This window comes from Eubalaena glacialis, chromosome 18 (genome assembly GCF_028564815.1).
Source record: "Eubalaena glacialis isolate mEubGla1 chromosome 18, mEubGla1.1.hap2.+ XY, whole genome shotgun sequence".
Lineage (NCBI taxonomy): Eukaryota > Metazoa > Chordata > Mammalia > Artiodactyla > Balaenidae > Eubalaena > Eubalaena glacialis.
In genome coordinates, this window is record NC_083733.1 from 42,324,521 (window position 1) to 42,394,744 (window position 70,224).

A 70,224-nucleotide genomic window follows, 5' to 3' on the forward strand; every position below is an offset into this window, starting at 1 on the left:
AGGAACAGCACTCTGAGGGAGAGGAGCTGCTGACGTGTGGTAGCAAAATCTCCTCTGCTGTAGAGAAACATTTCGTTGTAAGCGGGATCCATCAGCCTTGCCACCTTTTCTCAGCTGGCTATACTGGAGGGCAGTCTGTTGGCAGACTCCCCTGAGGTCCTGCTTCCCAGGCTGTGATCCACACACGCCGCCTGCTTCAGCCCAAAGGGACAGCTTATGGTAAGGTCAAAACCCTGTGTTGCAAGTGCCTGCGTAACCCTCGCACAAGCACAAGCATATTGGCCATTGGTCAAAGGCTTTCCCCACAAGCTTAACACGTTTGGTCCCATCTAGCCTCCGAAGGGCGAGTTCACCTAGCTAGGAATCAAAGTTCAGGAAAGGTACTCAGGGTGCTGGTGAGCGCAGGTTCTTTCACCAGGCAGCCCAAATCGAGTACCTCCATACACATTGTTGTAAAGGCCTCACCCTTCAAGCCCACGTCAGTTTCATAGAGAAAACACCAGGCCTCGGTGTGCCTTCCTGTGGCAAGGAAAGTTGGCTTGCATTCCTAAGGTGGCACATTGGCTCAGGACTGCCCTACCCGAAGCACTCAGGTTGTGCAGCCCGACTGGTGGAGATCAGCCCTTCTGGCTCTCTCACGGTTGAAACCAACTAGGAAAAGAGCCTCTCCTAAGCTGGGAACGTGGTGGCTTTTCCTAGTCTACCCAGGAACAGCACTCTGAGGGAGAGGAGCTGCTGACGTGTGGTAGCAAAATCTCCTCTGCTGAAGAGAAACATTTCGTTGTAAGCGGGATCCATCAGCCTTGCCACCTTTTCTCAGCTGGCTATACTGGAGGGCAGTCTGTTGGCAGACTCCCCTGAGGTCCTGCTTCCCAGGCTGTGATCCACACACGCCGCCTGCTTCAGCCCAAAGGGACAGCTTATGGTAAGGTCAAAACCCTGTGTTGCAAGTGCCTGCGTAACCCTCGCACAAGCACAAGCATATTGGCCATTGGTCAAAGGCTTTCCCCACAAGCTTAACACGTTTGGTCCCATCTAGCCTCCGAAGGGCGAGTTCACCTAGCTAGGAATCAAAGTTCAGGAAAGGTACTCAGGGTGCTGGTGAGCGCAGGTTCTTTCACCAGGCAGCCCAAATCGAGTACCTCCATACACATTGTTGTAAAGGCCTCACCCTTCAAGCCCACGTCAGTTTCATAGAGAAAACACCAGGCCTCGGTGTGCCTTCCTGTGGCAAGGAAAGTTGGCTTGCATTCCTAAGGTGGCACATTGGCTCAGGACTGCCCTACCCGAAGCACTCAGGTTGTGCAGCCCGACTGGTGGAGATCAGCCCTTCTGGCTCTCTCACGGTTGAAACCAACTAGGAAAAGAGCCTCTCCTAAGCTGGGAACGTGGTGGCTTTTCCTAGTCTACCCAGGAACAGCACTCTGAGGGAGAGGAGCTGCTGACGTGTGGTAGCAAAATCTCCTCTGCTGAAGAGAAACATTTCGTTGTAAGCGGGTTCCATCAGCCTTGCCACCTTTTCTCAGCTGGCTATACTGGAGGGCAGTCTGTTGGCAGACTCCCCTGAGGTCCTGCTTCCCAGGCTGTGATCCACACACGCCGCCTGCTTCAGCCCAAAGGGACAGCTTATGGTAAGGTCAAAACCCTGTGTTGCAAGTGCCTGCGTAACCCTCGCACAAGCACAAGCATATTGGCCATTGGTCAAAGGCTTTCCCCACAAGCTTAACACGTTTGGTCCCATCTAGCCTCCGAAGGGCGAGTTCACCCAGCTAGGAATCAAAGTTCAGGAAAGGTACTCAGGGTGCTGGTGAGCGCAGGTTCTTTCACCAGGCAGCCCAAATCGAGTACCTCCATACACATTGTTGTCAAGGCCTCACCCTTCAAGCCCACGTCAGTTTCATAGAGAAAACACCAGGCCTCGGTGAGCCTTCCTGTGGCAAGGAAACTTGGCTTGCATTCCTAAGGTGGCACATTCGCTCAGGACTGCCCCACCCGAAGCACTCAGGCTGTGCAGCCCGACTGGTGGAGATCAGCCCTTCTGGCTCTCTCACGGTTGAAACCAGCTAGGAAAAGAGCCTCTCCTAAGCTGGGAACGTGGTGGCTTTTCCTAGTCTACCCAGGAACAGCACTCTGAGGGAGAGGAGCTGCTGACGTGTGGTAGCAAAATCTCCTCTACTGAAGAGAAACATTTCGTTGTAAGCGGGATCCATCAGCCTTGCCACCTTTTCTCAGCTGGCTATACTGGAGGGCAGTCTGTTGGCAGACTCCCCTGAGGTCCTGCTCCCCAGGCTGTGATCCACACACGCCGCCTGCTTCAGCCCAAAGGGACAGCTTATGGTAAGGTCAAAACCCTGTGTTGCAAGTGCCTGCGTAACCCTCGCACAAGCACAAGCATATTGGCCATTGGTCAAAGGCATTCCCCACAAGCTTAACACGTTTGGTCCCATCTAGCCTCCGAAGGGCGAGTTCACCTAGCTAGGAATCAAAGTTCAGGAAAGGTACTCAGGGTGCTGGTGAGCGCAGGTTCTTTCACCAGGCAGCCCAAATCGAGTACCTCCAAACACATTGTTGTAAAGGCCTCACCCTTCAAGCCCACGTCAGTTTCATAGAGAAAACACCAGGCCTCGGTGAGCCTTCCTGTGGCAAGGAAACTTGGCTTGCATTCCTAAGGTGGCACATTGGCTCAGGACTGCCCTACCCGAAGCACTCAGGCTGTGCAGCCCGACTGGTGGAGATCAGCCCTTCTGGCTCTCTCACGGTTGAAACCAGCTAGGAAAAGAGCCTCTCCTAAGCTGGGAACGTGGTGGCTTTTCCTAGCCTACCCAGGGACAGCACTCTGAGGGAGAGGAGCTGCTGACGTGTGGTAGCAAAATCTCCTCTGCTGAAGAGAAACATTTCGTTGTAAGCGGGTTCCATCAGCCTTGCCACCTTTTCTCAGCTGGCTATACTGGAGGGCAGTCTGTTGGCAGACTCCCCTGAGGTCCTGCTTCCCAGGCTGTGATCCACACACGCCGCCTGCTTCACCCCAAAGGGACAGCTTATGGTAAGGTAAAAACCCTGTGTTGGCAAGTGCCTGTGAAACCCTCGCACAAGCACAAGCATATTGGCCATTGGTCAAAGGCTTTCCCCACAAGCTTAACACGTTTGGTCCCATCTAGCCTCCGAAGGGCGAGTTCACCCAGCTAGGAATCAAAGTTCAGGAAAGGTACTCAGGGTGCTGGTGAGCGCAGGTTCTTTCACCAGGCAGCCCAAATCGAGTACCTCCATACACATTGTTGTAAAGGCCTCACCCTTCAAGCCCACGTCAGTTTCATAGAGAAAACACCAGGCCTCGGTGTGCCTTCCTGTGGCAAGGAAAGTTGGCTTGCATTCCTAAGGTGGCACATTGGCTCAGGACTGCCCTACCCGAAGCACTCAGGCTGTGCAGCCCGACTGGTGGAGATCAGCCCTTCTGGCTCTCTCACGGTTGAAACCAACTAGGAAAAGAGCCTCTCCTAAGCTGGGAACGTGGTGGCTTTTCCTAGTCTACCCAGGAACAGCACTCTGAGGGAGAGGAGCTGCTGACGTGTGGTAGCAAAATCTCCTCTGCTGAAGAGAAACATTTCGTTGTAAGCGGGATCCATCAGCCTTGCCACCTTTTCTCAGCTGGCTATACTGGAGGGCAGTCTGTTGGCAGACTCCCCTGAGGTCCTGCTTCCCAGGCTGTGATCCACACACGCCGCCTGCTTCAGCCCAAAGGGACAGCTTATGGTAAGGTAAAAACCGTGTGTTGGCAAGTGCCTGCGTAACCCTCGCACAAGCACAAGCATATTGGCCATTGGTCAAAGGCTTTCCCCACAAGCTTAACACGTTTGGTCCCATCTAGCCACCGAAGGGCGAGTTCACCCAGCTAGGAATCAAAGTTCAGGAAAGGTACTCAGGGTGCTGGTGAGCGCAGGTTCTTTCACCAGGCAGCCCAAATCGAGTACCTCCATACACATTGTTGTAAAGGCCTCACCCTTCAAGCCCACGTCAGTTTCATAGAGAAAACACCAGGCCTCGGTGTGCCTTCCTGTGGCAAGGAAACTTGGCTTGCATTCCTAAGGTGGCACATTGGCTCAGGACTGCCCTACCCGAAGCACTCAGGCTGTGCAGCCCGACTGGTGGAGATCAGCCCTTCTGGCTCTCTCACGGTTGAAACCAACTAGGAAAAGAGCCTCTCCTAAGCTGGGAACGTGGTGGCTTTTCCTAGTCTACCCAGGAACAGCACTCTGAGGGAGAGGAGCTGCTGACGTGTGGTAGCAAAATCTCCTCTGCTGAAGAGAAACATTTCGTTGTAAGCGGGATCCATCAGCCTTGCCACCTTTTCTCAGCTGGCTATACTGGAGGGCAGTCTGTTGGCAGACTCCCCTGAGGTCCTGCTTCCCAGGCTGTGATCCACACACGCCGCCTGCTTCAGCCCAAAGGGACAGCTTATGGTAAGGTCAAAACCCTGTGTTGCAAGTGCCTGCGTAACCCTCGCACAAGCACAAGCATATTGGCCATTGGTCAAAGGCTTTCCCCACAAGCTTAACACGTTTGGTCCCATCTAGCCTCCGAAGGGCGAGTTCACCCAGCTAGGAATCAAAGTTCAGGAAAGGTACTCAGGGTGCTGGTGAGCGCGGGTTCTTTCACCAGGCAGCCCAAATCGAGTACCTCCATACACATTGTTGTAAAGGCCTCACCCTTCAAGCCCACGTCAGTTTCATAGAGAAAACACCAGGCCTCGGTGAGCCTTCCTGTGGCAAGGAAACTTGGCTTGCATTCCTAAGGTGGCACATTGGCTCAGGACTGCCCTACCCGAAGCACTCAGGCTGTGCAGCCCGACTGGTGGAGATCAGCCCTTCTGGCTCTCTCACGGTTGAAACCAGCTAGGAAAAGAGCCTCTCCTAAGCTGGGAACGTGGTGGCTTTTCCTAGTCTACCCAGGAACAGCACTCTGAGGGAGAGGAGCTGCTGACGTGTGGTAGCAAAATCTCCTCTGCTGAAGAGAAACATTTCGTTGTAAGCGGGATCCATCAGCCTTGCCACCTTTTCTCAGCTGGCTATACTGGAGGGCAGTCTGTTGGCAGACTCCCCTGAGGTCCTGCTTCCCAGGCTGTGATCCACACACGCCGCCTGCTTCAGCCCAAAGGGACAGCTTATGGTAAGGTCAAAACCCTGTGTTGCAAGTGCCTGCGTAACCCTCGCACAAGCACAAGCATATTGGCCATTGGTCAAAGGCTTTCCCCACAAGCTTAACACGTTTGGTCCCATCTAGCCTCCGAAGGGCGAGTTCACCCAGCTAGGAATCAAAGTTCAGGAAAGGTACTCAGGGTGCTGGTGAGCGCGGGTTCTTTCACCAGGCAGCCCAAATCGAGTACCTCCATACACATTGTTGTAAAGGCCTCACCCTTCAAGCCCACGTCAGTTTCATAGAGAAAACACCAGGCCTCGGTGTGCCTTCCTGTGGCAAGGAAACTTGGCTTGCATTCCTAAGGTGGCACATTGGCTCAGGACTGCCCTACCCGAAGCACTCAGGCTGTGCAGCCCGACTGGTGGAGATCAGCCCTTCTGGCTCTCTCACGGTTGAAACCAGCTAGGAAAAGAGTCTCTCCTAAGCTGGGAACGTGGTGGCTTTTCCTAGCCTACCCAGGAACAGCACTCTGAGGGAGAGGAGCTGCTGACGTGTGGTAGCAAAATCTCCTCTGCTGAAGAGAAACATTTCGTTGTAAGCGGGATCCATCAGCCTTGCCACCTTTTCTCAGCTGGCTATACTGGAGGGCAGTCTGTTGGCAGACTCCCCTGAGGTCCTGCTTCCCAGGCTGTGATCCACACACGCCGCCTGCTTCAGCCCAAAGGGACAGCTTATGGTAAGGTCAAAACCCTGTGTTGCAAGTGCCTGCGTAACCCTCGCACAAGCACAAGCATATTGGCCATTGGTCAAAGGCTTTCCCCACAAGCTTAACATGTTTGGTCCCATCTAACCTCCGAAGGGCGAGTTCACCTAGCTAGGAATCAAAGTTCAGGAAAGGTACTCAGGGTGCTGGTGAGCGCAGGTTCTTTCACCAGGCAGCCCAAATCGAGTACCTCCAAACACATTGTTGTAAAGGCCTCACCCTTCAAGCCCACGTCAGTTTCATAGAGAAAACACCAGGCCTCGGTGAGCCTTCCTGTGGCAAGGAAACTTGGCTTGCATTCCTAAGGTGGCACATTGGCTCAGGACTGCCCTACACGAAGCACTCAGGCTGTGCAGCCCGACTGGTGGAGATCAGCCCTTCTGGCTCTCTCACGGTTGAAACCAGCTAGGAAAAGAGCCTCTCCTAAGCTGGGAACGTGGTGGCTTTTCCTAGCCTACCCAGGGACAGCACTCTGAGGGAGAGGAGCTGCTGACGTGTGGTAGCAAAATCTCCTCTGCTGAAGAGAAACATTTCGTTGTAAGCGGGTTCCATCAGCCTTGCCACCTTTTCTCAGCTGGCTATACTGGAGGGCAGTCTGTTGGCAGACTCCCCTGAGGTCCTGCTTCCCAGGCTGTGATCCACACACGCCGCCTGCTTCAGCCCAAAGGGACAGCTTATGGTAAGGTAAAAACCCTGTGTTGGAAAGTGCCTGCGAAACCCTCGCACAAGCACAAGCATATTGGCCATTGGTCAAAGGCTTTCCCCACAAGCTTAACACGTTTGGTCCCATCTAGCCTCCGAAGGGCGAGTTCACCCAGCTAGGAATCAAAATTCAGGAAAGGTACTCAGGGTGCTGGTGAGCGCAGGTTCTTTCACCAGGCAGCCCAAATCGAGTACCTCCATACACATTGTTGTAAAGGCCTCACCCATCAAGCCCACGTCAGTTTCATAGAGAAAACACCAGGCCTCGGTGTGCCTTCCTGTGGCAAGGAAAGTTGGCTTGCATTCCTAAGGTGGCACATTGGCTCAGGACTGCCCTACCCGAAGCACTCAGGCTGTGCAGCCCGACTGGTGGAGATCAGCCCTTCTGGCTCTCTCACGGTTGAAACCAACTAGGAAAAGAGCCTCTCCTAAGCTGGGAACGTGGTGGCTTTTCCTAGTCTACCCAGGAACAGCACTCTGAGGGAGAGGAGCTGCTGACGTGTGGTAGCAAAATCTCCTCTGCTGAAGAGAATCATTTCGTTGTAAGCGGGATCCATCAGCCTTGCCACCTTTTCTCAGCTGGCTATACTGGAGGGCAGTCTGTTGGCAGACTCCCCTGAGGTCCTGCTTCCCAGGCTGTGATCCACACACGCCGCCTGCTTCAGCCCAAAGGGACAGCTTATGGTAAGGTAAAAACCGTGTGTTGGCAAGTGCCTGCGTAACCCTCGCACAAGCACAAGCATATTGGCCATTGGTCAAAGGCTTTCCCCACAAGCTTAACACGTTTGGTCCCATCTAGCCACCGAAGGGCGAGTTCACCCAGCTAGGAATCAAAGTTCAGGAAAGGTACTCAGGGTGCTGGTGAGCGCAGGTTCTTTCACCAGGCAGCCCAAATCGAGTACCTCCATACACATTGTTGTAAAGGCCTCACCCTTCAAGCCCACGTCAGTTTCATAGAGAAAACACCAGGCCTCGGTGTGCCTTCCTGTGGCAAGGAAAGTTGGCTTGCATTCCTAAGGTGGCACATTGGCTCAGGACTGCCCTACCCGAAGCACTCAGGCTGTGCAGCCCGACTGGTGGAGATCAGCCCTTCTGGCTCTCTCACGGTTGAAACCAACTAGGAAAAGAGCCTCTCCTAAGCTGGGAACGTGGTGGCTTTTCCTAGTCTACCCAGGAACAGCACTCTGAGGGAGAGGAGCTGCTGACGTGTGGTAGCAAAATCTCCTCTGCTGTAGAGAAACATTTCGTTGTAAGCGGGATCCATCAGCCTTGCCACCTTTTCTCAGCTGGCTATACTGGAGGGCAGTCTGTTGGCAGACTCCCCTGAGGTCCTGCTTCCCAGGCTGTGATCCACACACGCCGCCTGCTTCAGCCCAAAGGGACAGCTTATGGTAAGGTCAAAACCCTGTGTTGCAAGTGCCTGCGTAACCCTCGCACAAGCACAAGCATATTGGCCATTGGTCAAAGGCTTTCCCCACAAGCTTAACACGTTTGGTCCCATCTAGCCTCCGAAGGGCGAGTTCACCTAGCTAGGAATCAAAGTTCAGGAAAGGTACTCAGGGTGCTGGTGAGCGCAGGTTCTTTCACCAGGCAGCCCAAATCGAGTACCTCCATACACATTGTTGTAAAGGCCTCACCCTTCAAGCCCACGTCAGTTTCATAGAGAAAACACCAGGCCTCGGTGTGCCTTCCTGTGGCAAGGAAAGTTGGCTTGCATTCCTAAGGTGGCACATTGGCTCAGGACTGCCCTACCCGAAGCACTCAGGTTGTGCAGCCCGACTGGTGGAGATCAGCCCTTCTGGCTCTCTCACGGTTGAAACCAACTAGGAAAAGAGCCTCTCCTAAGCTGGGAACGTGGTGGCTTTTCCTAGTCTACCCAGGAACAGCACTCTGAGGGAGAGGAGCTGCTGACGTGTGGTAGCAAAATCTCCTCTGCTGAAGAGAAACATTTCGTTGTAAGCGGGATCCATCAGCCTTGCCACCTTTTCTCAGCTGGCTATACTGGAGGGCAGTCTGTTGGCAGACTCCCCTGAGGTCCTGCTTCCCAGGCTGTGATCCACACACGCCGCCTGCTTCAGCCCAAAGGGACAGCTTATGGTAAGGTCAAAACCCTGTGTTGCAAGTGCCTGCGTAACCCTCGCACAAGCACAAGCATATTGGCCATTGGTCAAAGGCTTTCCCCACAAGCTTAACACGTTTGGTCCCATCTAGCCTCCGAAGGGCGAGTTCACCCAGCTAGGAATCAAAGTTCAGGAAAGGTACTCAGGGTGCTGGTGAGCGCAGGTTCTTTCACCAGGCAGCCCAAATCGAGTACCTCCATACACATTGTTGTAAAGGCCTCACCCTTCAAGCCCACGTCAGTTTCATAGAGAAAACACCAGGCCTCGGTGAGCCTTCCTGTGGCAAGGAAACTTGGCTTGCATTCCTAAGGTGGCACATTGGCTCAGGACTGCCCCACCCGAAGCACTCAGGCTGTGCAGCCCGACTGGTGGAGATCAGCCCTTCTGGCTCTCTCACGGTTGAAACCAGCTAGGAAAAGAGCCTCTCCTAAGCTGGGAACGTGGTGGCTTTTCCTAGTCTACCCAGGAACAGCACTCTGAGGGAGAGGAGCTGCTGACGTGTGGTAGCAAAATCTCCTCTGCTGTAGAGAAACATTTCGTTGTAAGCGGGATCCATCAGCCTTGCCACCTTTTCTCAGCTGGCTATACTGGAGGGCAGTCTGTTGGCAGACTCCCCTGAGGTCCTGCTTCCCAGGCTGTGATCCACACACGCCGCCTGCTTCAGCCCAAAGGGACAGCTTATGGTAAGGTCAAAACCCTGTGTTGCAAGTGCCTGCGTAACCCTCGCACAAGCACAAGCATATTGGCCATTGGTCAAAGGCTTTCCCCACAAGCTTAACACGTTTGGTCCCATCTAGCCTCCGAAGGGCGAGTTCACCTAGCTAGGAATCAAAGTTCAGGAAAGGTACTCAGGGTGCTGGTGAGCGCAGGTTCTTTCACCAGGCAGCCCAAATCGAGTACCTCCATACACATTGTTGTAAAGGCCTCACCCTTCAAGCCCACGTCAGTTTCATAGAGAAAACACCAGGCCTCGGTGTGCCTTCCTGTGGCAAGGAAAGTTGGCTTGCATTCCTAAGGTGGCACATTGGCTCAGGACTGCCCTACCCGAAGCACTCAGGTTGTGCAGCCCGACTGGTGGAGATCAGCCCTTCTGGCTCTCTCACGGTTGAAACCAACTAGGAAAAGAGCCTCTCCTAAGCTGGGAACGTGGTGGCTTTTCCTAGTCTACCCAGGAACAGCACTCTGAGGGAGAGGAGCTGCTGACGTGTGGTAGCAAAATCTCCTCTGCTGAAGAGAAACATTTCGTTGTAAGCGGGATCCATCAGCCTTGCCACCTTTTCTCAGCTGGCTATACTGGAGGGCAGTCTGTTGGCAGACTCCCCTGAGGTCCTGCTTCCCAGGCTGTGATCCACACACGCCGCCTGCTTCAGCCCAAAGGGACAGCTTATGGTAAGGTAAAAACCGTGTGTTGGCAAGTGCCTGCGTAACCCTCGCACAAGCACAAGCATATTGGCCATTGGTCAAAGGCTTTCCCCACAAGCTTAACACGTTTGGTCCCATCTAGCCACCGAAGGGCGAGTTCACCCAGCTAGGAATCAAAGTTCAGGAAAGGTACTCAGGGTGCTGGTGAGCGCAGGTTCTTTCACCAGGCAGCCCAAATCGAGTACCTCCATACACATTGTTGTAAAGGCCTCACCCTTCAAGCCCACGTCAGTTTCATAGAGAAAACACCAGGCCTCGGTGTGCCTTCCTGTGGCAAGGAAAGTTGGCTTGCATTCCTAAGGTGGCACATTGGCTCAGGACTGCCCTACCCGAAGCACTCAGGCTGTGCAGCCCGACTGGTGGAGATCAGCCCTTCTGGCTCTCTCACGGTTGAAACCAACTAGGAAAAGAGCCTCTCCTAAGCTGGGAACGTGGTGGCTTTTCCTAGTCTACCCAGGAACAGCACTCTGAGGGAGAGGAGCTGCTGACGTGTGGTAGCAAAATCTCCTCTGCTGTAGAGAAACATTTCGTTGTAAGCGGGATCCATCAGCCTTGCCACCTTTTCTCAGCTGGCTATACTGGAGGGCAGTCTGTTGGCAGACTCCCCTGAGGTCCTGCTTCCCAGGCTGTGATCCACACACGCCGCCTGCTTCAGCCCAAAGGGACAGCTTATGGTAAGGTCAAAACCCTGTGTTGCAAGTGCCTGCGTAACCCTCGCACAAGCACAAGCATATTGGCCATTGGTCAAAGGCTTTCCCCACAAGCTTAACACGTTTGGTCCCATCTAGCCTCCGAAGGGCGAGTTCACCTAGCTAGGAATCAAAGTTCAGGAAAGGTACTCAGGGTGCTGGTGAGCGCAGGTTCTTTCACCAGGCAGCCCAAATCGAGTACCTCCATACACATTGTTGTAAAGGCCTCACCCTTCAAGCCCACGTCAGTTTCATAGAGAAAACACCAGGCCTCGGTGTGCCTTCCTGTGGCAAGGAAAGTTGGCTTGCATTCCTAAGGTGGCACATTGGCTCAGGACTGCCCTACCCGAAGCACTCAGGTTGTGCAGCCCGACTGGTGGAGATCAGCCCTTCTGGCTCTCTCACGGTTGAAACCAACTAGGAAAAGAGCCTCTCCTAAGCTGGGAACGTGGTGGCTTTTCCTAGTCTACCCAGGAACAGCACTCTGAGGGAGAGGAGCTGCTGACGTGTGGTAGCAAAATCTCCTCTGCTGAAGAGAAACATTTCGTTGTAAGCGGGATCCATCAGCCTTGCCACCTTTTCTCAGCTGGCTATACTGGAGGGCAGTCTGTTGGCAGACTCCCCTGAGGTCCTGCTTCCCAGGCTGTGATCCACACACGCCGCCTGCTTCAGCCCAAAGGGACAGCTTATGGTAAGGTCAAAACCCTGTGTTGCAAGTGCCTGCGTAACCCTCGCACAAGCACAAGCATATTGGCCATTGGTCAAAGGCTTTCCCCACAAGCTTAACACGTTTGGTCCCATCTAGCCTCCGAAGGGCGAGTTCACCCAGCTAGGAATCAAAGTTCAGGAAAGGTACTCAGGGTGCTGGTGAGCGCAGGTTCTTTCACCAGGCAGCCCAAATCGAGTACCTCCATACACATTGTTGTAAAGGCCTCACCCTTCAAGCCCACGTCAGTTTCATAGAGAAAACACCAGGCCTCGGTGAGCCTTCCTGTGGCAAGGAAACTTGGCTTGCATTCCTAAGGTGGCACATTGGCTCAGGACTGCCCCACCCGAAGCACTCAGGCTGTGCAGCCCGACTGGTGGAGATCAGCCCTTCTGGCTCTCTCACGGTTGAAACCAGCTAGGAAAAGAGCCTCTCCTAAGCTGGGAACGTGGTGGCTTTTCCTAGTCTACCCAGGAACAGCACTCTGAGGGAGAGGAGCTGCTGACGTGTGGTAGCAAAATCTCCTCTGCTGTAGAGAAACATTTCGTTGTAAGCGGGATCCATCAGCCTTGCCACCTTTTCTCAGCTGGCTATACTGGAGGGCAGTCTGTTGGCAGACTCCCCTGAGGTCCTGCTTCCCAGGCTGTGATCCACACACGCCGCCTGCTTCAGCCCAAAGGGACAGCTTATGGTAAGGTCAAAACCCTGTGTTGCAAGTGCCTGCGTAACCCTCGCACAAGCACAAGCATATTGGCCATTGGTCAAAGGCTTTCCCCACAAGCTTAACACGTTTGGTCCCATCTAGCCTCCGAAGGGCGAGTTCACCTAGCTAGGAATCAAAGTTCAGGAAAGGTACTCAGGGTGCTGGTGAGCGCAGGTTCTTTCACCAGGCAGCCCAAATCGAGTACCTCCATACACATTGTTGTAAAGGCCTCACCCTTCAAGCCCACGTCAGTTTCATAGAGAAAACACCAGGCCTCGGTGTGCCTTCCTGTGGCAAGGAAAGTTGGCTTGCATTCCTAAGGTGGCACATTGGCTCAGGACTGCCCTACCCGAAGCACTCAGGTTGTGCAGCCCGACTGGTGGAGATCAGCCCTTCTGGCTCTCTCACGGTTGAAACCAACTAGGAAAAGAGCCTCTCCTAAGCTGGGAACGTGGTGGCTTTTCCTAGTCTACCCAGGAACAGCACTCTGAGGGAGAGGAGCTGCTGACGTGTGGTAGCAAAATCTCCTCTGCTGAAGAGAAACATTTCGTTGTAAGCGGGATCCATCAGCCTTGCCACCTTTTCTCAGCTGGCTATACTGGAGGGCAGTCTGTTGGCAGACTCCCCTGAGGTCCTGCTTCCCAGGCTGTGATCCACACACGCCGCCTGCTTCAGCCCAAAGGGACAGCTTATGGTAAGGTCAAAACCCTGTGTTGCAAGTGCCTGCGTAACCCTCGCACAAGCACAAGCATATTGGCCATTGGTCAAAGGCTTTCCCCACAAGCTTAACACGTTTGGTCCCATCTAGCCTCCGAAGGGCGAGTTCACCCAGCTAGGAATCAAAGTTCAGGAAAGGTACTCAGGGTGCTGGTGAGCGCAGGTTCTTTCACCAGGCAGCCCAAATCGAGTACCTCCATACACATTGTTGTAAAGGCCTCACCCTTCAAGCCCACGTCAGTTTCATAGAGAAAACACCAGGCCTCGGTGAGCCTTCCTGTGGCAAGGAAACTTGGCTTGCATTCCTAAGGTGGCACATTGGCTCAGGACTGCCCCACCCGAAGCACTCAGGCTGTGCAGCCCGACTGGTGGAGATCAGCCCTTCTGGCTCTCTCACGGTTGAAACCAGCTAGGAAAAGAGCCTCTCCTAAGCTGGGAACGTGGTGGCTTTTCCTAGTCTACCCAGGAACAGCACTCTGAGGGAGAGGAGCTGCTGACGTGTGGTAGCAAAATCTCCTCTGCTGTAGAGAAACATTTCGTTGTAAGCGGGATCCATCAGCCTTGCCACCTTTTCTCAGCTGGCTATACTGGAGGGCAGTCTGTTGGCAGACTCCCCTGAGGTCCTGCTTCCCAGGCTGTGATCCACACACGCCGCCTGCTTCAGCCCAAAGGGACAGCTTATGGTAAGGTCAAAACCCTGTGTTGCAAGTGCCTGCGTAACCCTCGCACAAGCACAAGCATATTGGCCATTGGTCAAAGGCTTTCCCCACAAGCTTAACACGTTTGGTCCCATCTAGCCTCCGAAGGGCGAGTTCACCTAGCTAGGAATCAAAGTTCAGGAAAGGTACTCAGGGTGCTGGTGAGCGCAGGTTCTTTCACCAGGCAGCCCAAATCGAGTACCTCCATACACATTGTTGTAAAGGCCTCACCCTTCAAGCCCACGTCAGTTTCATAGAGAAAACACCAGGCCTCGGTGTGCCTTCCTGTGGCAAGGAAAGTTGGCTTGCATTCCTAAGGTGGCACATTGGCTCAGGACTGCCCTACCCGAAGCACTCAGGTTGTGCAGCCCGACTGGTGGAGATCAGCCCTTCTGGCTCTCTCACGGTTGAAACCAACTAGGAAAAGAGCCTCTCCTAAGCTGGGAACGTGGTGGCTTTTCCTAGTCTACCCAGGAACAGCACTCTGAGGGAGAGGAGCTGCTGACGTGTGGTAGCAAAATCTCCTCTGCTGAAGAGAAACATTTCGTTGTAAGCGGGATCCATCAGCCTTGCCACCTTTTCTCAGCTGGCTATACTGGAGGGCAGTCTGTTGGCAGACTCCCCTGAGGTCCTGCTTCCCAGGCTGTGATCCACACACGCCGCCTGCTTCAGCCCAAAGGGACAGCTTATGGTAAGGTCAAAACCCTGTGTTGCAAGTGCCTGCGTAACCCTCGCACAAGCACAAGCATATTGGCCATTGGTCAAAGGCTTTCCCCACAAGCTTAACACGTTTGGTCCCATCTAGCCTCCGAAGGGCGAGTTCACCCAGCTAGGAATCAAAGTTCAGGAAAGGTACTCAGGGTGCTGGTGAGCGCAGGTTCTTTCACCAGGCAGCCCAAATCGAGTACCTCCATACACATTGTTGTAAAGGCCTCACCCTTCAAGCCCACGTCAGTTTCATAGAGAAAACACCAGGCCTCGGTGAGCCTTCCTGTGGCAAGGAAACTTGGCTTGCATTCCTAAGGTGGCACATTGGCTCAGGACTGCCCCACCCGAAGCACTCAGGCTGTGCAGCCCGACTGGTGGAGATCAGCCCTTCTGGCTCTCTCACGGTTGAAACCAGCTAGGAAAAGAGCCTCTCCTAAGCTGGGAACGTGGTGGCTTTTCCTAGTCTACCCAGGAACAGCACTCTGAGGGAGAGGAGCTGCTGACGTGTGGTAGCAAAATCTCCTCTGCTGAAGAGAAACATTTCGTTGTAAGCGGGATCCATCAGCCTTGCCACCTTTTCTCAGCTGGCTATACTGGAGGGCAGTCTGTTGGCAGACTCCCCTGAGGTCCTGCTTCCCAGGCTGTGATCCACACACGCCGCCTGCTTCAGCCCAAAGGGACAGCTTATGGTAAGGTCAAAACCCTGTGTTGCAAGTGCCTGCGTAACCCTCGCACAAGCACAAGCATATTGGCCATTGGTCAAAGGCTTTCCCCACAAGCTTAACACGTTTGGTCCCATCTAGCCTCCGAAGGGCGAGTTCACCTAGCTAGGAATCAAAGTTCAGGAAAGGTACTCAGGGTGCTGGTGAGCGCAGGTTCTTTCACCAGGCAGCCCAAATCGAGTACCTCCATACACATTGTTGTAAAGGCCTCACCCTTCAAGCCCACGTCAGTTTCATAGAGAAAACACCAGGCCTCGGTGTGCCTTCCTGTGGCAAGGAAAGTTGGCTTGCATTCCTAAGGTGGCACATTGGCTCAGGACTGCCCTACCCGAAGCACTCAGGTTGTGCAGCCCGACTGGTGGAGATCAGCCCTTCTGGCTCTCTCACGGTTGAAACCAACTAGGAAAAGAGCCTCTCCTAAGCTGGGAACGTGGTGGCTTTTCCTAGTCTACCCAGGAACAGCACTCTGAGGGAGAGGAGCTGCTGACGTGTGGTAGCAAAATCTCCTCTGCTGAAGAGAAACATTTCGTTGTAAGCGGGATCCATCAGCCTTGCCACCTTTTCTCAGCTGGCTATACTGGAGGGCAGTCTGTTGGCAGACTCCCCTGAGGTCCTGCTTCCCAGGCTGTGATCCACACACGCCGCCTGCTTCAGCCCAAAGGGACAGCTTATGGTAAGGTCAAAACCCTGTGTTGCAAGTGCCTGCGTAACCCTCGCACAAGCACAAGCATATTGGCCATTGGTCAAAGGTTTTCCCCACAAGCTTAACACGTTTGGTCCCATCTAGCCTCCGAAGGGCGAGTTCACCCAGCTAGGAATCAAAGTTCAGGAAAGGTACTCAGGGTGCTGGTGAGCGCAGGTTCTTTCACCAGGCAGCCCAAATCGAGTACCTCCATACACATTGTTGTAAAGGCCTCACCCTTCAAGCCCACGTCAGTTTCATAGAGAAAACACCAGGCCTCGGTGAGCCTTCCTGTGGCAAGGAAACTTGGCTTGCATTCCTAAGGTGGCACATTGGCTCAGGACTGCCCCACCCGAAGCACTCAGGCTGTGCAGCCCGACTGGTGGAGATCAGCCCTTCTGGCTCTCTCACGGTTGAAACCAGCTAGGAAAAGAGCCTCTCCTAAGCTGGGAACGTGGTGGCTTTTCCTAGTCTACCCAGGAACAGCACTCTGAGGGAGAGGAGCTGCTGACGTGTGGTAGCAAAATCTCCTCTACTGAAGAGAAACATTTCGTTGTAAGCGGGATCCATCAGCCTTGCCACCTTTTCTCAGCTGGCTATACTGGAGGGCAGTCTGTTGGCAGACTCCCCTGAGGTCCTGCTTCCCAGGCTGTGATCCACACACGCCGCCTGCTTCAGCCCAAAGGGACAGCTTATGGTAAGGTCAAAACCCTGTGTTGCAAGTGCCTGCGTAACCCTCGCACAAGCACAAGCATATTGGCCATTGGTCAAAGGCATTCCCCACAAGCTTAACACGTTTGGTCCCATCTAGCCTCCGAAGGGCGAGTTCACCTAGCTAGGAATCAAAGTTCAGGAAAGGTACTCAGGGTGCTGGTGAGCGCAGGTTCTTTCACCAGGCAGCCCAAATCGAGTACCTCCAAACACATTGTTGTAAAGGCCTCACCCTTCAAGCCCACGTCAGTTTCATAGAGAAAACACCAGGCCTCGGTGAGCCTTCCTGTGGCAAGGAAACTTGGCTTGCATTCCTAAGGTGGCACATTGGCTCAGGACTGCCCTACCCGAAGCACTCAGGCTGTGCAGCCCGACTGGTGGAGATCAGCCCTTCTGGCTCTCTCACGGTTGAAACCAGCTAGGAAAAGAGCCTCTCCTAAGCTGGGAACGTGGTGGCTTTTCCTAGCCTACCCAGGGACAGCACTCTGAGGGAGAGGAGCTGCTGACGTGTGGTAGCAAAATCTCCTCTGCTGAAGAGAAACATTTCGTTGTAAGCGGGTTCCATCAGCCTTGCCACCTTTTCTCAGCTGGCTATACTGGAGGGCAGTCTGTTGGCAGACTCCCCTGAGGTCCTGCTTCCCAGGCTGTGATCCACACACGCCGCCTGCTTCAGCCCAAAGGGACAGCTTATGGTAAGGTAAAAACCCTGTGTTGGCAAGTGCCTGCGAAACCCTCGCACAAGCACAAGCATATTGGCCATTGGTCAAAGGCTTTCCCCACAAGCTTAACACGTTTGGTCCCATCTAGCCTCCGAAGGGCGAGTTCACCCAGCTAGGAATCAAAATTCAGGAAAGGTACTCAGGGTGCTGGTGAGCGCAGGTTCTTTCACCAGGCAGCCCAAATCGAGTACCTCCATACACATTGTTGTAAAGGCCTCACCCTTCAAGCCCACGTCAGTTTCATAGAGAAAACACCAGGCCTCGGTGTGCCTTCCTGTGGCAAGGAAAGTTGGCTTGCATTCCTAAGGTGGCACATTGGCTCAGGACTGCCCTACCCGAAGCACTCAGGCTGTGCAGCCCGACTGGTGGAGATCAGCCCTTCTGGCTCTCTCACGGTTGAAACCAACTAGGAAAAGAGCCTCTCCTAAGCTGGGAACGTGGTGGCTTTTCCTAGTCTACCCAGGAACAGCACTCTGAGGGAGAGGAGCTGCTGACGTGTGGTAGCAAAATCTCCTCTGCTGAAGAGAATCATTTCGTTGTAAGCGGGATCCATCAGCCTTGCCACCTTTTCTCAGCTGGCTATACTGGAGGGCAGTCTGTTGGCAGACTCCCCTGAGGTCCTGCTTCCCAGGCTGTGATCCACACACGCCGCCTGCTTCAGCCCAAAGGGACAGCTTATGGTAAGGTAAAAACCGTGTGTTGGCAAGTGCCTGCGTAACCCTCGCACAAGCACAAGCATATTGGCCATTGGTCAAAGGCTTTCCCCACAAGCTTAACACGTTTGGTCCCATCTAGCCACCGAAGGGCGAGTTCACCCAGCTAGGAATCAAAGTTCAGGAAAGGTACTCAGGGTGCTGGTGAGCGCAGGTTCTTTCACCAGGCAGCCCAAATCGAGTACCTCCATACACATTGTTGTAAAGGCCTCACCCTTCAAGCCCACGTCAGTTTCATAGAGAAAACACCAGGCCTCGGTGTGCCTTCCTGTGGCAAGGAAACTTGGCTTGCATTCCTAAGGTGGCACATTGGCTCAGGACTGCCCTACCCGAAGCACTCAGGCTGTGCAGCCCGACTGGTGGAGATCAGCCCTTCTGGCTCTCTCACGGTTGAAACCAACTAGGAAAAGAGCCTCTCCTAAGCTGGGAACGTGGTGGCTTTTCCTAGTCTACCCAGGAACAGCACTCTGAGGGAGAGGAGCTGCTGACGTGTGGTAGCAAAATCTCCTCTGCTGTAGAGAAACATTTCGTTGTAAGCGGGATCCATCAGCCTTGCCACCTTTTCTCAGCTGGCTATACTGGAGGGCAGTCTGTTGGCAGACTCCCCTGAGGTCCTGCTTCCCAGGCTGTGATCCACACACGCCGCCTGCTTCAGCCCAAAGGGACAGCTTATGGTAAGGTCAAAACCCTGTGTTGCAAGTGCCTGCGTAACCCTCGCACAAGCACAAGCATATTGGCCATTGGTCAAAGGCTTTCCCCACAAGCTTAACACGTTTGGTCCCATCTAGCCTCCGAAGGGCGAGTTCACCTAGCTAGGAATCAAAGTTCAGGAAAGGTACTCAGGGTGCTGGTGAGCGCAGGTTCTTTCACCAGGCAGCCCAAATCGAGTACCTCCATACACATTGTTGTAAAGGCCTCACCCTTCAAGCCCACGTCAGTTTCATAGAGAAAACACCAGGCCTCGGTGTGCCTTCCTGTGGCAAGGAAAGTTGGCTTGCATTCCTAAGGTGGCACATTGGCTCAGGACTGCCCTACCCGAAGCACTCAGGTTGTGCAGCCCGACTGGTGGAGATCAGCCCTTCTGGCTCTCTCACGGTTGAAACCAACTAGGAAAAGAGCCTCTCCTAAGCTGGGAACGTGGTGGCTTTTCCTAGTCTACCCAGGAACAGCACTCTGAGGGAGAGGAGCTGCTGACGTGTGGTAGCAAAATCTCCTCTGCTGAAGAGAAACATTTCGTTGTAAGCGGGATCCATCAGCCTTGCCACCTTTTCTCAGCTGGCTATACTGGAGGGCAGTCTGTTGGCAGACTCCCCTGAGGTCCTGCTTCCCAGGCTGTGATCCACACACGCCGCCTGCTTCAGCCCAAAGGGACAGCTTATGGTAAGGTCAAAACCCTGTGTTGCAAGTGCCTGCGTAACCCTCGCACAAGCACAAGCATATTGGCCATTGGTCAAAGGCTTTCCCCACAAGCTTAACACGTTTGGTCCCATCTAGCCTCCGAAGGGCGAGTTCACCCAGCTAGGAATCAAAGTTCAGGAAAGGTACTCAGGGTGCTGGTGAGCGCAGGTTCTTTCACCAGGCAGCCCAAATCGAGTACCTCCATACACATTGTTGTCAAGGCCTCACCCTTCAAGCCCACGTCAGTTTCATAGAGAAAACACCAGGCCTCGGTGAGCCTTCCTGTGGCAAGGAAACTTGGCTTGCATTCCTAAGGTGGCACATTGGCTCAGGACTGCCCCACCCGAAGCACTCAGGCTGTGCAGCCCGACTGGTGGAGATCAGCCCTTCTGGCTCTCTCACGGTTGAAACCAGCTATGAAAAGAGCCTCTCCTAAGCTGGGAACGTGGTGGCTTTTCCTAGTCTACCCAGGAACAGCACTCTGAGGGAGAGGAGCTGCTGACGTGTGGTAGCAAAATCTCCTCTGCTGTAGAGAAACATTTCGTTGTAAGCGGGATCCATCAGCCTTGCCACCTTTTCTCAGCTGGCTATACTGGAGGGCAGTCTGTTGGCAGACTCCCCTGAGGTCCTGCTTCCCAGGCTGTGATCCACACACGCCGCCTGCTTCAGCCCAAAGGGACAGCTTATGGTAAGGTCAAAACCCTGTGTTGCAAGTGCCTGCGTAACCCTCGCACAAGCACAAGCATATTGGCCATTGGTCAAAGGCTTTCCCCACAAGCTTAACACGTTTGGTCCCATCTAGCCTCCGAAGGGCGAGTTCACCTAGCTAGGAATCAAAGTTCAGGAAAGGTACTCAGGGTGCTGGTGAGCGCAGGTTCTTTCACCAGGCAGCCCAAATCGAGTACCTCCAAGCAGGGTGCTGGTGAGCGCAGGTTCTTTCACCAGGCAGCCCAAATCGAGTACCTCCAAACACATTGTTGTAAAGGCCTCACCCTTCAAGCCCACGTCAGTTTCATAGAGAAAACACCAGGCCTCGGTGAGCCTTCCTGTGGCAAGGAAACTTGGCTTGCATTCCTAAGGTGGCACATTGGCTCAGGACTGCCCTACCCGAAGCACTCAGGCTGTGCAGCCCGACTGGTGGAGATCAGCCCTTCTGGCTCTCTCACGGTTGAAACCAGCTAGGAAAAGAGCCTCTCCTAAGCTGGGAACGTGGTGGCTTTTCCTAGCCTACCCAGGGACAGCACTCTGAGGGAGAGGAGCTGCTGACGTGTGGTAGCAAAATCTCCTCTGCTGAAGAGAAACATTTCGTTGTAAGCGGGTTCCATCAGCCTTGCCACCTTTTCTCAGCTGGCTATACTGGAGGGCAGTCTGTTGGCAGACTCCCCTGAGGTCCTGCTTCCCAGGCTGTGATCCACACACGCCGCCTGCTTCAGCCCAAAGGGACAGCTTATGGTAAGGTAAAAACCCTGTGTTGGCAAGTGCCTGCGAAACCCTCGCACAAGCACAAGCATATTGGCCATTGGTCAAAGGCTTTCCCCACAAGCTTAACACGTTTGGTCCCATCTAGCCTCCGAAGGGCGAGTTCACCCAGCTAGGAATCAAAGTTCAGGAAAGGTACTCAGGGTGCTGGTGAGCGCAGGTTCTTTCACCAGGCAGCCCAAATCGAGTACCTCCATACACATTGTTGTAAAGGCCTCACCCTTCAAGCCCACGTCAGTTTCATAGAGAAAACACCAGGCCTCGGTGTGCCTTCCTGTGGCAAGGAAACTTGGCTTGCATTCCTAAGGTGGCACATTGGCTCAGGACTGCCCTACCCGAAGCACTCAGGCTGTGCAGCCCGCCTGGTGGAGATCAGCCCTTCTGGCTCTCTCACGGTTGAAACCAACTAGGAAAAGAGCCTCTCCTAAGCTGGGAACGTGGTGGCTTTTCCTAGTCTACCCAGGAACAGCACTCTGAGGGAGAGGAGCTGCTGACGTGTGGTAGCAAAATCTCCTCTGCTGAAGAGAAACATTTCGTTGTAAGCGGGATCCATCCGCCTTGCCACCTTTTCTCAACTGGCTATACTGGAGGGCAGTCTGTTGGCAGACTCCCCTGAGGTCCTGCTTCCCAGGCTGTGATCCACACACGCCGCCTGTTTCAGCCCAAAGGGACAGCTTATGGTAAGGTAAAAACCCTGTGTTGCAAGTGCCTGCGTAACCCTCGCACAAGCACAAGCATATTGGCCATTGGTCCAAGGCATTCCCCACAACTTAACACGTTTGGTCCCATCTAGCCTCCGAAGGGCGAGTTCACCCAGCTAGGAATCAAAGTTCAGGAAAGGTACTCAGGGTGCTGGTGAGCGCAGGTTCTTTCACCAGGCAGCCCAAATCGAGTACCTCCATACACATTGTTGTAAAGGCCTCACCCTTCAAGCCCACGTCAGTTTCATAGAGAAAACACCAGGCCTCGGTGAGCCTTCCTGTGGCAAGGAAACTTGGCTTGCATTCCTAAGGTGGCACATTGGCTCAGGACTGCCCTACCCGAAGCACTCAGGCTGTGCAGCCCGACTGGTGGAGATCAGCCCTTCTGGCTCTCTCACGGATGAAACCAACTAGGAAAAGAGTCTCTGCTAAGCTGGGGAACGTGGTGGCTTTTCTTAGTCTACCCAGGAACAGCACTCTGAGGGAGAGGAGCTGCTGACGTGTGGTAGCAAAATCTCCTCTGCTGAAGAGAAACATTTCGTTGTAAGCGGGATCCATCAGCCTTGCCACCTTTTCTCAGCTGGCTATACTGGAGGGCAGTCTGTTGGCAGACTCCCCTGAGGTCCTGCTTCCCAGGCTGTGATCCACACACGCCGCCTGCTTCAGCCCAAAGGGACAGCTTATGGTAAGGTCAAAACCCTGTGTTGCAAGTGCCTGCGTAACCCTCGCACAAGCACAAGCATATTGGCCATTGGTCAAAGGCTTTCCCCACAAGCTTAACACGTTTGGTCCCATCTAGCCTCCGAAGGGCGAGTTCACCCAGCTAGGAATCAAAGTTCAGGAAAGGTACTCAGGGTGCTGGTGAGCGCAGGTTCTTTCACCAGGCAGCCCAAATCGAGTACCTCCATACACATTGTTGTAAAGGCCTCACCCTTCAAGCCCACGTCAGTTTCATAGAGAAAACACCAGGCCTCGGTGAGCCTTCCTGTGGCAAGGAAACTTGGCTTGCATTCCTAAGGTGGCACATTGGCTCAGGACTGCCCCACCCGAAGCACTCAGGCTGTGCAGCCCGACTGGTGGAGATCAGCCCTTCTGGCTCTCTCACGGTTGAAACCAGCTAGGAAAAGAGCCTCTCCTAAGCTGGGAACGTGGTGGCTTTTCCTAGTCTACCCAGGAACAGCACTCTGAGGGAGAGGAGCTGCTGACGTGTGGTAGCAAAATCTCCTCTGCTGAAGAAAAACATTTCGTTGTAAGCGGGTTCCATCAGCCTTGCCACCTTTTCTCAGCTGGCTATACTGGAGGGCAGTCTGTTGGCAGACTCCCCTGAGGTCCTGCTTCCCAGGCTGTGATCCACACACGCCGCCTGCTTCAGCCCAAAGGGACAGCTTATGGTAAGGTAAAAACCCTGTGTTGGCAAGTGCCTGCGAAACCCTCGCACAAGCACAAGCATATTGGCCATTGGTCAAAGGCTTTCCCCACAAGCTTAACACGTTTGGTCCCATCTAGCCTCCGAAGGGCGAGTTCACCCAGCTAGGAATCAAAGTTCAGGAAAGGTACTCAGGGTGCTGGTGAGCGCAGGTTCTTTCACCAGGCAGCCCAAATCGAGTACCTCCATACACATTGTTGTAAAGGCCTCACCCTTCAAGCCCACGTCAGTTTCATAGAGAAAACACCAGGCCTCGGTGTGCCTTCCTGTGGCAAGGAAAGTTGGCTTGCATTCCTAAGGTGGCACATTGGCTCAGGACTGCCCTACCCGAAGCACTCAGGCTGTGCAGCCCGACTGGTGGAGATCAGCCCTTCTGGTTCTCACGGTTGAAACCAACTAGGAAAAGAGCCTCTCCTAAGCTGGGAACGTGGTGGCTTTTCCTAGTCTACCCAGGAACAGCACTCTGAGGGAGAGGAGCTGCTGACGTGTGGTAGCAAAATCTCCTCTGCTGAAGAGAAACATTTCGTTGTAAGCGGGATCCATCAGCCTTGCCACCTTTTCTCAGCTGGCTATACTGGAGGGCAGTCTGTTGGCAGACTCCCCTGAGGTCCTGCTTCCCAGGCTGTGATCCACACACGCCGCCTGCTTCAGCCCAAAGGGACAGCTTATGGTAAGGTAAAAACCCTGTGTTGCAAGTGCCTGCGTAACCCTCGCACAAGCACAAGCATATTGGCCATTGGTCCAAGGCATTCCCCACAACTTAACACGTTTGGTCCCATCTAGCCTCCGAAGGGCGAGTTCACCCAGCTAGGAATCAAAGTTCAGGAAAGGTACTCAGGGTGCTGGTGAGCGCAGGTTCTTTCACCAGGCAGCCCAAATCGAGTACCTCCATACACATTGTTGTAAAGGCCTCACCCTTCAAGCCCACGTCAGTTTCATAGAGAAAACACCAGGCCTCGGTGAGCCTTCCTGTGGCAAGGAAACTTGGCTTGCATTCCTAAGGTGGCACATTGGCTCAGGACTGCCCTACCCGAAGCACTCAGGCTGTGCAGCCCGACTGGTGGAGATCAGCCCTTCTGGCTCTCTCACGGTTGAAACCAGCTAGGAAAAGAGCCTCTCCTAAGCTGGGAACGTGGTGGCTTTTCCTAGCCTACCCAGGGACAGCGCTCTGAGGGAGAGGAGCTGCTGACGTGTGGTAGCAAAATCTCCTCTGCTGAAGAGAAACATTTCGTTGTAAGCGGGTTCCATCAGCCTTGCCACCTTTTCTCAGCTGGCTATACTGGAGGGCAGTCTGTTGGCAGACTCCCCTGAGGTCCTGCTTCCCAGGCTGTGATCCACACACGCCGCCTGCTTCAGCCCAAAGGGACAGCTTATGGTAAGGTAAAAACCCTGTGTTGGCAAGTGCCTGCGAAACCCTCGCACAAGCACAAGCATATTGGCCATTGGTCAAAGGCTTTCCCCACAAGCTTAACACGTTTGGTCCCATCTAGCCTCCGAAGGGCGAGTTCACCCAGCTAGGAATCAAAGTTCAGGAAAGGTACTCAGGGTGCTGGTGAGCGCAGGTTCTTTCACCAGGCAGCCCAAATCGAGTACCTCCATACACATTGTTGTAAAGGCCTCACCCTTCAAGCCCACGTCAGTTTCATAGAGAAAACACCAGGCCTCGGTGTGCCTTCCTGTGGCAAGGAAAGTTGGCTTGCATTCCTAAGGTGGCACATTGGCTCAGGACTGCCCTACCCGAAGCACTCAGGCTGTGCAGCCCGACTGGTGGAGATCAGCCCTTCTGGCTCTCTCACGGTTGAAACCAACTAGGAAAAGAGCCTCTCCTAAGCTGGGAACGTGGTGGCTTTTCCTAGTCTACCCAGGAACAGCACTCTGAGGGAGAGGAGCTGCTGACGTGTGGTAGCAAAATCTCCTCTGCTGAAGAGAAACATTTCGTTGTAAGCGGGATCCATCAGCCTTGCCACCTTTTCTCAGCTGGCTATACTGGAGGGCAGTCTGTTGGCAGACTCCCCTGAGGTCCTGCTTCCCAGGCTGTGATCCACACACGCCGCCTGCTTCAGCCCAAAGGGACAGCTTATGGTAAGGTAAAAACCGTGTGTTGGCAAGTGCCTGCGTAACCCTCGCACAAGCACAAGCATATTGGCCATTGGTCAAAGGCTTTCCCCACAAGCTTAACACGTTTGGTCCCATCTAGCCACCGAAGGGCGAGTTCACCCAGCTAGGAATCAAAGTTCAGGAAAGGTACTCAGGGTGCTGGTGAGCGCAGGTTCTTTCACCAGGCAGCCCAAATCGAGTACCTCCATACACATTGTTGTAAAGGCCTCACCCTTCAAGCCCACGTCAGTTTCATAGAGAAAACACCAGGCCTCGGTGTGCCTTCCTGTGGCAAGGAAACTTGGCTTGCATTCCTAAGGTGGCACATTGGCTCAGGACTGCCCTACCCGAAGCACTCAGGCTGTGCAGCCCGACTGGTGGAGATCAGCCCTTCTGGCTCTCTCACGGTTGAAACCAACTAGGAAAAGAGCCTCTCCTAAGCTGGGAACGTGGTGGCTTTTCCTAGTCTACCCAGGAACAGCACTCTGAGGGAGAGGAGCTGCTGACGTGTGGTAGCAAAATCTCCTCTGCTGTAGAGAAACATTTCGTTGTAAGCGGGATCCATCAGCCTTGCCACCTTTTCTCAGCTGGCTATACTGGAGGGCAGTCTGTTGGCAGACTCCCCTGAGGTCCTGCTTCCCAGGCTGTGATCCACACACGCCGCCTGCTTCAGCCCAAAGGGACAGCTTATGGTAAGGTCAAAACCCTGTGTTGCAAGTGCCTGCGTAACCCTCGCACAAGCACAAGCATATTGGCCATTGGTCAAAGGCTTTCCCCACAAGCTTAACACGTTTGGTCCCATCTAGCCTCCGAAGGGCGAGTTCACCTAGCTAGGAATCAAAGTTCAGGAAAGGTACTCAGGGTGCTGGAGAGCGCAGGTTCTTTCACCAGGCAGCCCAAATCGAGTACCTCCATACACATTGTTGTAAAGGCCTCACCCTTCAAGCCCACGTCAGTTTCATAGAGAAAACACCAGGCCTCGGTGTGCCTTCCTGTGGCAAGGAAAGTTGGCTTGCATTCCTAAGGTGGCACATTGGCTCAGGACTGCCCTACCCGAAGCACTCAGGTTGTGCAGCCCGACTGGTGGAGATCAGCCCTTCTGGCTCTCTCACGGTTGAAACCAACTAGGAAAAGAGCCTCTCCTAAGCTGGGAACGTGGTGGCTTTTCCTAGTCTACCCAGGAACAGCACTCTGAGGGAGATGAGCTGCTGACGTGTGGTAGCAAAATCTCCTCTGCTGAAGAGAAACATTTCGTTGTAAGCGGGATCCATCAGCCTTGCCACCTTTTCTCAGCTGGCTATACTGGAGGGCAGTCTGTTGGCAGACTCCCCTGAGGTCCTGCTTCCCAGGCTGTGATCCACACACGCCGCCTGCTTCAGCCCAAAGGGACAGCTTATGGTAAGGTCAAAACCCTGTGTTGCAAGTGCCTGCGTAACCCTCGCACAAGCACAAGCATATTGGCCATTGGTCAAAGGCTTTCCCCACAAGCTTAACACGTTTGGTCCCATCTAGCCTCCGAAGGGCGAGTTCACCCAGCTAGGAATCAAAGTTCAGGAAAGGTACTCAGGGTGCTGGTGAGTGCAGGTTCTTTCACCAGGCAGCCCAAATCGAGTACCTCCATACACATTGTTGTAAAGGCCTCACCCTTCAAGCCCACGTCAGTTTCATAGAGAAAACACCAGGCCTCGGTGAGCCTTCCTGTGGCAAGGAAACTTGGCTTGCATTCCTAAGGTGGCACATTGGCTCAGGACTGCCCCACCCGAAGCACTCAGGCTGTGCAGCCCGACTGGTGGAGATCAGCCCTTCTGGCTCTCTCACGGTTGAAACCAGCTAGGAAAAGAGCCTCTCCTAAGCTGGGAACGTGGTGGCTTTTCCTAGCCTACCCAGGGACAGCACTCTGAGGGAGAGGAGCTGCTGACGTGTGGTAGCAAAATCTCCTCTGCTGAAGAGAAACATTTCGTTGTAAGCGGGTTCCATCAGCCTTGCCACCTTTTCTCAGCTGGCTATACTGGAGGGCAGTCTGTTGGCAGACTCCCCTGAGGTCCTGCTTCCCAGGCTGTGATCCACACACGCCGCCTGCTTCAGCCCAAAGGGACAGCTTATGGTAAGGTAAAAACCCTGTGTTGGCAAGTGCCTGCGAAACCCTCGCACAAGCACAAGCATATTGGCCATTGGTCAAAGGCTTTCCCCACAAGCTTAACACGTTTGGTCCCATCTAGCCTCCGAAGGGCGAGTTCACCCAGCTAGGAATCAAAGTTCAGGAAAGGTACTCAGGGTGCTGGTGAGCGCAGGTTCTTTCACCAGGCAGCCCAAATCGAGTACCTCCATACACATTGTTGTAAAGGCCTCACCCTTCAAGCCCACGTCAGTTTCATAGAGAAAACACCAGGCCTCGGTGTGCCTTCCTGTGGCAAGGAAAGTTGGCTTGCATTCCTAAGGTGGCACATTGGCTCAGGACTGCCCTACCCGAAGCACTCAGGCTGTGCAGCCCGACTGGTGGAGATCAGCCCTTCTGGCTCTCTCACGGTTGAAACCAACTAGGAAAAGAGCCTCTCCTAAGCTGGGAACGTGGTGGCTTTTCCTAGTCTACCCAGGAATAGCACTCTGAGGGAGAGGAGCTGCTGACGTGTGGTAGCAAAATCTCCTCTGCTGAAGAGAAACATTTCGTTGTAAGCGGGATCCATCAGCCTTGCCACCTTTTCTCAGCTGGCTATACTGGAGGGCAGTCTGTTGGCACACTCCCCTGAGGTCCTGCTTCCCAGGCTGTGATCCACACACGCCGCCTGCTTCAGCCCAAAGGGACAGCTTATGGTAAGGTAAAAACCCTGTGTTGCAAGTGCCTGCGTAACCCTCGCACAAGCACAAGCATATTGGCCATTGGTCCAAGGCATTCCCCACAACTTAACACGTTTGGTCCCATCTAGCCTCCGAAGGGCGAGTTCACCCAGCTAGGAATCAAAGTTCAGGAAAGGTACTCAGGGTGCTGGTGAGCGCAGGTTCTTTCACCAGGCAGCCCAAATCGAGTACCTCCATACACATTGTTGTAAAGGCCTCACCCTTCAAGCCCACGTCAGTTTCATAGAGAAAACACCAGGCCTCGGTGAGCCTTCCTGTGGCAAGGAAACTTGGCTTGCATTCCTAAGGTGGCACATTGGCTCAGGACTGCCCTACCCGAAGCACTCAGGCTGTGCAGCCCGACTGGTGGAGATTAGCCCTTCTGGCTCTCTCACGGATGAAACCAACTAGGAAAAGAGTCTCTCCTAAGCTGGGGAACGTGGTGGCTTTTCCTAGTCTACCCAGGAACAGCACTCTGAGGGAGAGGAGCTGCTGACGTGTGGTAGCAAAATCTCCTCTGCTGAAGAGAAACATTTCGTTGTAAGCGGGATCCATCAGCCTTGCCACCTTTTCTCAGCTGGCTATACTGGAGGGCAGTCTGTTGGCAGACTCCCCTGAGGTCCTGCTTCCCAGGCTGTGATCCACACACGCCGCCTGCTTCAGCCCAAAGGGACAGCTTATGGTAAGGTCAAAACCCTGTGTTGCAAGTGCCTGCGTAACCCTCGCACAAGCACAAGCATATTGGCCATTGGTCAAAGGCTTTCCCCACAAGCTTAACACGTTTGGTCCCATCTAGCCTCCGAAGGGCGAGTTCACCCAGCTAGGAATCAAAGTTCAGGAAAGGTACTCAGGGTGCTGGTGAGCGCAGGTTCTTTCACCAGGCAGCCCAAATCGAGTACCTCCATACACATTGTTGTAAAGGCCTCACCCTTCAAGCCCACGTCAGTTTCATAGAGAAAACACCAGGCCTCGGTGAGCCTTCCTGTGGCAAGGAAACTTGGCTTGCATTCCTAAGGTGGCACATTGGCTCAGGACTGCCCCACCCGAAGCACTCAGGCTGTGCAGCCCGACTGGTGGAGATCAGCCCTTCTGGCTCTCTCACGGTTGAAACCAGCTAGGAAAAGAGCCTCTCCTAAGCTGGGAACGTGGTGGCTTTTCCTAGTCTACCCAGGAACAGCACTCTGAGGGAGAGGAGCTGCTGACGTGTGGTAGCAAAATCTCCTCTGCTGAAGAAAAACATTTCGTTGTAAGCGGGATCCATCAGCCTTGCCACCTTTTCTCAGCTGGCTATACTGGAGGGCAGTCTGTTGGCAGACTCCCCTGAGGTCCTGCTTCCCAGGCTGTGATCCACACACGCCGCCTGCTTCAGCCCAAAGGGACAGCTTATGGTAAGGTCAAAACCCTGTGTTGCAAGTGCCTGCGTAACCCTCGCACAAGCACAAGCATATTGGCCATTGGTCAAAGGCATTCCCCACAAGCTTAACACGTTTGGTCCCATCTAGCCTCCGAAGGGCGAGTTCACCTAGCTAGGAATCAAAGTTCAGGAAAGGTACTCAGGGTGCTGGTGAGCGCAGGTTCTTTCACCAGGCAGCCCAAATCGAGTACCTCCAAACACATTGTTGTAAAGGCCTCACCCTTCAAGCCCACGTCAGTTTCATAGAGAAAACACCAGGCCTCGGTGAGCCTTCCTGTGGCAAGGAAACTTGGCTTGCATTCCTAAGGTGGCACATTGGCTCAGGACTGCCCTACCCGAAGCACTCAGGCTGTGCAGCCCGACTGGTGGAGATCAGCCCTTCTGGCTCTCTCACGGTTGAAACCAGCTAGGAAAAGAGCCTCTCCTAAGCTGGGAACGTGGTGGCTTTTCCTAGCCTACCCAGGGACAGCACTCTGAGGGAGAGGAGCTGCTGACGTGTGGTAGCAAAATCTCCTCTGCTGAAGAGAAACATTTCGTTGTAAGCGGGTTCCATCAGCCTTGCCACCTTTTCTCAGCTGGCTATACTGGAGGGCAGTCTGTTGGCAGACTCCCCTGAGGTCCTGCTTCCCAGGCTGTGATCCACACACGCCGCCTGCTTCAGCCCAAAGGGACAGCTTATGGTAAGGTAAAAACCCTGTGTTGGCAAGTGCCTGCGAAACCCTCGCACAAGCACAAGCATATTGGCCATTGGTCAAAGGCTTTCCCCACAAGCTTAACACGTTTGGTCCCATCTAGCCTCCGAAGGGCGAGTTCACCCAGCTAGGAATCAAAGTTCAGGAAAGGTACTCAGGGTGCTGGTGAGCGCAGGTTCTTTCACCAGGCAGCCCAAATCGAGTACCTCCATACACATTGTTGTAAAGGCCTCACCCTTCAAGCCCACGTCAGTTTCATAGAGAAAACACCAGGCCTCGGTGTGCCTTCCTGTGGCAAGGAAAGTTGGCTTGCATTCCTAAGGTGGCACATTGGCTCAGGACTGCCCTACCCGAAGCACTCAGGCTGTGCAGCCCGACTGGTGGAGATCAGCCCTTCTGGCTCTCACGGTTGAAACCAACTAGGAAAAGAGCCTCTCCTAAGCTGGGAACGTGGTGGCTTTTCCTAGTCTACCCAGGAACAGCACTCTGAGGGAGACGAGCTGCTGACGTGTGGTAGCAAAATCTCCTCTGCTGAAGAGAAACATTTCGTTGTAAGCGGGATCCATCAGCCTTGCCACCTTTTCTCAGCTGGCTATACTGGAGGGCAGTCTGTTGGCAGACTCCCCTGAGGTCCTGCTTCCCAGGCTGTGATCCACACACGCCGCCTGCTTCAGCCCAAAGGGACAGCTTATGGTAAGGTAAAAACCCTGTGTTGCAAGTGCCTGCGTAACCCTCGCACAAGCACAAGCATATTGGCCATTGGTCCAAGGCATTCCCCACAACTTAACACGTTTGGTCCCATCTAGCCTCCGAAGGGCGAGTTCACCCAGCTAGGAATCAAAGTTCAGGAAAGGTACTCAGGGTGCTGGTGAGCGCAGGTTTTTCACCAGGCAGCCCAAATCGAGTACCTCCATACACATTGTTGTAAAGGCCTCACCCTTCAAGCCCACGTCAGTTTCATAGAGAAAACACCAGGCCTCGGTGAGCCTTCCTGTGGCAAGGAAACTTGGCTTGCATTCCTAAGGTGGCACATTGGCTCAGGACTGCCCTACCCGAAGCACTCAGGCTGTGCAGCCCGACTGGTGGAGATCAGCCCTTCTGGCTCTCTCACGGATGAAACCAACTAGGAAAAGAGTCTCTCCTAAGCTGGGGAACGTGGTGGCTTTTCCTAGTCTACCCAGGAACAGCACTCTGAGGGAGAGGAGCTGCTGACGTGTGGTAGCAAAATCTCCTCTGCTGAAGAGAAACATTTCGTTGTAAGCGGGATCCATCAGCCTTGCCACCTTTTCTCAGCTGGCTATACTGGAGGGCAGTCTGTTGGCAGACTCCCCTGAGGTCCTGCTTCCCAGGCTGTGATCCACACACGCCGCCTGCTTCAGCCCAAAGGGACAGCTTATGGTAAGGTAAAAACCGTGTGTTGGCAAGTGCCTGCGTAACCCTCGCACAAGCACAAGCATATTGGCCATTGGTCAAAGGCTTTCCCCACAAGCTTAACACGTTTGGTCCCATCTAGCCACCGAAGGGCGAGTTCACCCAGCTAGGAATCAAAGTTCAGGAAAGGTACTCAGGGTGCTGGTGAGCGCAGGTTCTTTCACCAGGCAGCCCAAATCGAGTACCTCCATACACATTGTTGTAAAGGCCTCACCCTTCAAGCCCACGTCAGTTTCATAGAGAAAACACCAGGCCTCGGTGTGCCTTCCTGTGGCAAGGAAACTTGGCTTGCATTCCTAAGGTGGCACATTGGCTCAGGACTGCCCTACCCGAAGCACTCAGGCTGTGCAGCCCGACTGGTGGAGATCAGCCCTTCTGGCTCTCTCACGGTTGAAACCAACTAGGAAAAGAGCCTCTCCTAAGCTGGGAACGTGGTGGCTTTTCCTAGTCTACCCAGGAACAGCACTCTGAGGGAGAGGAGCTGCTGACGTGTGGTAGCAAAATCTCCTCTGCTGTAGAGAAACATTTCGTTGTAAGCGGGATCCATCAGCCTTGCCACCTTTTCTCAGCTGGCTATACTGGAGGGCAGTCTGTTGGCAGACTCCCCTGAGGTCCTGCTTCCCAGGCTGTGATCCACACACGCCGCCTGCTTCAGCCCAAAGGGACAGCTTATGGTAAGGTCAAAACCCTGTGTTGCAAGTGCCTGCGTAACCCTCGCACAAGCACAAGCATATTGGCCATTGGTCAAAGGCTTTCCCCACAAGCTTAACACGTTTGGTCCCATCTAGCCTCCGAAGGGCGAGTTCACCTAGCTAGGAATCAAAGTTCAGGAAAGGTACTCAGGGTGCTGGAGAGCGCAGGTTCTTTCACCAGGCAGCCCAAATCGAGTACCTCCATACACATTGTTGTAAAGGCCTCACCCTTCAAGCCCACGTCAGTTTCATAGAGAAAACACCAGGCCTCGGTGTGCCTTCCTGTGGCAAGGAAAGTTGGCTTGCATTCCTAAGGTGGCACATTGGCTCAGGACTGCCCTACCCGAAGCACTCAGGTTGTGCAGCCCGACTGGTGGAGATCAGCCCTTCTGGCTCTCTCACGGTTGAAACCAACTAGGAAAAGAGCCTCTCCTAAGCTGGGAACGTGGTGGCTTTTCCTAGTCTACCCAGGAACAGCACTCTGAGGGAGATGAGCTGCTGACGTGTGGTAGCAAAATCTCCTCTGCTGAAGAGAAACATTTCGTTGTAAGCGGGATCCATCAGCCTTGCCACCTTTTCTCAGCTGGCTATACTGGAGGGCAGTCTGTTGGCAGACTCCCCTGAGGTCCTGCTTCCCAGGCTGTGATCCACACACGCCGCCTGCTTCAGCCCAAAGGGACAGCTTATGGTAAGGTCAAAACCCTGTGTTGCAAGTGCCTGCGTAACCCTCGCACAAGCACAAGCATATTGGCCATTGGTCAAAGGCTTTCCCCACAAGCTTAACACGTTTGGTCCCATCTAGCCTCCGAAGGGCGAGTTCACCCAGCTAGGAATCAAAGTTCAGGAAAGGTACTCAGGGTGCTGGTGAGTGCAGGTTCTTTCACCAGGCAGCCCAAATCGAGTACCTCCATACACATTGTTGTAAAGGCCTCACCCTTCAAGCCCACGTCAGTTTCATAGAGAAAACACCAGGCCTCGGTGAGCCTTCCTGTGGCAAGGAAACTTGGCTTGCATTCCTAAGGTGGCACATTGGCTCAGGACTGCCCCACCCGAAGCACTCAGGCTGTGCAGCCCGACTGGTGGAGATCAGCCCTTCTGGCTCTCTCACGGTTGAAACCAGCTAGGAAAAGAGCCTCTCCTAAGCTGGGAACGTGGTGGCTTTTCCTAGCCTACCCAGGGACAGCACTCTGAGGGAGAGGAGCTGCTGACGTGTGGTAGCAAAATCTCCTCTGCTGAAGAGAAACATTTCGTTGTAAGCGGGTTCCATCAGCCTTGCCACCTTTTCTCAGCTGGCTATACTGGAGGGCAGTCTGTTGGCAGACTCCCCTGAGGTCCTGCTTCCCAGGCTGTGATCCACACACGCCGCCTGCTTCAGCCCAAAGGGACAGCTTATGGTAAGGTAAAAACCCTGTGTTGGCAAGTGCCTGCGAAACCCTCGCACAAGCACAAGCATATTGGCCATTGGTCAAAGGCTTTCCCCACAAGCTTAACACGTTTGGTCCCATCTAGCCTCCGAAGGGCGAGTTCACCCAGCTAGGAATCAAAGTTCAGGAAAGGTACTCAGGGTGCTGGTGAGCGCAGGTTCTTTCACCAGGCAGCCCAAATCGAGTACCTCCATACACATTGTTGTAAAGGCCTCACCCTTCAAGCCCACGTCAGTTTCATAGAGAAAACACCAGGCCTCGGTGTGCCTTCCTGTGGCAAGGAAAGTTGGCTTGCATTCCTAAGGTGGCACATTGGCTCAGGACTGCCCTACCCGAAGCACTCAGGCTGTGCAGCCCGACTGGTGGAGATCAGCCCTTCTGGCTCTCTCACGGTTGAAACCAACTAGGAAAAGAGCCTCTCCTAAGCTGGGAACGTGGTGGCTTTTCCTAGTCTACCCAGGAATAGCACTCTGAGGGAGAGGAGCTGCTGACGTGTGGTAGCAAAATCTCCTCTGCTGAAGAGAAACATTTCGTTGTAAGCGGGATCCATCAGCCTTGCCACCTTTTCTCAGCTGGCTATACTGGAGGGCAGTCTGTTGGCACACTCCCCTGAGGTCCTGCTTCCCAGGCTGTGATCCACACACGCCGCCTGCTTCAGCCCAAAGGGACAGCTTATGGTAAGGTAAAAACCCTGTGTTGCAAGTGCCTGCGTAACCCTCGCACAAGCACAAGCATATTGGCCATTGGTCCAAGGCATTCCCCACAACTTAACACGTTTGGTCCCATCTAGCCTCCGAAGGGCGAGTTCACCCAGCTAGGAATCAAAGTTCAGGAAAGGTACTCAGGGTGCTGGTGAGCGCAGGTTCTTTCACCAGGCAGCCCAAATCGAGTACCTCCATACACATTGTTGTAAAGGCCTCACCCTTCAAGCCCACGTCAGTTTCATAGAGAAAACACCAGGCCTCGGTGAGCCTTCCTGTGGCAAGGAAACTTGGCTTGCATTCCTAAGGTGGCACATTGGCTCAGGACTGCCCTACCCGAAGCACTCAGGCTGTGCAGCCCGACTGGTGGAGATTAGCCCTTCTGGCTCTCTCACGGATGAAACCAACTAGGAAAAGAGTCTCTCCTAAGCTGGGGAACGTGGTGGCTTTTCCTAGTCTACCCAGGAACAGCACTCTGAGGGAGAGGAGCTGCTGACGTGTGGTAGCAAAATCTCCTCTGCTGAAGAGAAACATTTCGTTGTAAGCGGGATCCATCAGCCTTGCCACCTTTTCTCAGCTGGCTATACTGGAGGGCAGTCTGTTGGCAGACTCCCCTGAGGTCCTGCTTCCCAGGCTGTGATCCACACACGCCGCCTGCTTCAGCCCAAAGGGACAGCTTATGGTAAGGTCAAAACCCTGTGTTGCAAGTGCCTGCGTAACCCTCGCACAAGCACAAGCATATTGGCCATTGGTCAAAGGCTTTCCCCACAAGCTTAACACGTTTGGTCCCATCTAGCCTCCGAAGGGCGAGTTCACCCAGCTAGGAATCAAAGTTCAGGAAAGGTACTCAGGGTGCTGGTGAGCGCAGGTTCTTTCACCAGGCAGCCCAAATCGAGTACCTCCATACACATTGTTGTAAAGGCCTCACCCTTCAAGCCCACGTCAGTTTCATAGAGAAAACACCAGGCCTCGGTGAGCCTTCCTGTGGCAAGGAAACTTGGCTTGCATTCCTAAGGTGGCACATTGGCTCAGGACTGCCCCACCCGAAGCACTCAGGCTGTGCAGCCCGACTGGTGGAGATCAGCCCTTCTGGCTCTCTCACGGTTGAAACCAGCTAGGAAAAGAGCCTCTCCTAAGCTGGGAACGTGGTGGCTTTTCCTAGTCTACCCAGGAACAGCACTCTGAGGGAGAGGAGCTGCTGACGTGTGGTAGCAAAATCTCCTCTGCTGAAGAAAAACATTTCGTTGTAAGCGGGATCCATCAGCCTTGCCACCTTTTCTCAGCTGGCTATACTGGAGGGCAGTCTGTTGGCAGACTCCCCTGAGGTCCTGCTTCCCAGGCTGTGATCCACACACGCCGCCTGCTTCAGCCCAAAGGGACAGCTTATGGTAAGGTCAAAACCCTGTGTTGCAAGTGCCTGCGTAACCCTCGCACAAGCACAAGCATATTGGCCATTGGTCAAAGGCATTCCCCACAAGCTTAACACGTTTGGTCCCATCTAGCCTCCGAAGGGCGAGTTCACCTAGCTAGGAATCAAAGTTCAGGAAAGGTACTCAGGGTGCTGGTGAGCGCAGGTTCTTTCACCAGGCAGCCCAAATCGAGTACCTCCAAACACATTGTTGTAAAGGCCTCACCCTTCAAGCCCACGTCAGTTTCATAGAGAAAACACCAGGCCTCGGTGAGCCTTCCTGTGGCAAGGAAACTTGGCTTGCATTCCTAAGGTGGCACATTGGCTCAGGACTGCCCTACCCGAAGCACTCAGGCTGTGCAGCCCGACTGGTGGAGATCAGCCCTTCTGGCTCTCTCACGGTTGAAACCAGCTAGGAAAAGAGCCTCTCCTAAGCTGGGAACGTGGTGGCTTTTCCTAGCCTACCCAGGGACAGCACTCTGAGGGAGAGGAGCTGCTGACGTGTGGTAGCAAAATCTCCTCTGCTGAAGAGAAACATTTCGTTGTAAGCGGGTTCCATCAGCCTTGCCACCTTTTCTCAGCTGGCTATACTGGAGGGCAGTCTGTTGGCAGACTCCCCTGAGGTCCTGCTTCCCAGGCTGTGATCCACACACGCCGCCTGCTTCAGCCCAAAGGGACAGCTTATGGTAAGGTAAAAACCCTGTGTTGGCAAGTGCCTGCGAAACCCTCGCACAAGCACAAGCATATTGGCCATTGGTCAAAGGCTTTCCCCACAAGCTTAACACGTTTGGTCCCATCTAGCCTCCGAAGGGCGAGTTCACCCAGCTAGGAATCAAAGTTCAGGAAAGGTACTCAGGGTGCTGGTGAGCGCAGGTTCTTTCACCAGGCAGCCCAAATCGAGTACCTCCATACACATTGTTGTAAAGGCCTCACCCTTCAAGCCCACGTCAGTTTCATAGAGAAAACACCAGGCCTCGGTGTGCCTTCCTGTGGCAAGGAAAGTTGGCTTGCATTCCTAAGGTGGCACATTGGCTCAGGACTGCCCTACCCGAAGCACTCAGGCTGTGCAGCCCGACTGGTGGAGATCAGCCCTTCTGGCTCTCACGGTTGAAACCAACTAGGAAAAGAGCCTCTCCTAAGCTGGGAACGTGGTGGCTTTTCCTAGTCTACCCAGGAACAGCACTCTGAGGGAGACGAGCTGCTGACGTGTGGTAGCAAAATCTCCTCTGCTGAAGAGAAACATTTCGTTGTAAGCGGGATCCATCAGCCTTGCCACCTTTTCTCAGCTGGCTATACTGGAGGGCAGTCTGTTGGCAGACTCCCCTGAGGTCCTGCTTCCCAGGCTGTGATCCACACACGCCGCCTGCTTCAGCCCAAAGGGACAGCTTATGGTAAGGTAAAAACCCTGTGTTGCAAGTGCCTGCGTAACCCTCGCACAAGCACAAGCATATTGGCCATTGGTCCAAGGCATTCCCCACAACTTAACACGTTTGGTCCCATCTAGCCTCCGAAGGGCGAGTTCACCCAGCTAGGAATCAAAGTTCAGGAAAGGTACTCAGGGTGCTGGTGAGCGCAGGTTTTTCACCAGGCAGCCCAAATCGAGTACCTCCATACACATTGTTGTAAAGGCCTCACCCTTCAAGCCCACGTCAGTTTCATAGAGAAAACACCAGGCCTCGGTGAGCCTTCCTGTGGCAAGGAAACTTGGCTTGCATTCCTAAGGTGGCACATTGGCTCAGGACTGCCCTACCCGAAGCACTCAGGCTGTGCAGCCCGACTGGTGGAGATCAGCCCTTCTGGCTCTCTCACGGATGAAACCAACTAGGAAAAGAGTCTCTCCTAAGCTGGGGAACGTGGTGGCTTTTCCTAGTCTACCCAGGAACAGCACTCTGAGGGAGAGGAGCTGCTGACGTGTGGTAGCAAAATCTCCTCTGCTGAAGAGAAACATTTCGTTGTAAGCGGGATCCATCAGCCTTGCCACCTTTTCTCAGCTGGCTATACTGGAGGGCAGTCTGTTGGCAGACTCCCCTGAGGTCCTGCTTCCCAGGCTGTGATCCACACACGCCGCCTGCTTCAGCCCAAAGGGACAGCTTATGGTAAGGTCAAAACCCTGTGTTGCAAGTGCCTGCGTAACCCTCGCACAAGCACAAGCATATTGGCCATTGGTCAAAGGCTTTCCCCACAAGCTTAACACGTTTGTCCCATCTAGCCTCCGAAGGGCGAGTTCACCCAGCTAGGAATCAAAGTTCAGGAAAGGTACTCAGGGTGCTGGTGAGCGCAGGTTCTTTCACCAGGCAGCCCAAATCGAGTACCTCCATACACATTGTTGTAAAGGCCTCACCCTTCAAGCCCACGTCAGTTTCATAGAGAAAACACCAGGCCTCGGTGAGCCTTCCTGTGGCAAGGAAACTTGGCTTGCATTCCTAAGGTGGCACATTGGCTCAGGACTGCCCCACCCGAAGCACTCAGGCTGTGCAGCCCGACTGGTGGAGATCAGCCCTTCTGGCTCTCTCACGGTTGAAACCAGCTAGGAAAAGAGCCTCTCCTAAGCTGGGAACGTGGTGGCTTTTCCTAGTCTACCCAGGAACAGCACTCTGAGGGAGAGGAGCTGCTGACGTGTGGTAGCAAAATCTCCTCTGCTGAAGAAAAACATTTCGTTGTAAGCGGGATCCATCAGCCTTGCCACCTTTTCTCAGCTGGCTATACTGGAGGACAGTCTGTTGGCAGACTCCCCTGAGGTCCTGCTTCCCAGGCTGTGATCCACACACGCCGCCTGCTTCAGCCCAAAGGGACAGCTTATGGTAAGGTCAAAACCCTGTGTTGCAAGTGCCTGCGTAACCCTCGCACAAGCACAAGCATATTGGCCATTGGTCAAAGGCATTCCCCACAAGCTTAACACGTTTGGTCCCATCTAGCCTCCGAAGGGCGAGTTCACCTAGCTAGGAATCAAAGTTCAGGAAAGGTACTCAGGGTGCTGGTGAGCGCAGGTTCTTTCACCAGGCAGCCCAAATCGAGTACCTCCAAACACATTGTTGTAAAGGCCTCACCCTTCAAGCCCACGTCAGTTTCATAGAGAAAACACCAGGCCTCGGTGAGCCTTCCTGTGGCAAGGAAACTTGGCTTGCATTCCTAAGGTGGCACATTGGCTCAGGACTGCCCTACCCGAAGCACTCAGGCTGTGCAGCCCGACTGGTGGAGATCAGCCCTTCTGGCTCTCTCACGGATGAAACCAACTAGGAAAAGAGTCTCTCCTAAGCTGGGGAACGTGGTGGCTTTTCCTAGTCTACCCAGGAACAGCACTCTGAGGGAGAGGAGCTGCTGACGTGTGGTAGCAAAATCTCCTCTGCTGAAGAGAAACATTTCGTTGTAAGCGGGATCCATCAGCCTTGCCACCTTTTCTCAGCTGGCTATACTGGAGGGCAGTCTGTTGGCAGACTCCCCTGAGGTCCTGCTTCCCAGGCTGTGATCCACACACGCCGCCTGCTTCAGCCCAAAGGGACAGCTTATGGTAAGGTCAAAACACTGTGTTGCAAGTGCCTGCGTAACCCTCGCACAAGCACAAGCATATTGGCCATTGGTCAAAGGCTTTCCCCACAAGCTTAACACGTTTGGTCCCATCTAGCCTCCGAAGGGCGAGTTCACCCAGCTAGGAATCAAAGTTCAGGAAAGGTACTCAGGGTGCTGGTGAGCGCACGTTCTTTCACCAGGCAGCCCAAATCGAGTACCTCCATACACATTGTTGTCAAGGCCTCACCCTTCAAGCCCACGTCAGTTTCATAGAGAAAACACCAGGCCTCGGTGAGCCTTCCTGTGGCAAGGAAACTTGGCTTGCATTCCTAAGGTGGCACATTGGCTCAGGACTGCCCCACCCGAAGCACTCAGGCTGTGCAGCCCGACTGGTGGAGATCAGCCCTTCTGGCTCTCTCACGGTTGAAACCAGCTAGGAAAAGAGCCTCTCCTAAGCTGGGAACGTGGTGGCTTTTCCTAGTCTACCCAGGAACAGCAGTCTGAGGGAGAGGAGCTGCTGACGTGTGGTAGCAAAATCTCCTCTGCTGAAGAAAAACATTTCGTTGTAAGCGGGATCCATCAGCCTTGCCACCTTTTCTCAGCTGGCTATACTGGAGGGCAGTCTGTTGGCAGACTCCCCTGAGGTCCTGCTTCCCAGGCTGTGATCCACACACGCCGCCTGCTTCAGCCCAAAGGGACAGCTTATGGTAAGGTCAAAACCCTGTGTTGCAAGTGCCTGCGTAACCCTCGCACAAGCACAAGCATATTGGCCATTGGTCAAAGGCATTCCCCACAAGCTTAACACGTTTGGTCCCATCTAGCCTCCGAAGGGCGAGTTCACCTAGCTAGGAATCAAAGTTCAGGAAAGGTACTCAGGGTGCTGGTGAGCGCAGGTTCTTTCACCAGGCAGCCCAAATCGAGTACCTCCAAACACATTGTTGTAAAGGCCTCACCCTTCAAGCCCACGTCAGTTTCATAGAGAAAACACCAGGCCTCGGTGAGCCTTCCTGTGGCAAGGAAACTTGGCTTGCATTCCTAAGGTGGCACATTGGCTCAGGACTGCCCTACCCGAAGCACTCAGGCTGTGCAGCCCGACTGGTGGAGATCAGCCCTTCTGGCTCTCTCACGGTTGAAACCAGCTAGGAAAAGAGCCTCTCCTAAGCTGGGAACGTGGTGGCTTTTCCTAGCCTACCCAGGGACAGCACTCTGAGGGAGAGGAGCTGCTGACGTGTGGTAGCAAAATCTCCTCTGCTGAAGAGAAACATTTCGTTGTAAGCGGGTTCCATCAGCCTTGCCACCTTTTCTCAGCTGGCTATACTGGAGGGCAGTCTGTTGGCAGACTCCCCTGAGGTCCTGCTTCCCAGGCTGTGATCCACACACGCCGCCTGCTTCAGCCCAAAGGGACAGCTTATGGTAAGGTCAAAACCCTGTGTTGCAAGTGCCTGCGTAACCCTCGCACAAGCACAAGCATATTGGCCATTGGTCCAAGGCATTCCCCACAACTTAACACGTTTGGTCCCATCTAGCCTCCGAAGGGCGAGTTCACCCAGCTAGGAATCAAAGTTCAGGAAAGGTACTCAGGGTGCTGGTGAGCGCAGGTTCTTTCACCAGGCAGCCCAAATCGAGTACCTCCATACACATTGTTGTAAAGGCCTCACCCTTCAAGCCCACGTCAGTTTCATAGAGAAAACACCAGGCCTCGGTGAGCCTTCCTGTGGCAAGGAAACTTGGCTTGCATTCCTAAGGTGGCACATTGGCTCAGGACTGCCCTACCCGAAGCACTCAGGCTGTGCAGCCCGACTGGTGGAGATCAGCCCTTCTGGCTCTCTCACGGATGAAACCAACTAGGAAAAGAGTCTCTCCTAAGCTGGGGAACGTGGTGGCTTTTCCTAGTCTACCCAGGAACAGCACTCTGAGGGAGAGGAGCTGCTGACGTGTGGTAGCAAAATCTCCTCTGCTGAAGAGAAACATTTCGTTGTAAGCGGGATCCATCAGGCTTGCCACCTTTTCTCAGCTGGCTATACTGGAGGGCAGTCTGTTGGCAGACTCCCCTGAGGTCCTGCTTCCCAGGCTGTGATCCACACACGCCGCCTGCTTCAGCCCAAAGGGACAGCTTATGGTAAGGTCAAAACCCTGTGTTGCAAGTGCCTGCGTAACCCTCGCACAAGCACAAGCATATTGGCCATTGGTCAAAGGCTTTCCCCACAAGCTTAACACGTTTGGTCCCATCTAGCCTCCGAAGGGCGAGTTCACCCAGCTAGGAATCAAAGTTCAGGAAAGGTACTCAGGGTGCTGGTGAGCGCAGGTTCTTTCACCAGGCAGCCCAAATCGAGTACCTCCATACACATTGTTGTAAAGGCCTCACCCTTCAAGCCCACGTCAGTTTCATAGAGAAAACACCAGGCCTCGGTGTGCCTTCCTGTGGCAAGGAAACTTGGCTTGCATTCCTAAGGTGGCACATTGGCTCAGGACTGCCCCACCCGAAGCACTCAGGCTGTGCAGCCCGACTGGTGGAGATCAGCCCTTCTGGCTCTCTCACGGTTGAAACCAGCTAGGAAAAGAGCCTCTCCTAAGCTGGGAACGTGGTGGCTTTTCCTAGTCTACCCAGGAACAGCACTCTGAGGGAGAGGAGCTGCTGACGTGTGGTAGCAAAATCTCCTCTGCTGAAGAAAAACATTTCGTTGTAAGCGGGATCCATCAGCCTTGCCACCTTTTCTCAGCTGGCTATACTGGAGGGCAGTCTGTTGGCAGACTCCCCTGAGGTCCTGCTTCCCAGGCTGTGATCCACACACGCCGCCTGCTTCAGCCCAAAGGGACAGCTTATGGTAAGGTCAAAACCCTGTGTTGCAAGTGCCTGCGTAACCCTCGCACAAGCACAAGCATATTGGCCATTGGTCAAAGGCATTCCCCACAAGCTTAACACGTTTGGTCCCATCTAGCCTCCGAAGGGCGAGTTCACCTAGCTAGGAATCAAAGTTCAGGAAAGGTACTCAGGGTGCTGGTGAGCGCAGGTTCTTTCACCAGGCAGCCCAAATCGAGTACCTCCAAACACATTGTTGTAAAGGCCTCACCCTTCAAGCCCACGTCAGTTTCATAGAGAAAACACCAGGCCTCGGTGAGCCTTCCTGTGGCAAGGAAACTTGGCTTGCATTCCTAAGGTGGCACATTGGCTCAGGACTGCCCTACCCGAAGCACTCAGGCTGTGCAGCCCGACTGGTGGAGATCAGCCCTTCTGGCTCTCTCACGGATGAAACCAACTAGGAAAAGAGTCTCTCCTAAGCTGGGGAACGTGGTGGCTTTTCCTAGTCTACCCAGGAACAGCACTCTGAGGGAGAGGAGCTGCTGACGTGTGGTAGCAAAATCTCCTCTGCTGAAGAGAAACATTTCGTTGTAAGCGGGATCCATCAGCCTTGCCACCTTTTCTCAGCTGGCTATACTGGAGGGCAGTCTGTTGGCAGACTCCCCTGAGGTCCTGCTTCCCAGGCTGTGATCCACACACGCCGCCTGCTTCAGCCCAAAGGGACAGCTTATGGTAAGGTCAAAACCCTGTGTTGCAAGTGCCTGCGTAACCCTCGCACAAGCACAAGCATATTGGCCATTGGTCAAAGGCTTTCCCCACAAGCTTAACACGTTTGGTCCCATCTAGCCTCCGAAGGGCGAGTTCACCCAGCTAGGAATCAAAGTTCAGGAAAGGTACTCAGGGTGCTGGTGAGCGCAGGTTCTTTCACCAGGCAGCCCAAATCGAGTACCTCCATACACATTGTTGTCAAGGCCTCACCCTTCAAGCCCACGTCAGTTTCATAGAGAAAACACCAGGCCTCGGTGAGCCTTCCTGTGGCAAGGAAACTTGGCTTGCATTCCTAAGGTGGCACATTGGCTCAGGACTGCCCCACCCGAAGCACTCAGGCTGTGCAGCCCGACTGGTGGAGATCAGCCCTTCTGGCTCTCTCACGGTTGAAACCAGCTAGGAAAAGAGCCTCTCCTAAGCTGGGAACGTGGTTGCTTTTCCTAGCCTACCCAGGAACAGCACTCTGAGGGAGAGGAGCTGCTGACGTGTGGTAGCAAAATCTCCTCTGCTGAAGAGAAACATTTCGTTGTAAGCGGGTTCCATCAGCCTTGCCACCTTTTCTCAGCTGGCTATACTGGAGGGCAGTCTGTTGGCAGACTCCCCTGAGGTCCTGCTTCCCAGGCTGTGATCCACACACGCCGCCTGCTTCAGCCCAAAGGGACAGCTTATGGTAAGTTAAAAACCCTGTGTTGGCAAGTGCCTGCGTAACCCTCGCACAAGCACAAGCATATTGGCCATTGGTCAAAGGCTTTCCCCACAAGCTTAACACGTTTGGTCCCATCTAGCCTCCGAAGGGCGAGTTCACCCAGCTAGGAATCAAAGTTCAGGAAAGGTACTCAGGGTGCTGGTGAGCGCAGGTTCTTTCACCAGGCAGCCCAAATCGAGTACCTCCATACACATTGTTGTAAAGGCCTCACCCTTCAAGCCCACGTCAGTTTCATAGAGAAAACACCAGGCCTCGGTGTGCCTTCCTGTGGCAAGGAAACTTGGCTTGCATTCCTAAGGTGGCACATTGGCTCAGGACTGCCCTACCCGAAGCACTCAGGCTGTGCAGCCCGACTGGTGGAGATCAGCCCTTCTGGCTCTCTCACGGTTGAAACCAACTAGGAAAAGAGCCTCTCCTAAGCTGGGAACGTGGTGGCTTTTCCTAGTCTACCCAGGAACAGCACTCTGAGGGAGAGGAGCTGCTGACGTGTGGTAGCAAAATCTCCTCTGCTGAAGAGAAACATTTCGTTGTAAGCGGGATCCATCAGCCTTGCCACCTTTTCTCAGCTGGCTATACTGGAGGGCAGTCTGTTGGCAGACTCCCCTGAGGTCCTGCTTCCCAGGCTGTGATCCACACACGCCGCCTGCTTCTGCCCAAAGGGACAGCTTATGGTAAGGTCAAAACCCTGTGTTGCAAGTGCCTGCGTAACCCTCGCACAAGCACAAGCATATTGGCCATTGGTCCAAGGCATTCCCCACAACTTAACACGTTTGGTCCCATCTAGCCTCCGAAGGGCGAGTTCACCCAGCTAGGAATCAAAGTTCAGGAAAGGTACTCAGGGTGCTGGTGAGCGCAGGTTCTTTCACCAGGCAGCCCAAATCGAGTACCTCCATACACATTGTTGTAAAGGCCTCACCCTTCAAGCCCACGTCAGTTTCATAGAGAAAACACCAGGCCTCGGTGTGCCTTCCTGTGGCAAGGAAACTTGGCTTGCATTCCTAAGGTGGCACATTGGCTCAGGACTGCCCTACCCGAAGCACTCAGGCTGTGCAGCCCGACTGGTGGAGATCAGCCCTTCTGGCTCTCTCACGGTTGAAACCAGCTAGGAAAAGAGCCTCTCCTAAGCTGGGAACGTGGTGGCTTTTCCTAGCCTACCCAGGAACAGCACTCTGAGGGAGAGGAGCTGCTGACGTGTGGTAGCAAAATCTCCTCTGCTGAAGAGAAACATTTCGTTGTAAGCGGGATCCATCAGCCTTGCCACCTTTTCTCAGCTGGCTATACTGGAGGGCAGTCTGTTGGCAGACTCCCCTGAGGTCCTGTTTCCCAGGCTGTGATCCACACACGCCGCCTGCTTCAGCCCAAAGGGACAGCTTATGGTAAGGTAAAAACCCTGTGTTGCAAGTGCCTGCGTAACCCTCGCACAAGCACAAGCATATTGGCCATTGGTCAAAGGCATTACCCACAAGCTTAACACGTTTGGTCCCATCTAGCCTCCGAAGGGCGAGTTCACCCAGCTAGGAATCAAAGTTCAGGAAAGGTACTCAGGGTGCTGGTGAGCGCAGGTTCTTTCACCAGGCAGCCCAAATCGAGTACCTCCATACACATTGTTGTAAAGGCCTCACCCTTCAAGCCCACGTCAGTTTCATAGAGAAAACACCAGGCCTCGGTGTGCCTTCCTGTGGCAAGGAAACTTGGCTTGCATTCCTAAGGTGGCACATTGGCTCAGGACTTCCCTACCCGAAGCACTCAGGCTGTGCAGCCCGACTGGTGGAGATCAGCCCTTCTGGCTCTCTCACGGTTGAAACCAACTAGGAAAAGAGCCTCTCCTAAGCTGGGAACGTGGTGGCTTTTCCTAGTCTACCCAGGAACAGCACTCTGAGGGAGAGGAGCTGCTGACGTGTGGTAGCAAAATCTCCTCTGCTGAAGAGAAACATTTCGTTGTAAGCGGGATCCATCAGCCTTGCCACCTTTTCTCAGCTGGCTATACTGGAGGGCAGTCTGTTGGCAGACTCCCCTGAGGTCCTGCTTCCCAGGCTGTGATCCACACACGCCGCCTGCTTCACCCCAAAGGGACAGCTTATGGTAAGGTAAAAACCCTGTGTTGCAAGTGCCTGCGTAACCCTCGCACAAGCACAAGCATATTGGCCATTGGTCAAAGGCATTCCCCACAAGCTTAACACGTTTGGTCCCATCTAGCCTCCGAAGGGCGAGTTCACCCAGCTAGGAATCAAAGTTCAGGAAAGGTACTCAGGGTGCTGGTGAGCGCAGGTTCTTTCACCAGGCAGCCCAAATCGAGTACCTCCATACACATTGTTGTAAAGGCCTCACCCTTCAAGCCCACGTCAGTTTCATAGAGAAAACACCAGGCCTCGGTGTGCCTTCCTGTGGCAAGGAAACTTGGCTTGCATTCCTAAGGTGGCACATTGGCTCAGGACTGCCCTACCCGAAGCACTCAGGCTGTGCAGCCCGACTGGTGGAGATCAGCCCTTCTGGCTCTCTCACGGTTGAAACCAACTAGGAAAAGAGCCTCTCCTAAGTTGGGAACGTGGTGGCTTTTCCTAGTCTACCCAGGAACAGCACTCTGAGGGAGAGGAGCTGCTGACGTGTGGTAGCAAAATCTCCTCTGCTGAAGAGAAACATTTCGTTGTAAGCGGGATCCATCAGCCTTGCCACCTTTTCTCAGCTGGCTATACTGGAGGGCAGTCTGTTGGCAGACTCCCCTGAGGTCCTGCTTCCCAGGCTGTGATCCACACACGCCGCCTGCTTCAGCCCAAAGGGACAGCTTATGGTAAGGTCAAAACCCTGTGTTGCAAGTGCCTGCGTAACCCTCGCAGAAGCACAAGCATATTGGCCATTGGCCAAAGCTTTCCCCACAAGCTTAACACGTTTGGTCCCATCTAGCCTCCGAAGGGCGAGTTCACCCAGCTAGGAATCAAAGTTCAGGAAAGGTACTCAGGGTGCTGGTGAGCGCAGGTTCTTTCACCAGGCAGCCCAAATCGAGTACCTCCATACACATTGTTGTCAAGGCCTCACCCTTCAAGCCCACGTCAGTTTCATAGAGAAAACACCAGGCCTCGGTGAGCCTTCCTGTGGGAAGGAAACTTGGCTTGCATTCCTAAGGTGGCACATTGGCTCAGGACTGCCCCACCCGAAGCACTCAGGCTGTGCAGCCCGACTGGTGGAGATCAGCCCTTCTGGCTCTCTCACGGTTGAAACCAGCTAGGAAAAGAGCCTCTCCTAAGCTGGGAACGTGGTGGCTTTTCCTAGCCTACCCAGGAACAGCACTCTGAGGGAGAGGAGCTGCTGACGTGTGGTAGCAAAATCTCCTCTGCTGAAGAGAAACATTTCGTTGTAAGCGGGTTCCATCAGCCTTGCCACCTTTTCTCAGCTGGCTATACTGGAGGGCAGTCTGTTGGCAGACTCCCCTGAGGTCCTGCTTCCCAGGCTGTGATCCACACACGCCGCCTGCTTCAGCCCAAAGGGACAGCTTATGGTAAGTTAAAAACCCTGTGTTGGCAAGTGCCTGCGTAACCCTCACACAAGCACAAGCATATTGGCCATTGGTCAAAGGCTTTCCCCACAAGCTTAACACGTTTGGTCCCATCTAGCCTCCGAAGGGCGAGTTCACCCAGCTAGGAATCAAAGTTCAGGAAAGGTACTCAGGGTGCTGGTGAGCGCAGGTTCTTTCACCAGGCAGCCCAAATCGAGTACCTCCATACACATTGTTGTAAAGGCCTCACCCTTCAAGCCCACGTCAGTTTCATAGAGAAAACACCAGGCCTCGGTGTGCCTTCCTGTGGCAAGGAAACTTGGCTTGCATTCCTAAGGTGGCACATTGGCTCAGGACTGCCCTACCCAAAGCACTCAGGCTGTGCAGCCCGACTGGTGGAGATCAGCCCTTCTGGCTCTCTCACGGTTGAAACCAACTAGGAAAAGAGCCTCTCCTAAACTGGGAACGTGGTGGCTTTTCCTAGTCTACCCAGAAACAGCACTCTGAGGGAGAGGAGCTGCTGACGTGTGGTAGCAAAATCTCCTCTGCTGAAGAGAAACATTTCATTGTAAGCGGATTCCATCAGCCTTGCCACCTTTTCTCAGCTGGCTATACTGGAGGGCAGTCTGTTGGCAGATTCCCCTGAGGCCCTGCTTCCCAGGCTGTGATACACACACGCCGCCTGCTTCAGCCCAAAGGGACAGCTTATGGTAAGGTCAAAACCCTGTGTTGCAAGTGCCTGCGTAACCCTCGCACAAGCACAAGCATATTGGCCATTGGTCAAAGGCTTTCCCCACAAGCTTAACACGTTTGGTCCCATCTAGCCTCCGAAGGGCGAGTTCACCCAGCTAGGAATCAAAGTTCAGGAAAGGTACTCAGGGTGCTGGTGAGCGCAGGTTCTTTCACCAGGCAGCCCAAATCGAGTACCTCCATACACATTGTTGTAAAGGCCTCACCCTTCAAGCCCACGTCAGTTTCATAGAGAAAACACCAGGCCTCGGTGAGCCTTCCTGTGGCAAGGAAACTTGGCTTGCATTCCTAAGGTGGCACATTGGCTCAGGACTGCCCCACCCGAAGCACTCAGGCTGTGCAGCCCGACTGGTGGAGATCAGCCCTTCTGGCTCTCTCACGGTTGAAACCAGCTAGGAAAAGAGCCTCTCCTAAGCTGGGAACGTGGTGGCTTTTCCTAGTCTACCCAGGAACAGCACTCTGAGGGAGAGGAGCTGCTGACGTGTGGTAGCAAAATCTCCTCTGCTGAAGAAAAACATTTCGTTGTAAGCGGGATCCATCAGCCTTGCCACCTTTTCTCAGCTGGCTATACTGGAGGGCAGTCTGTTGGCAGACTCCCCTGAGGTCCTGCTTCCCAGGCTGTGATCCACACACGCCGCCTGCTTCAGCCCAAAGGGACAGCTTATGGTAAGGTCAAAACCCTGTGTTGCAAGTGCCTGCGTAACCCTCGCACAAGCACAAGCATATTGGCCATTGGTCAAAGGCATTCCCCACAAGCTTAACACGTTTGGTCCCATCTAGCCTCCGAAGGGCGAGTTCACCTAGCTAGGAATCAAAGTTCAGGAAAGGTACTCAGGGTGCTGGTGAGCGCAGGTTCTTTCACCAGGCAGCCCAAATCGAGTACCTCCATACACATTGTTGTAAAGGCCTCACCCTTCAAGCCCACGTCAGTTTCATAGAGAAAACACCAGGCCTCGGTGAGCCTTCCTGTGGCAAGGAAACTTGGCTTGCATTCCTAAGGTGGCACATTGGCTCAGGACTGCCCTACCCGAAGCACTCAGGCTGTGCAGCCCGACTGGTGGAGATCAGCCCTTCTGGCTCTCTCACGGATGAAACCAACTAGGAAAAGAGTCTCTCCTAAGCTGGGGAACGTGGTGGCTTTTCCTAGTCTACCCAGGAACAGCACTCTGAGGGAGAGGAGCTGCTGACGTGTGGTAGCAAAATCTCCTCTGCTGAAGAGAAACATTTCGTTGTAAGCGGGATCCATCAGCCTTGCCACCTTTTCTCAGCTGGCTATACTGGAGGGCAGTCTGTTGGCAGACTCCCCTGAGGTCCTGCTTCCCAGGCTGTGATCCACACACGCCGCCTGCTTCAGCCCAAAGGGACAGCTTATGGTAAGGTCAAAACCCTGTGTTGCAAGTGCCTGCGTAACCCTCGCACAAGCACAAGCATATAGGCCATTGGTCAAAGGCTTTCCCCACAAGCTTAACACGTTTGGTCCCATCTAGCCTCCGAAGGGCGAGTTCACCCAGCTAGGAATCAAAGTTCAGGAAAGGTACTCAGGGTGCTGGTGAGCGCAGGTTCTTTCACCAGGCAGCCCAAATCGAGTACCTCCATACACATTGTTGTCAAGGCCTCACCCTTCAAGCCCACGTCAGTTTCATAGAGAAAACACTAGGCCTCGGTGAGCCTTCCTGTGGCAAGGAAACTTGGCTTGCATTCCTAAGGTGGCACATTGGCTCAGGACTGCCCCACCCGAAGCACTCAGGCTGTGCAGCCCGACTGGTGGAGATCAGCCCTTCTGGCTCTCTCACGGTTGAAACCAGCTAGGAAAAGAGCCTCTCCTAAGCTGGGAACGTGGTGGCTTTTCCTAGCCTACCCAGGAACAGCACTCTGAGGGAGAGGAGCTGCTGACGTGTGGTAGCAAAATCTCCTCTGCTGAAGAGAAACATTTCGTTGTAAGCGGGTTCCATCAGCCTTGCCACCTTTTCTCAGCTGGCTATACTGGAGGGCAGTCTGTTGGCAGACTCCCCTGAGGTCCTGCTTCCCAGGCTGTGATCCACACACGCCGCCTGCTTCAGCCCAAAGGGACAGCTTATGGTAAGTTAAAAACCCTGTGTTGGCAAGTGCCTGCGTAACCCTCGCACAAGCACAAGCATATTGGCCATTGGTCAAAGGCTTTCCCCACAAGCTTAACACGTTTGGTCCCATCTAGCCTCCGAAGGGCGAGTTCACCCAGCTAGGAATCAAAGTTCAGGAAAGGTACTCAGGGTGCTGGTGAGCGCAGGTTCTTTCACCAGGCAGCCCAAATCGAGTACCTCCATACACATTGTTGTAAAGGCCTCACCCTTCAAGCCCACGTCAGTTTCATAGAGAAAACACCAGGCCTCGGTGTGCCTTCCTGTGGCAAGGAAACTTGGCTTGCATTCCTAAGGTGGCACATTGGCTCAGGACTGCCCTACCCAAAGCACTCAGGCTGTGCAGCCCGACTGGTGGAGATCAGCCCTTCTGGCTCTCTCACGGTTGAAACCAACTAGGAAAAGAGCCTCTCCTAAACTGGGAACGTGGTGGCTTTTCCTAGTCTACCCAGAAACAGCACTCTGAGGGAGAGGAGCTGCTGACGTGTGGTAGCAAAATCTCCTCTGCTGAAGAGAAACATTTCATTGTAAGCGGATTCCATCAGCCTTGCCACCTTTTCTCAGCTGGCTATCATGGAGGGCAGTCTTTTGGCAGATTCCCCTGAGGCCCTGCTTCCCAGGCTGTGATACACACACGCCGCCTGCTTCAGCCCAAAGGGACAGCTTATGGTAAGGTCAAAACCCTGTGTTGCAAGTGCCTGCGTAACCCTCGCACAAGCACAAGCATATTGGCCATTGGTCAAAGGCTTTCCCCACAAGCTTAACACGTTTGGTCCCATCTAGCCTCCGAAGGGCGAGTTCACCCAGCTAGGAATCAAAGTTCAGGAAAGGTACTCAGGGTGCTGGTGAGCGCAGGTTCTTTCACCAGGCAGCCCAAATCGAGTACCTCCATACACATTGTTGTAAAGGCCTCACCCTTCAAGCCCACGTCAGTTTCATAGAGAAAACACCAGGCCTCGGTGAGCCTTCCTGTGGCAAGGAAACTTGGCTTGCATTCCTAAGGTGGCACATTGGCTCAGGACTGCCCCACCCGAAGCACTCAGGCTGTGCAGCCCGACTGGTGGAGATCAGCCCTTCTGGCTCTCTCACGGTTGAAACCAGCTAGGAAAAGAGCCTCTCCTAAGCTGGGAACGTGGTGGCTTTTCCTAGTCTACCCAGGAACAGCACTCTGAGGGAGAGGAGCTGCTGACGTGTGGTAGCAAAATCTCCTCTGCTGAAGAAAAACATTTCGTTGTAAGCGGGATCCATCAGCCTTGCCACCTTTTCTCAGCTGGCTATACTGGAGGGCAGTCTGTTGGCAGACTCCCCTGAGGTCCTGCTTCCCAGGCTGTTATCCACACACGCCGCCTGCTTCAGCCCAAAGGGACAGCTTATGGTAAGGTCAAAACCCTGTGTTGCAAGTGCCTGCGTAACCCTCGCACAAGCACAAGCATATTGGCCATTGGTCAAAGGCATTCCCCACAAGCTTAACACGTTTGGTCCCATCTAGCCTCCGAAGGGCGAGTTCACCTAGCTAGGAATCAAAGTTCAGGAAAGGTACTCAGGGTGCTGGTGAGCGCAGGTTCTTTCACCAGGCAGCCCAAATCGAGTACCTCCAAACACATTGTTGTAAAGGCCTCACCCTTCAAGCCCACGTCAGTTTCATAGAGAAAACACCAGGCCTCGGTGAGCCTTCCTGTGGCAAGGAAACTTGGCTTGCATTCCTAAGGTGGCACATTGGCTCAGGACTGCCCTACCCGAAGCACTCAGGCTGTGCAGCCCGACTGGTGGAGATCAGCCCTTCTGGCTCTCTCACGGATGAAACCAACTAGGAAAAGAGTCTCTCCTAAGCTGGGCAACGTGGTGGCTTTTCCTAGTCTACCCAGGAACAGCACTCTGAGGGAGAGGAGCTGCTGACGTGTGGTAGCAAAATCTCCTCTGCTGAAGAGAAACATTTCGTTGTAAGCGGGATCCATCAGCCTTGCCACCTTTTCTCAGCTGGCTATACTGGAGGGCAGTCTGTTGGCAGACTCCCCTGAGGTCCTGCTTCCCAGGCTGTGATCCACACACGCCGCCTGCTTCAGCCCAAAGGGACAGCTTATGGTAAGGTCAAAACCCTGTGTTGCAAGTGCCTGCGTAACCCTCGCACAAGCACAAGCATATAGGCCATTGGTCAAAGGCTTTCCCCACAAGCTTAACACGTTTGGTCCCATCTAGCCTCCGAAGGGCGAGTTCACCCAGCTAGGAATCAAAGTTCAGGAAAGGTACTCAGGGTGCTGGTGAGCGCAGGTTCTTTCACCAGGCAGCCCAAATCGAGTACCTCCATACACATTGTTGTCAAGGCCTCACCCTTCAAGCCCACGTCAGTTTCATAGAGAAAACACCAGGCCTCGGTGAGCCTTCCTGTGGCAAGGAAACTTGGCTTGCATTCCTAAGGTGGCACATTGGCTCAGGACTGCCCCACCCGAAGCACTCAGGCTGTGCAGCCCGACTGGTGGAGATCAGCCCTTCTGGCTCTCTCACGGTTGAAACCAGCTAGGAAAAGAGCCTCTCCTAAGCTGGGAACGTGGTGGCTTTTCCTAGCCTACCCAGGAACAGCACTCTGAGGGAGAGGAGCTGCTGACGTGTGGTAGCAAAATCTCCTCTGCTGAAGAGAAACATTTCGTTGTAAGCGGGTTCCATCAGCCTTGCCACCTTTTCTCAGCTGGCTATACTGGAGGGCAGTCTGTTGGCAGACTCCCCTGAGGTCCTGCTTCCCAGGCTGTGATCCACACACGCCGCCTGCTTCAGCCCAAAGGGACAGCTTATGGTAAGGTCAAAACCCTGTGTTGCAAGTGCCTGCGTAACCCTCGCACAAGCACAAGCATATTGGCCATTGGTCAAAGGCTTTCCCCACAAGCTTAACACGTTTGGTCCCATCTAGCCTCCGAAGGGCGAGTTCACCCAGCTAGGAATCAAAGTTCAGGAAAGGTACTCAGGGTGCTGGTGAGCGCGGGTTCTTTCACCAGGCAGCCCAAATCGAGTACCTCCATACACATTGTTGTAAAGGCCTCACCCTTCAAGCCCACGTCAGTTTCATAGAGAAAACACCAGGCCTCGGTGTGCCTTCCTGTGGCAAGGAAACTTGGCTTGCATTCCTAAGGTGGCACATTGGCTCAGGACTGCCCTACCCGAAGCACTCAGGCTGTGCAGCCCGACTGGTGGAGATCAGCCCTTCTGGCTCTCTCACGGTTGAAACCAACTAGGAAAAGAGCCTCTCCTAAGCTGGGAACGTGGTGGCTTTTCCTAGTCTACCCAGGAACAGCACTCTGAGGGAGAGGAGCTGCTGACGTGTGGTAGCAAAATCTCCTCTGCTGAAGAGAAACATTTCGTTGTAAGCGGGATCCATCAGCCTTGCCACCTTTTCTCAGCTGGCTATACTGGAGGGCAGTCTGTTGGCAGACTCCCCTGAGGTCCTGCTTCCCAGGCTGTGATCCACACACGCCGCCTGCTTCAGCCCAAAGGGACAGCTTATGGTAAGGTAAAAACCCTGTGTTGCAAGTGCCTGCGTAACCCTCGCACAAGCACAAGCATATTGGCCATTGGTCCAAGGCATTCCCCACAACTTAACACGTTTGGTCCCATCTAGCCTCCGAAGGGCGAGTTCACCCAGCTAGGAATCAAAGTTCAGGAAAGGTACTCAGGGTGCTGGTGAGCGCAGGTTCTTTCACCAGGCAGCCCAAATCGAGTACCTCCATACACATTGTTGTAAAGGCCTCACCCTTCAAGCCCACGTCAGTTTCATAGAGAAAACACCAGGCCTCGGTGAGCCTTCCTGTGGCAAGGAAACTTGGCTTGCATTCCTAAGGTGGCACATTGGCTCAGGACTGCCCTACCCGAAGCACTCAGGCTGTGCAGCCCGACTGGTGGAGATCAGCCCTTCTGGCTCTCTCACGGTTGAAACCAACTAGGAAAAGAGCCTCTCCTAAACTGGGAACGTGGTGGCTTTTCCTAGTCTACCCAGAAACAGCACTCTGAGGGAGAGGAGCTGCTGACGTGTGGTAGCAAAATCTCCTCTGCTGAAGAGAAACATTTCATTGTAAGCGGATTCCATCAGCCTTGCCACCTTTTCTCAGCTGGCTATACTGGAGGGCAGTCTTTTGGCAGATTCCCCTGAGGTCCTGCTTCCCAGGCTGTGATCCACACACGCCGCCTGCTTCAGCCCAAAGGGACAGCTTATGGTAAGGTCAAAACCCTGTGTTGCAAGTGCCTGCGTAACCCTCGCACAAGCACAAGCATATTGGCCATTGGTCAAAGGCTTTCCCCACAAGCTTAACACGTTTGGTCCCATCTAGCCTCCGAAGGGCGAGTTCACCCAGCTAGGAATCAAAGTTCAGGAAAGGTACTCAGGGTGCTGGTGAGCGCAGGTTCTTTCACCAGGCAGCCCAAATCGAGTACCTCCATACACATTGTTGTAAAGGCCTCACCCTTCAAGCCCACGTCAGTTTCATAGAGAAAACACCAGGCCTCGGTGAGCCTTCCTGTGGCAAGGAAACTTGGCTTGCATTCCTAAGGTGGCACATTGGCTCAGGACTGCCCCACCCGAAGCACTCAGGCTGTGCAGCCCGACTGGTGGAGATCAGCCCTTCTGGCTCTCTCACGGTTGAAACCAGCTAGGAAAAGAGCCTCTCCTAAGCTGGGAACGTGGTGGCTTTTCCTAGTCTACCCAGGAACAGCACTCTGAGGGAGAGGAGCTGCTGACGTGTGGTAGCAAAATCTCCTCTGCTGAAGAAAAACATTTCGTTGTAAGCGGGATCCATCAGCCTTGCCACCTTTTCTCAGCTGGCTATACTGGAGGGCAGTCTGTTGGCAGACTCCCCTGAGGTCCTGCTTCCCAGGCTGTGATCCACACACGCCGCCTGCTTCAGCCCAAAGGGACAGCTTATGGTAAGGTCAAAACCCTGTGTTGCAAGTGCCTGCGTAACCCTCGCACAAGCACAAGCATATTGGCCATTGGTCAAAGGCATTCCCCACAAGCTTAACACGTTTGGTCCCATCTAGCCTCCGAAGGGCGAGTTCACCTAGCTAGGAATCAAAGTTCAGGAAAGGTACTCAGGGTGCTGGTGAGCGCAGGTTCTTTCACCAGGCAGCCCAAATCGAGTACCTCCAAACACATTGTTGTAAAGGCCTCACCCTTCAAGCCCACGTCAGTTTCATAGAGAAAACACCAGGCCTCGGTGAGCCTTCCTGTGGCAAGGAAACTTGGCTTGCATTCCTATGGTGGCACATTGGCTCAGGACTGCCCCACCCGAAGCACTCAGGCTGTGCAGCCCGACTGGTGGAGATCAGCCCTTCTGGCTCTCTCACGGTTGAAACCAGCTAGGAAAAGAGCCTCTCCTAAGCTGGGAACGTGGTGGCTTCTCCTAGCCTACCCAGGAACAGCACTCTGAGGGAGAGGAGCTGCTGACGTGTGGTAGCAAAATCTCCTCTGCTGAAGAGAAACATTTCGTTGTAAGCGGGTTCCATCAGCCTTGCCACCTTTTCTCAGCTGGCTATACTGGAGGGCAGTCTGTTGGCAGACTCCCCTGAGGTCCTGCTTCCCAGGCTGTGATCCACACACGCCGCCTGCTTCAGCCCAAAGGGACAGCTTATGGTAAGTTAAAAACCCTGTGTTGGCAAGTGCCTGCGTAACCCTCGCACAAGCACAAGCATATTGGCCATTGGTCAAAGGCTTTCCCCACAAGCTTAACACGTTTGGTCCCATCTAGCCTCCGAAGGGCGAGTTCACCCAGCTAGGAATCAAAGTTCAGGAAAGGTACTCAGGGTGCTGGTGAGCGCAGGTTCTTTCACCAGGCAGCCCAAATCGAGTACCTCCATACACATTGTTGTAAAGGCCTCACCCTTCAAGCCCACGTCAGTTTCATAGAGAAAACTCCAGGCCTCGGTGTGCCTTCCTGTGGCAAGGAAACTTGGCTTGCATTCCTAAGGTGGCACATTGGCTCAGGACTGCCCTACCCTAAGCACTCAGGCTGTGCAGCCCGACTGGTGGAGATCAGCCCTTCTGGCTCTCTCACGGTTGAAACCAACTAGGAAAAGAGCCTCTCCTAAGCTGGGAACGTGGTGGCTTTTCCTAGTCTACCCAGGAACAGCACTCTGAGGGAGAGGAGCTGCTGACGTGTGGTAGCAAAATCTCCTCTGCTGAAGAGAAACATTTTGTTGTAAGCGGGATCCATCAGCCTTGCCACCTTTTCTCAGCTGGCTATACTGGAGGGCAGTCTGTTGGCAGACTCCCCTGAGGTCCTGCTTCCCAGGCTGTGATCCACACACGCCGCCTGCTTCAGCCCAAAGGGACAGCTTATGGTAAGGTAAAAACCCTGTGTTGCAAGTGCCTGCGTAACCCTCGCACAAGCACAAGCATATTGGCCATTGGTCCAAGGCATTCCCCACAACTTAACTCGTTTGGTCCCATCTAGCCTCCGAAGGGCGAGTTCACCCAGCTAGGAATCAAAGTTCAGGAAAGGTACTCAGGGTGCTGGTGAGCGCAGGTTCTTTCACCAGGCAGCCCAAATCGAGTACCTCCATACACATTGTTGTAAAGGCCTCACCCTTCAAGCCCACGTCAGTTTCACAGAGAAAACACCAGGCCTCGGTGAGCCTTCCTGTGGCAAGGAAACTTGGCTTGCATTCCTAAGGTGGCACATTGGCTCAGGACTGCCCTACCCTAAGCACTCAGGCTGTGCAGCCCGACTGGTGGAGATCAGCCCTTCTGGCTCTCTCACGGATGAAACCAACTAGGAAAAGAGTCTCTCCTAAGCTGGGGAACGTGGTGGCTTTTCCTAGTCTACCCAGGAACAGCACTCTGAGGGAGAGGAGCTGCTGACGTGTGGTAGCAAAATCTCCTCTGCTGAAGAGAAACATTTCGTTGTAAGCGGGATCCATCAGCCTTGCCACCTTTTCTCAGCTGGCTATACTGGAGGGCAGTCTGTTGGCAGACTCCCCTGAGGTCCTGCTTCCCAGGCTGTGATCCACACACGCCGCCTGCTTCAGCCCAGAGGGACAGCTTATGGTAAGGTCAAAACCCTGTGTTGCAAGTGCCTGCGTAACCCTCGCACAAGCACAAGCATATTGGCCATTGGTCAAAGGCTTTCCCCACAAGCTTAACACGTTTGGTCCCATCTAGCCTCCGAAGGGCGAGTTCACCCAGCTAGGAATCAAAGTTCAGGAAAGGTACTCAGGGTGCTGGTGAGCGCAGGTTCTTTCACCAGGCAGCCCAAATCGAGTACCTCCATACACATTGTTGTAAAGGCCTCACCCTTCAAGCCCACGTCAGTTTCATAGAGAAAACACCAGGCCTCGGTGAGCCTTCCTGTGGCAAGGAAACTTGGCTTGCATTCCTAAGGTGGCACATTGGCTCAGGACTGCCCTACCCGAAGCACTCAGGCTGTGCAGCCCGACTGGTGGAGATCAGCCCTTCTGGCTCTCTCACGGTTGAAACCAGCTAGGAAAAGAGTCTCTCCTAAGCTGGGAACGTGGTGGCTTTTCCTAGCCTACCCAGGAACAGCACTCTGAGGGAGAGGAGCTGCTGACGTGTGGTAGCAAAATCTCCTCTGCTGAAGAGAAACATTTCGTTGTAAGCGGGATCCATCAGCCTTGCCACCTTTTCTCAGCTGGCTATACTGGAGGGCAGTCTGTTGGCAGACTCCCCTGAGGTCCTGTTTCCCAGGCTGTGATCCACACACGCCGCCTGCTTCAGCCCAAAGGGACAGCTTATGGTAAGGTCAAAACCCTGTGTTGCAAGTGCCTGCGTAACCCTCGCACAAGCACAAGCATATTGGCCATTGGTCAAAGGCTTTCCCCAGAAGCTTAACACGTTTGGTCCCATCTAGCCTCCGAAGGGCGAGTTCACCCAGCTAGGAATCAAAGTTCAGGAAAGGTACTCAGGGTGCTGGTGAGCGCGGGTTCTTTCACCAGGCAGCCCAAATCGAGTACCTCCATACACATTGTTGTAAAGGCCTCACCCTTCAAGCCCACGTCAGTTTCATAGAGAAAACACCAGGCCTCGGTGTGCCTTCCTGTGGCAAGGAAACTTGGCTTGCATTCCTAAGGTGGCACATTGGCTCAGGACTGCCCTACCCGAAGCACTCAGGCTGTGCAGCCCGACTGGTGGAGATCAGCCCTTCTGGCTCTCTCACGGTTGAAAGCAGCTAGGAAAAGAGTCTCTCCTAAGCTGGGAACGTGGTGGCTTTTCCTAGCCTACCCAGGAACAGCACTCTGAGGGAGAGGAGCTGCTGACGTGTGGTAGCAAAATCTCCTCTGCTGAAGAGAAACATTTCGTTGTAAGCGGGATCCATCAGCCTTGCCACCTTTTCTCAGCTGGCTATACTGGAGGGCAGTCTGTTGGCAGACTCCCCTGAGGTCCTGCTTCCCAGGCTGTGATCCACACAAGCCGCCTGCTTCAGCCCAAAGGGACAGCTTATGGTAAGGTCAAAACCCTGTGTTAGCAAGTGCCTGCGTAACCCTCGCACAAGCACAAGCATATTGGCCATTGGTCAAAGGCTTTCCCCACAAGCTTAACACGTTTGGTCCCATCTAGCCTCCAAAGGGCGAGTTCACCCAGCTAGGAATCAAAGTTCAGGAAAGGTACTCAGGGTGCTGGTGAGCGCAGGTTCTTTCACCAGGCAGCCCAAATCGAGTACCTCCATACACATTGTTGTAAAGGCCTCACCCTTCAAGCCCACGTCAGTTTCATAGAGAAAACACCAGGCCTCGGTGAGCCTTCCTGTGGCAAGGAAACTTGGCTTGCATTCCTAAGGTGGCACATTGGCTCAGGACTGCCCTACCCGAAGCACTCAGGCTGTGCAGCCCGACTGGTGGAGATCAGCCCTTCTGGCTCTCTCACGGTTGAAACCAACTAGGAAAAGAGCCTCTCCTAAGCTGGGAACGTGGTGGCTTTTCCTAGCCTACCCAGGAACAGCACTCTGAGGGAGAGGAGCTGCTGACGTGTGGTAGCAAAATCTCCTCTGCTGAAGAGAAACATTTCGTTGTAAGCGGGATCCATCAGCCTTGCCACCTTTTCTCAGCTGGCTATACTGGAGGGCAGTCTGTTGGCAGACTCCCCTGAGGTCCTGTTTCCCAGGCTGTGATCCACACACGCCGCCTGCTTCAGCCCAAAGGGACAGCTTATGGTAAGGTCAAAACCCTGTGTTGCAAGTGCCTGCGTAACCCTCGCACAAGCACAAGCATATTGGCCATTGGTCAAAGGCATTCCCCACAAGCTTAACACGTTTGGTCCCATCTAGCCTCCGAAGGGCGAGTTCACCCAGCTAGGAATCAAAGTTCAGGAAAGGTACTCAGGGTGCTGGTGAGCGCAGGTTCTTTCACCAGGCAGCCCAAATCGAGTACCTCCATACACATTGTTGTAAAGGCCTCACCCTTCAAGCCCACGTCAGTTTCATAGAGAAAACACCAGGCCTCGGTGTGCCTTCCTGTGGCAAGGAAACTTGGCTTGCATTCCTAAGGTGGCACATTGGCTCAGGACTGCCCTACCCGAAGCACTCAGGCTGTGCAGCCCGACTGGTGGAGATCAGCCCTTCTGGCTCTCTCACGGTTGAAACCAACTAGGAAAAGAGCCTCTCCTAAGCTGGGAACGTGGTGGCTTTTCCTAGTCTACCCAGGAACAGCACTCTGAGGGAGAGGAGCTGCTGACGTGTGGTAGCAAAATCTCCTCTGCTGAAGAGAAACATTTCGTTGTAAGCGGGATCCATCAGCCTTGCCACCTTTTCTCAGCTGGCTATACTGGAGGGCAGTCTGTTGGCAGACTCCCCTGAGGTCCTGCTTCCCAGGCTGTGATCCACACACGCCGCCTGCTTCAGCCCAAAGGGACAGCTTATGGTAAGGTCAAAACCCTGTGTTGCAAGTGCCTGCGTAACCCTCGCACAAGCACAAGCATATTGGCCATTGGTCAAAGGCATTCCCCACAAGCTTAACACGTTTGGTCCCATCTAGCCTCCGAAGGGCGAGTTCACCCAGCTAGGAATCAAAGTTCAGGAAAGGTACTCAGGGTGCTGGTGAGCGCAGGTTCTTTCACCAGGCAGCCCAAATCGAGTACCTCCATACACATTGTTGTAAAGGCCTCACCCTTCAAGCCCACGTCAGTTTCATAGAGAAAACACCAGGCCTCGGTGTGCCTTCCTGTGGCAAGGAAACTTGGCTTGCATTCCTAAGGTGGCACATTGGCTCAGGACTGCCCTACCCGAAGCACTCAGGCTGTGCAGCCCGACTGGTGGAGATCAGCCCTTCTGGCTCTCTCACGGTTGAAACCAACTAGGAAAAGAGCCTCTCCTAAGCTGGGAACGTGGTGGCTTTTCCTAGTCTACCCAGGAACAGCACTCTGAGGGAGAGGAGCTGCTGACGTGTGGTAGCAAAATCTCCTCTGCTGAAGAGAAACATTTCGTTGTAAGCGGGATCCATCAGCCTTGCCACCTTTTCTCAGCTGGCTATACTGGAGGACAGTCTGTTGGCAGACTCCCCTGAGGTCCTGCTTCCCAGGCTGTGATCCACACACGCCGCCTGCTTCAGCCCAAAGGGACAGCTTATGGTAAGGTCAAAACCCTGTGTTGCAAGTGCCTGCGTAACCCTCGCACAAGCACAAGCATATTGGCCATTGGTCAAAGGCATTCCCCACAAGCTTAACACGTTTGGTCCCATCTAGCCTCCGAAGGGCGAGTTCACCTAGCTAGGAATCAAAGTTCAGGAAAGGTACTCAGGGTGCTGGTGAGCGCAGGTTCTTTCACCAGGCAGCCCAAATCGAGTACCTCCAAACACATTGTTGTAAAGGCCTCACCCTTCAAGCCCACGTCAGTTTCATAGAGAAAACACCAGGCCTCGGTGAGCCTTCCTGTGGCAAGGAAACTTGGCTTGCATTCCTAAGGTGGCACATTGGCTCAGGACTGCCCTACCCGAAGCACTCAGGCTGTGCAGCCCGACTGGTGGAGATCAGCCCTTCTGGCTCTCTCACGGTTGAAACCAGCTAGGAAAAGAGCCTCTCCTAAGCTGGGAACGTGGTGGCTTTTCCTAGCCTACCCAGGAACAGCACTCTGAGGGAGAGGAGCTGCTGACGTGTGGTAGCAAAATCTCCTCTGCTGAAGAGAAACATTTCGTTGTAAGCGGGATCCATCAGCCTTGCCACCTTTTCTCAGCTGGCTATACTGGAGGGCAGTCTGTTGGCAGACTCCCCTGAGGTCCTGCTTCCCAGGCTGTGATCCACACAAGCCGCCTGCTTCAGCCCAAAGGGACAGCTTATGGTAAGGTAAAAACCCTGTGTTGGCAAGTGCCTGCGTAACCCTCGCACAAGCACAAGCATATTGGCCATTGGTCAAAGGCTTTCCCCACAAGCTTAACACGTTTGGTCCCATCTAGCCTCCGAAGGGCGAGTTCACCCAGCTAGGAATCAAAGTTCAGGAAAGGTACTCAGGGTGCTGGTGAGCGCAGGTTCTTTCACCAGGCAGCCCAAATCGAGTACCTCCATACACATTGTTGTAAAGGCCTCACCCTTCAAGCCCACGTCAGTTTCATAGAGAAAACACCAGGTCTCGGTGTGCCTTCCTGTGGCAAGGAAACTTGGCTTGCATTCCTAAGGTGGCACATTGGCTCAGGACTGCCCTACCCGAAGCACTCAGGCTGTGCAGCCCGACTGGTGGAGATCAGCCCTTCTGGCTCTCTCACGGTTGAAACCAGCTAGGAAAAGAGCCTCTCCTAAGCTGGGAACGTGGTGGCTTTTCCTAGCCTACCCAGGAACAGCACTCTGAGGGAGAGGAGCTGCTGACGTGTGGTAGCAAAATCTCCTCTGCTGAAGAGAAACATTTCGTTGTAAGCGGGTTCCATCAGCCTTGCCACCTTTTCTCAGCTGGCTATACTGGAGGGCAGTCTGTTGGCAGACTCCCCTGAGGTCCTGCTTCCCAGGCTGTGATCCACACACGCCGCCTGCTTCAGCCCAAAGGGACAGCTTATGGTAAGGTAAAAACCCTGTGTTGGCAAGTGCCTGCGTAACCCTCGCACAAGCACAAGCATATTGGCCATTGGTCAAAGGCTTTCCCCACAAGCTTAACACGTTTGGTCCCATCTAGCCTCCGAAGGGCGAGTTCACCCAGCTAGGAATCAAAGTTCAGGAAAGGTACTCAGGGTGCTGGTGAGCGCAGGTTCTTTCACCAGGCAGCCCAAATCGAGTACCTCCATACACATTGTTGTAAAGGCCTCACCCTTCAAGCCCACGTCAGTTTCATAGAGAAAACACCAGGCCTCGGTGTGCCTTCCTGTGGCAAGGAAACTTGGCTTGCATTCCTAAGGTGGCACATTGGCTCAGGACTGCCCTACCCGAAGCACTCAGGCTGTGCAGCCCGACTGGTGGAGATCAGCCCTTCTGGCTCTCTCACGGTTGAAACCAACTAGGAAAAGAGCCTCTCCTAAGCTGGGAACGTGGTGGCTTTTCCTAGTCTACCCAGGAACAGCACTCTGAGGGAGAGGAGCTGCTGACGTGTGGTAGCAAAATCTCCTCTGCTGAAGAGAAACATTTCGTTGTAAGCGGGATCCATCAGCCTTGCCACCTTTTCTCAGCTGGCTATACTGGAGGGCAGTCTGTTGGCAGACTCCCCCGAGGTCCTGCTTCCCAGGCTGTGATCCACACACGCCGCCTGCTTCAGCCCAAAGGGACAGCTTATGGTAAGGTCAAAACCCTGTGTTGCAAGTGCCTGCGTAACCCTCGCACAAGCACAAGCATATTGGCCATTGGTCAAAGGCTTTCCCCACAAGCTTAACACGTTTGGTCCCATCTAGCCTCCGAAGGGCGAGTTCACCCAGCTAGGAATCAAAGTTCAGGAAAGGTACTCAGGGTGCTGGTGAGCGCGGGTTCTTTCACCAGGCAGCCCAAATCGAGTACCTCCATACACATTGTTGTAAAGGCCTCACCCTTCAAGCCCACGTCAGTTTCATAGAGAAAACACCAGGCCTCGGTGTGCCTTCCTGTGGCAAGGAAACTTGGCTTGCATTCCTAAGGTGGCACATTGGCTCAGGACTGCCCTACCCGAAGCACTCAGGCTGTGCAGCCCGACTGGTGGAGATCAGCCCTTCTGGCTCTCTCACGGTTGAAACCAGCTAGGAAAAGAATCTCTCCTAAGCTGGGAACGTGGTGGCTTTTCCTAGCCTACCCAGGAACAGCACTCTGAGGGAGAGGAGCTGCTGACGTGTGGTAGCAAAATCTCCTCTGCTGAAGAGAAACATTTCGTTGTAAGCGGGATCCATCAGCCTTGCCACCTTTTCTCAGCTGGCTATACTGGAGGGCTGTCTGTTGGCAGACTCCCCTGAGGTCCTGCTTCCCAGGCTGTGATCCACACACGCCGCCTGCTTCAGCCCAAAGGGACAGCTTATGGTAAGGTCAAAACCCTGTGTTGCAAGTGCCTGCGTAACCCTCGCACAAGCACAAGCATATTGGCCATTGGTCAAAGGCTTTCCCCACAAGCTTAACACGTTTGGTCCCATCTAGCCTCCGAAGGGCGAGTTCACCCAGCTAGGAATCAAAGTTCAGGAAAGGTACTCAGGGTGCTGGTGAGCGCGGGTTCTTTCACCAGGCAGCCCAAATCGAGTACCTCCATACACATTGTTGTAAAGGCCTCACCCTTCAAGCCCACGTCAGTTTCATAGAGAAAACACCAGGCCTCGGTGTGCCTTCCTGTGGCAAGGAAACTTGGCTTGCATTCCTAAGGTGGCACATTGGCTCAGGACTGCCCTACCCGAAGCACTCAGGCTGTGCAGCCCGACTGGTGGAGATCAGCCCTTCTGGCTCTCTCACGGTTGAAACCAACTAGGAAAAGAGCCTCTCCTAAGCTGGGAACGTGGTGGCTTTTCCTAGTCTACCCAGGAACAGCACTCTGAGGGAGAGGAGCTGCTGACGTGTGGTAGCAAAATCTCCTCTGCTGAAGAGAAACATTTCGTTGTAAGCGGGATCCATCAGCCTTGCCACCTTTTCTCAGCTGGCTATACTGGAGGGCAGTCTGTTGGCAGACTCCCCTGAGGTCCTGCTTCCCAGGCTGTGATCCACACACGCCGCCTGCTTCAGCCCAAAGGGACAGCTTATGGTAAGGTCAAAACCCTGTGTTGCAAGTGCCTGCGTAACCCTCGCACAAGCACAAGCATATTGGCCATTGGTCAAAGGCATTCCCCACAAGCTTAACACGTTTGGTCCCATCTAGCCTCCGAAGGGCGAGTTCACCTAGCTAGGAATCAAAGTTCAGGAAAGGTACTCAGGGTGCTGGTGAGCGCGGGTTCTTTCACCAGGCAGCCCAAATCGAGTACCTCCAAACACATTGTTGTAAAGGTCTCACCCTTCAAGCCCACGTCAGTTTCATAGAGAAAACACCAGGCCTCGGTGAGCCTTCCTGTGGCAAGGAAACTTGGCTTTATTCCTAAGGTGGCACATTGGCTCAGGACTGCCCTACCCGAAGCACTCAGGCTGTGCAGCCCGACTGGTGGAGATCAGCCCTTCTGGCTCTCTCACGGTTGAAACCAGCTAGGAAAAGAGCCTCTCCTAAGCTGGGAACGTGGTGGCTTTTCCTAGCCTACCCAGGAACAGCACTCTGAGGGAGAGGAGCTGCTGACGTGTGGTAGCAAAATCTCCTCTGCTGAAGAGAAACATTTCGTTGTAAGCGGGATCCATCAGCCTTGCCACCTTTTCTCAGCTGGCTATACTGGAGGGCAGTCTGTTGGCAGACTCCCCTGAGGTCCTGCTTCCCAGGCTGTGATCCACACACGCCGCCTGCTTCAGCCCAAAGGGACAGCTTATGGTAAGGTAAAAACCCTGTGTTGGCAAGTGCCTGCGTAACCCTCGCACAAGCACAAGCATATTGGCCATTGGTCAAAGGCTTTCCCCACAAGCTTAACACGTTTGGTCCCATCTAGCCTCCGAAGGGCGAGTTCACCCAGCTAGGAATCAAAGTTCAGGAAAGGTACTCAGGGTGCTGGTGAGCGCAGGTTCTTTCACCAGGCAGCCCAAATCGAGTACCTCCATACACATTGTTGTAAAGGCCTCACCCTTCAAGCCCACGTCAGTTTCATAGAGAAAACACCAGGCCTCGGTGAGCCTTCCTGTGGCAAGGAAACTTGGCTTGCATTCCTAAGGTGGCACATTGGCTCAGGACTGCCCTACCCGAAGCTCTCAGGCTGTGCAGCCCGACTGGTGGAGATCAGCCCTTCTGGCTCTCTCACGGATGAAACCAACTAGGAAAAGAGTCTCTCCTAAGCTGGGGAACGTGGTGGCTTTTCCTAGTCTACCCAGGAACAGCACTCTGAGGGAGAGGAGCTGCTGACGTGTGGTAGCAAAATCTCCTCTGCTGAAGAGAAACATTTCGTTGTAAGCGGGATCCATCAGCCTTGCCACCTTTTCTCAGCTGGCTATACTGGAGGGCAGTCTGTTGGCAGACTCCCCTGAGGTCCTGCTTCCCAGGCTGTGATCCACACACGCCGCCTGCTTCAGCCCAAAGGGACAGCTTATGGTAAGGTCAAAACCCTGTGTTGCAAGTGCCTGCGTAACCCTCGCAGAAGCACAAGCATATTGGCCATTGGTCAAAGGCTTTCCCCACAAGCTTAACACGTTTGGTCCCATCTAGCCTCCGAAGGGCGAGTTCACCCAGCTAGGAATCAAAGTTCAGGAAAGGTACTCAGGGTGCTGGTGAGCGCAGGTTCTTTCACCAGGCAGCCCAAATCGAGTACCTCCATACACATTGTTGTAAAGGCCTCACCCTTCAAGCCCACGTCAGTTTCATAGAGAAAACACCAGGCCTCGGTGAGCCTTCCTGTGGCAAGGAAACTTGGCTTGCATTCCTAAGGTGGCACATTGGCTCAGGACTGCCCTACCCGAAGCACTCAGGCTGTGCAGCCCGACTGGTGGAGATCAGCCCTTCTGGCTCTCTCACGGTTGAAACCAACTAGGAAAAGAGCCTCTCCTAAGCTGGGAACGTGGTGGCTTTTCCTAGTCTACCCAGGAACAGCACTCTGAGGGAGAGGAGCTGCTGACGTGTGGTAGCAAAATCTCCTCTGCTGAAGAGAAACATTTCGTTGTAAGCGGGATCCATCAGCCTTGCCACCTTTTCTCAGCTGGCTATACTGGAGGGCAGTCTGTTGGCAGACTCCCCTGAGGTCCTGTTTCCCAGGCTGTGATCCACACACGCCGCCTGCTTCAGCCCAAAGGGACAGCTTATGGTAAGGTCAAAACCCTGTGTTGCAAGTGCCTGCGTAACCCTCGCACAAGCACAAGCATATTGGCCATTGGTCAAAGGCTTTCCCCACAAGCTTAACACGTTTGGTCCCATCTAGCCTCCGAAGGGCGTGTTCACCTAGCTAGGAATCAAAGTTCAGGAAAGGTACTCCGGGTGCTGGTGAGCACAGGTTCTTTCACCAGGCAGCCCAAATCGAGTACCTCCAAACACATTGTTGTAAAGGCCTCACCCTTCAAGCCCACGTCAGTTTCATAGAGAAAACACCAGGCCTCGGTGTGCCTTCCTGTGGCAAGGAAACTTGTCTTGCATTCCTAAGGTTGCACATTGGCTCAGAACTGCCCTACCCAAAGCATTCAGGCTGTGCAACCCGACTGGTGGAGATCAGCCCTTCTCGCTCTCTCACGGATGAAACCAACTAGGAAAAGAGTCTCTCCTAAGCTGGGGAACGTGGTGGCTTTTCCTAGCCTACCCAGGAACAGCACTCTGAGGGAGAGGAGCTGCTGACGTGTGGTAGCAAAATCTCCTCTGCTGAAGAGAAACATTTCGTTGTAAGCGGGATCCATCAGCCTTGCCACCTTTTCTCAGCTGGCTATACTGGAGGGCAGTCTGTTGGCAGACTCCCCTGAGGTCCTCCTTCCCAGGCTGTGATCCACACACGCCGCCTGCTTCAGCCCAAAGGGACAGCTTATGGTAAGGTCAAAACCCTGTGTTGCAAGTGCCTGCGTAACCCTCGCACAAGCACAAGCATATTGGCCATTGGTCAAAGGCTTTCCCCACAAGCTTAACACGTTTGGTCCCATCTAGCCTCCGAAGGGCGAGTTCACCCAGCTAGGAATCAAAGTTCAGGAAAGGTACTCAGGGTGCTGGTGAGCGCAGGTTCTTTCACCAGGCAGCCCAAATCGAGTACCTCCATACACATTGTTGTAAAGGCCTCACCCTTCAAGCCCACGTCAGTTTCATAGAGAAAACACCAGGCCTCGGTGAGCCTTCCTGTGGCAAGGAAACTTGGCTTGCATTCCTAAGGTGGCACATTGGCTCAGGACTGCCCTACCCGAAGCACTCAGGCTGTGCAGCCCGACTGGTGGAGATCAGCCCTTCTGGCTCTCTCACGGTTGAAACCAACTAGGAAAAGAGCCTCTCCTAAGCTGGGAACGTGGTGGCTTTTCCTAGTCTACCCAGGAACAGCACTCTGAGGGAGAGGAGCTGCTGACGTGTGGTAGCAAAATCTCCTCTGCTGAAGAGAAACATTTCGTTGTAAGCGGGATCCATCAGCCTTGCCACCTTTTCTCAGCTGGCTATACTGGAGGGCAGTCTGTTGGCAGACTCCCCTGAGGTCCTGTTTCCCAGGCTGTGATCCACACACGCCGCCTGCTTCAGCCCAAAGGGACAGCTTATGGTAAGGTCAAAACCCTGTGTTGCAAGTGCCTGCGTAACCCTCGCACAAGCACAAGCATATTGGCCATTGGTCAAAGGCTTTCCCCACAAGCTTAACACGTTTGGTCCCATCTAGCCTCCGAAGGGCGTGTTCACCTAGCTAGGAATCAAAGTTCAGGAAAGGTACTCAGGGTGCTGGTGAGCGCAGGTTCTTTCACCAGGCAGCCCAAATCGAATACCTCTAAACACATTGTTGTAAAGGCCTCACCCTTCAAGCCCACGTCAGTTTCATAGAGAAAACACCAGGCCTCGGTGTGCCTTCCTGTGGCAAGGAAACTTGGCTTGCATTCCTAAGGTTGCACATTGGCTCAGAACTGCCCTACCCAAAGCATTCAGGCTGTGCAACCCGACTGGTGGAGATCAGCCCTTCTGGCTCTCTCACGGATGAAACCAACTAGGAAAAGAGTCTCTCCTAAGCTGGGGAACGTGGTGGCTTTTCCTAGCCTACCCAGGAACAGCACTCTGAGGGAGAGGAGCTGCTGACGTGTGGTAGCAAAATCTCCTCTGCTGAAGAGAAACATTTCGTTGTAAGCGGGATCCATCAGCCTTGCCACCTTTTCTCAGCTGGCTATACTGGAGGGCAGTCTGTTGGCAGACTCCCCTGAGGTCCTGCTTCCCAGGCTGTGATCCACACACGCCGCCTGCTTCAGCCCAAAGGGACAGCTTATGGTAAGGTCAAAACCCTGTGTTGCAAGTGCCTGCGTAACCCTCGCACAAGCACAAGCATATTGGCCATTGGTCAAAGGCTTTCCCCACAAGCTTAACACGTTTGGTCCCATCTAGCCTCCGAAGGGCGAGTTCACCCAGCTAGGAATCAAAGTTCAGGAAAGGTACTCAGGGTGCTGGTGAGCGCAGGTTCTTTCACCAGGCAGCCCAAATCGAGTACCTCCATACACATTGTTGTAAAGGCCTCACCCTTCAAGCCCACGTCAGTTTCATAGAGAAAACACCAGGCCTCGGTGAGCCTTCCTGTGGCAAGGAAACTTGGCTTGCATTCCTAAGGTGGCACATTGGCTCAGGACTGCCCTACCCGAAGCACTCAGGCTGTGCAGCCCGACTGGTGGAGATCAGCCCTTCTGGCTCTCTCACGGATGAAACCAACTAGGAAAAGAGTCTCTCCTAAGCTGGGGAACGTGGTGGCTTTTCCTAGTCTACCCAGGAACAGCACTCTGAGGGAGAGGAGCTGCTGACGTGTGGTAGCAAAATCTCCTCTGCTGAAGAGAAACATTTCGTTGTAAGCGGGATCCATCAGCCTTGCCACCTTTTCTCAGCTGGCTATACTGGAGGGCAGTCTGTTGGCAGACTCCCCTGAGGTCCTGCTTCCCAGGCTGTGATCCACACACGCCGCCTGCTTCAGCCCAAAGGGACAGCTTATGGTAAGGTCAAAACCCTGTGTTGCAAGTGCCTGCGTAACCCTCGCACAAGCACAAGCATATTGGCCATTGGTCAAAGGCTTTCCCCACAAGCTTAACACGTTTGGTCCCATCTAGCCTCCGAAGGGCGAGTTCACCCAGCTAGGAATCAAAGTTCAGGAAAGGTACTCAGGGTGCTGGTGAGCGCGGGTTCTTTCACCAGGCAGCCCAAATCGAGTACCTCCATACACATTGTTGTAAAGGCCTCACCCTTCAAGCCCACGTCAGTTTCATAGAGAAAACACCAGGCCTCGGTGTGCCTTCCTGTGGCAAGGAAACTTGGCTTGCATTCCTAAGGTGGCACATTGGCTCAGGACTGCCCTACCCGAAGCACTCAGGCTGTGCAGCCCGACTGGTGGAGATCAGCCCTTCTGGCTCTCTCACGGTTGAAACCAACTAGGAAAAGAGCCTCTCCTAAGCTGGGAACGTGGTGGCTTTTCCTAGTCTACCCAGGAACAGCACTCTGAGGGAGAGGAGCTGCTGACGTGTGGTAGCAAAATCTCCTCTGCTGAAGAGAAACATTTCGTTGTAAGCAGGATCCATCAGCCTTGCCACCTTTTCTCAGCTGGCTATACTGGAGGGCAGTCTGTTGGCAGACTCCCCTGAGGTCCTGTTTCCCAGGCTGTGATCCACACACGCCGCCTGCTTCAGCCCAAAGGGACAGCTTATGGTAAGGTCAAAACCCTGTGTTGGCAAGTGCCTGCGTAACCCTCGCACAAGCACAAGCATATTGGCCATTGGTCAAAGGCTTTCCCCACAAGCTTAACACGTTTGGTCCCATCTAGCCTCCGAAGGGCGAGTTCACCCAGCTAGGAATCAAAGTTCAGGAAAGGTACTCAGGGTGCTGGTGAGCGCGGGTTCTTTCACCAGGCAGCCCAAATCGAGTACCTCCATACACATTGTTGTAAAGGCCTCACCCTTCAAGCCCACGTCAGTTTCATAGAGAAAACACCAGGCCTCGGTGTGCCTTCCTGTGGCAAGGAAACTTGGCTTGCATTCCTAAGGTGGCACATTGGCTCAGGACTGCCCTACCCGAAGCACTCAGGCTGTGCAGCCCGACTGGTGGAGATCAGCCCTTCTGGCTCTCTCACGGTTGAAACCAACTAGGAAAAGAGCCTCTCCTAAGCTGGGAACGTGGTGGCTTTTCCTAGTCTACCCAGGAACAGCACTCTGAGGGAGAGGAGCTGCTGACGTGTGGTAGCAAAATCTCCTCTGCTGAAGAGAAACATTTCGTTGTAAGCGGGATCCATCAGCCTTGCCACCTTTTCTCAGCTGGCTATACTGGAGGGCAGTTTGTTGGCAGACTCCCCTGAGGTCCTGCTTCCCAGGCTGTGATCCACACACGCCGCCTGCTTCAGCCCAAAGGGACAGCTTATGGTAAGGTCAAAACCCTGTGTTGCAAGTGCCTGCG